This window comes from Papio anubis, chromosome 7 (genome assembly GCF_008728515.1).
Source record: "Papio anubis isolate 15944 chromosome 7, Panubis1.0, whole genome shotgun sequence".
Classification (NCBI taxonomy): Eukaryota; Metazoa; Chordata; class Mammalia; order Primates; family Cercopithecidae; genus Papio; species Papio anubis.
The window spans coordinates 139,490,171-139,562,259 of NC_044982.1; the positions used below are offsets into that span (position 1 = coordinate 139,490,171).

General features: G+C 39.1%; 2 long non-coding RNA genes across 2 annotated transcripts; both read left to right on the forward strand.

Annotated features, from left to right (window-relative positions):
- Nucleotides 1-11,035: 11,035 nt before the first annotated feature.
- LOC103885804 lies at nucleotides 11,036-26,308 on the forward strand. Its single transcript, XR_004185172.1, has 4 exons — nucleotides 11,036-11,110; nucleotides 13,892-13,974; nucleotides 24,554-24,698; nucleotides 26,213-26,308. It is a non-coding gene; the product is annotated as an uncharacterized LOC103885804 (long non-coding RNA).
- A 5,483-nt stretch (nucleotides 26,309-31,791) lies between these two features.
- On the forward strand, nucleotides 31,792-33,486 carry LOC116275858. Its single transcript, XR_004185173.1, has 3 exons — nucleotides 31,792-31,809; nucleotides 32,923-33,041; nucleotides 33,431-33,486. It is a non-coding gene; the product is annotated as an uncharacterized LOC116275858 (long non-coding RNA).
- The last annotated feature ends 38,603 nt before the right edge of the window (nucleotides 33,487-72,089 follow it).

A 72,089-nucleotide genomic window follows, 5' to 3' on the forward strand; every position in this document is an offset into this window, starting at 1 on the left:
AACCTAATGAATGAATAAATGAGTCTCAAACTTACCCTCCCACCAACTGAAGATGTAGGATAGAGTGAGTTCAGATGAAACATGATTATTGTGTGAGGGTGTATGTGTGGGGCTAGAGGCTTTTTCAATGCTATGATTGCAAACAGTTGTTTAGCTCCAGATTATGGAGATGTACGTATTTGAACTTCCTTAGATTTTAGAATAATCAGAGGTATTCTTTATCTCAAAAATAATGGAAAAATAAAGTGTAGTGGTAGGCTCCATAGAGTTTAAAATTCACCGACATTATATTTTTCATAAAAACACTGACAACATTCTGAAATGTGTTCTACACTTTAAATTCTTCATTAGCATTGTTAATGTGTTTGTAACTACAAGATCTAGAAAATAAGTTGTAAAATTTGCAGATTTATAGCAAGTTGCCAAGAGAACAATGGTTTGATATCACTTAATTTATAAGAACTCACCTATTTGTCAATCTCAACATTCCAGACACCAAAAAAAGAAAACAATAAAAAATAAACAAGGCCTTTGAGTTGTCAAAATCATCTTCATAAAAGTCTGAGTGTTAAAGCCCATGCCCTGCATTCACAAGAAAGTTCCTTGAGCCCTCGCTCTCTGACACAAACATTTTCTAAGCCCAGACACAATGCAAGCGACAAATGAGAAGGGTTTGGAGACCACTAGAAACAGTGAGAACCACAGTAGAAATCCAGGAAATTAGAGAAAACAAGTAATAACTATGAAAAGGAGCATGTGGTATCTACAAGCTTACCCCTCATGGCATCATTTTGGATAAGAGCTTCTTACACTTCACCAATTTTTAACAGCATTACTCTCTAATGTAATCATTTACTGTGTTAATTTTGCCCCAAAGGAAGAAATATATTGAATTTCTTCTGTTTAGGTAGGCAAGGGACTGATGATTGCATTGTATTTGTATTTCGTTCTCAAAATTGCTTATTTTCTCAGTAGGAAGTTCTGTCTTAGTCACCATGAGCCCTTAGGTTGGTCACCAAACTGCAGGTTCAGTTCTTTTAAGGAGCCAATTACAAATCCAAACATGCAAATGGACAATGGTATGGCCTCAGGGGTAACATAAAGGGCATTGTTTTTGTTATGAAATTTATACTCTGGAGACTAAATCGTTCTCTCCAGAACAACCATTCCTGTGCCTACCAATCAGCTTCAACTCCTAGCCAACTAATTCCACTTCATAGACATGATTATCTAAACTCAGGATAAAGCCAAGGAGCAGAAACTCACATCTCTCCTTTCTGTTCTTATTCATTTCCCCTTCATTCCCTCACACTCTATTTTCACCTGGCATCTTTATTTCTGCACCTTTTTCTCAATGCCACTGTTAAGCAGTTCTTACATGTATTTTCCATCGTGCACTGGCTCCACTTCAATGTGGCCACTTTGCTTCAGCTTAATCAAAACCACAGTCTCTCTGAAAACATAACTTTTGACGTTGATTTATTAACTTTCACTTTAGTGGCTCTTATGGGATGAGCTTTCCTTCCTTAGAAACTATTTAATGCTTTTTCTAGTGCTCCAGGACTGTGACATTTGCACTAATCCTTTATGTCTTAACTATCTGTAAACATTGTTCTAAGATTTATGTTTCTATACAAGGCCCCATTTTTTCTTTAGCAAATTAAAGAAAATATGGACCTTCTAGAAAAATCTACAAGAAACATTCCCTGTAATTACGTCAGCCTACTGATAAGTATATTTTGTGTACTTTGTACATATAAACACACACACACACGTTCATTATATTGTTTGCAAAGTGCTATAATCTGGTTTTTCACTTAATGTTTTGGCTTGAGTATTTTCCCAAATCTTACAAAATTTTGACTATTTTCCCACTTTTAAAAAATGTATTGGAAAATCTTTTAATACATATGATAGCATGTTGTCATCACTTAATCACTATTAGACAACTAGGGTATAAAAAAGGCAAGGTATCTTGGAGCTGAAATGTAGACAAATGTAAAGACTGGTATCGGTAGCACAGATTCTGCAACTAAGTCCTAGACTCCTACATGTTTGTGTGTGCTTATGTGCATGCATGTCTGTGAGAGAGTGTGTGTGTGTGTGTAGGAAGGTGGTAGTGGGTAGGCTAATCAATTATGTGCAACCTTGACTCAGGTGCCTTTGTGTTGCCTCCTTAGGCTGGGATTTCATATGTTCTCACTACTAGGTGCTACCTACATTAGGAATGACGATAAAGTCTCAGTCATCTGTGTGCCATTTGCCATATAAAGACATATGCTCTGAGCATATCTACATGTTTTAAAATCTTTTTAACTGCCATATAACATATAGTCATTCCTTAAATAACTTAATCCACTTTGAAATGAGCTATAGGAGTATCTGTTTCCTTTCCTGTCCTGCTTTCTTTCATTCTGCTCTCTACTTTGGAAACAACCATGTTGGGCATTTCTGTAGCTTATTAACTATATTTTCAGCAGTGGAAAAACACGTAAGTGCTGGGAAAATTTTTTTTTAAATATTTCAGCATAGAGTATTGCTACTTATATTAAGAGTTTGGAAGAAAAATGGTACCAAGAATAAATTATTATACCCTGTATGAGTGAGATATATCTAGGAAGGAAGCAGATGATCAAAGTGATTTCTTCAAAAGAGTGAAAAATGATAAATGTACACATGGTGGCGGGGGCGTTTGCCTGAGCTTCAGCCTGTTATTCTTCATCATTAAGGTTTAGACATGTCTGCAACTTTTCATCACACAGGTATTAAGGTATCATCACACAATGTATTCAAATAGAGCCCAGAGTTTTTCTTGAGGATGAGGAGATGTGGTTAAAGGTGAATCCACTGTTGGAATTCAAATAAAGCTGGGCATGTGTGTCGATCTTATGTGGTGGCTCAGTAGAAGTCTAATAGGGTTAGGCTGTGGCACTAATTATCTTTCTGGGAAGAACCCACTCCAATGGAAGAGACAGCCAGCGGAGATAATCTTGCTTATATACGTTTCCTAGGCACTGGTGAAGAGTAGGAAGTCAGCCTATGGCCTGTATCGTGAAACGTGGCTAGGTCCTGGAGGAAGAAAGGGCTAGAAGCAAAAACAGAACTTTTGTGTTAAACTGTGTAACTCACTGAGAGTCAAGAAATACTTCCTGAGGACCCCTCTTTAAACACAGAAGAAATCAATTCTCCTTACTCTATTGCAGGCTGCTGGACAGTCTGGATATCTTCAAAGCAGCCACCAGGAGATAATGACCAGGCTGGATCCAGCAGGAAGAAAGACAGGGTCATTAGGCAGAACAGAGCACACATGCAGTGCCTAATGGATGCTGCAAAAGGCAGCAGGGCTGCTGAAGCTGCAGGGGCAGTGGCAGGCAGTGGGAGAGGGTGTCCTTCCTGGTGGAGCCTCAAGTAAAGTAAATGCACGTGCTGAGAAAATTGCTTCTGAGTACACATGCGATATCACCTGGGAACGCCTAGCAGGACTTAGAGGGGGGCACATTTACAGTCATGGACTTCCTGCATGAGCAAGTAGGGGATAAATCCAGGTTAATTGGGTTACGGGGATAAAGATTTAGTAAGCCTTTTGATTTACACGTCACATATATATACTATTTTAGTGCAGAAAGACTTAAATTTTAAATACATTTTAGAAGCAGTGAAGTTCAAAGGCCTCCTTTGGGGTCAATTAAGACCTGCATATATGCACCTTCAAAAGTTTAAGGGAATTGCTCCTCAACTGAGGGGCAAGTTAAGCAAATACATACCTAAATAGGAAGAAAAAATCGGCCTCTGAAAAGTTTTCTGTTTTCTGCTTTTAAACTTGTAGACTCATATTTGTACATTACATCAAGCTCCAAACATGTAGGAACATGCTGGTCACAATAAACTAGTGAATACTGCCCCAAATATATATCTCAACATGGTTTTTCCACTGTAGAATGGTATACACACATCTCCTTCCCTCTGTATCTTCTTATTTCATTTACAAATGTTTTTATTAAGATCTACGTAATGGGCTACAATGGTAACCATACATGCAAAAGTTACAGCCAGAAACCCTATGGCTACTCCGTTCTTCTATTTGTGACACAATCTGTGTTATGGCACAACTAATGTGGCCGCTTAAATGTCCCAAGTCTGACAGTCAGTGAAAATTCATGATACAACATTAAGCCATTGCATCGAGTGTTTATGTAAGTTCAATGAATACAGGAAGAATGCATCACATTCTCACCTATAATGTTTTCTATAAATGTATGAACCAGAATCAAATATATGAACACAGGCTAGACAAAAGCAGAGTGTTCTGTAACAATTCCTGGAGTAAAATGTGTTAATGCTTATTTTTATATAATTTATAGTTTGGTCCTGTAGGAAATTATTGGAGGTTACAATGACATGCAAAGGTAAAAGGATTCAACATTACAAATGTTCATTTAATTGTACCAGAAACAAGGTGCTGAAAGTATGATTTAAATATATATACTTCAGATGAATAAAATACGGATTTTGGGCAGAAGGAGATTGAATTATTATTGAATTTGGATCTAGAGAAAATATTATATAAGGATTATATATACATATATGATTTACACATAAAATACTTTTATAAGTAATGACATATATATGTTCATACCCAAATATAGGAGGCGATTTGATGCTTATGAGTTCTTGAAACTGCTATTTAACCAGGAAGATAAATTATGAAGGGAATAATGAGGAAAAGCAAGAAAAGTAGCTATCCTCCACCGGATAATAGTTGGTAACTTTGCAATTTTAATGAAAATCTAGCAAATCAAGTATTGTATAACTGTTTTCTCCTCACCAAAAGAGGTAAGGAGGAAGCTCACTTTCTATTGTTGAAGTCTACAGATGAAAATTCCTCTGAAAGTAAAATCATCCCCAGTATATGTAATTAGTCTAGTTTTTGGTCATTAATAGTTCATTGAGGTTAATCTAGAAAATAGAATTGCCAGTGACAGAGGAGGAGGTAGAGAAGTTTATGAATCAGTAATCTATGGATTAAATATTTTTATATCTTTTAAATCATCTAAGTAAGTAAATTATCATCATGTTCCTTTAAGGAAATGGCAGAAAATTCAAGTCTACTCCCACTCAGCACACAAATAAACCATTCCATAATAATATTATCTTGACTGCAAAAAGAACGGTCTTTGTTTACATGTAAGCTGGAAACATTTTAAATAATAATCTTGAGGGTGGAGAATATACAGCACTCTCTTAGGTCAAATTATGACCACAGTTATAACAGACAGTGCAAAAACCTTTGAAAGGGATAAGATAAGACAAAGAGAAATGACAGGAAAACAAAGTGGCCAGAGAAACGTTTGGCAGAAGCCCAGCATACTCCTGGCATCCTCTCCCTAGGCCTTTTGCCTGTCTGCAGAATTATCACTTATCTTCCACCAGCTTCTCTCTCTTTAAAGAAAGGCCAGTGTACTCCTTCCAATGCTTCATCAATACCTCACATGTCACAGAGTACAATGTAAATGGGCTACAAGCCCATATTTCATGGTTCTCCAAAGCAGCTTCTTCTCATAAGAACAAGGTTACACATTTGCAAGATTTATAAAACAGAGGACTGCATCTTCATTAGGCCTGTACTGTTAAATGAAAATATTTTCTTAGACACACTGGCACTTTTCCCTTCAAGCCAATAATGCTCTCCTTCTCAAACTGTGTGTTTGTTTGTTTTAAATAAAAGATAAGTAGATATTTACCTAGCATGATAGAGGAAATACACACCAACTACTTGGTATAGGAGGCAAGTGGAAAGGGACAAGGATCCAGACGTTCTGAGTTACACGCTGCTGCCACCACTAGCTTGCTTTGTTACTGGAGACAGTCATTAATCTTGATGAACCTCCATTTGTCTATCCATAAATTGAGAAAGTAGGAAATTTCTAAGGTTGCTTGTTAGTTATATGATCTGTGATCTAACCATATTGGTCAATTATAAAGTGTCATGCCGGAAATAACATTTTATGGGTCAATTAGAGTATGTGGTGACTGACTGGGGAAGTTATATATGATTTTAATAAACTCCTTTTAAAAAAGAAATGTAAGTTCTACAAATCAGCTAAACATGTTCCTAGACCCTTGATCTCACCTTCACCAAAAGGTATCTGATGAGGTCCTTATCATAATTATCAAACAATTTTATCTGAGCCTTCTTAGGCTAGTTTCTAATTTGGCACAAGAAGGTTCAATGTAGATCATCTCCCTTGATTCTTGGGTTTTAAGGATGGGAAATCGGAGGTCATGGCACAATTCAGCAGCAGGAATATTAGTGCAGCCCAGGTTCTGTGGTTTGGGCCAGGCAGCTCTCCATTGCCAGTTTGAATGGGACACATATACCATTTTCAGGCCTTGAGAATTCCTGTGAGAATTTCAAGCAAGTTTTTGTTTCAACAGCTCACATGTGCAAGGGCCACCAAGAGTTTAGTAATGTAAATAGATAACATATCATCATTTAGCCAAGGAATCACATTATGAGCATATTCAAACCACATTCAAGGGGACACCAAATTTCCTTGAAACATCTGTAGATAAAGGAAGAAAAATCATGGTGGATGTGCAGCCAGCCTCCAACATGGGCTCCAATGATTCCTGCCTCTTGGTATTCAAGTCCTTATGCAGTTCCCGCCTACATTGTATCATAATTGGTCTTTGTGACCAAGAGAATACAGCAGAAGTGATGGCATGTCACTTCTGAAGCTAGGTCATAAAAGGTACTGGGGCTTTGTGATATAATAAGAAAGACATTCTATCTTTGTCCACAGTGCCTGGCACGGAACTCCTAAAGCCCTGGGAACCCCTGTTCCCTCAAACCCCTGGACCACCACACAGAGAACTATCTCCAGGCCTGGACTTCCCCTGACTTGGGGATAGCCTTATACTCAGATCTCTCTCTGTTTTCAACTGGACTATCTTCTGTACAACCCAGAGAGCCCCATTCAAGTGTTTTGAGGACTGGTCTCCAAGGGGGAAGGGGAGGAGGGATGCCATTTAGGGTTATAGATTCCCCAACTCTGCCAGCTCTAACTGGGCCCTGAGTCGCTACTATGTAAATTAAATCTACCCTGCACCACCCCTCTCTATAAAAAAAAGTAGTAGGGTGATAGGAGCATATGTGTTCTAATGAGGTAACTCTTAGCAGGCCTCTAGATAGCTTCAGGATGGAGGCAGGTCATCAGGAAGACCAAGCCTTGATTAGAAGCTTGAAACTTTCAGCCCCAACCCCCAACCTCCAGGGAGGGAAAAGGGATTCGAAATTGAGTTACTCATGAATGGTCAGTGATGTAATTAATTGCGCTTATTTAATAAAACCTCCATAAAAGCCCCTAAACAATGGCAGTTTGGAAGAGCTTCCGGGTTGGTAAACACGTGGAGGTGCACATGGAGAGTGCATAGAAGCCCCCAACCCCCATACCTTCTATGAATCTCTTCCATTTGGCTGTTCCTGAATTGTATCCTTTATAATAAACCTGTAATAGCAAGTAGAGTGCTTTCCTGAGTTCTGTGAGTAATTCTAGCAAATTACTGATCCTGGGTTGCCTGGTGGGGATCGGGGATGTGGTCAGGGAAATGTCTGAGTCAGGGAGGTGTTGTTCCCTGAAAGGTAGCCTAGACATTCCATTGGCAGTTGGCATCTGAAGTAGGAGCAGTCTTATGGGATTAAGCCCTTGACCCAGGGTGTCTGCACTAACTCTGGGAATTGGTATCAGAATTGAATAGAATTGTTGGACACCCAGTTGGTGTCTGAGCTGGCTGGTGTGAGTAAAAGCCTTTTGGATTTATTGCTTGTTCTCTTTTCCTATGTGATCCTTTCTCTCTGTCTCAGATCACTCATTGTGGAAGAAATCTGATGCCACGTCTTGAGGACACTCAAGTGGCCTATGGGGAGGCGAACATGTAAGGAATTGAACCTCCTAGTAATAGTTAATGAGAAGCAAGAGGGCTCTGCCAACAGCCATGTTAATGAGCCCTTGGGGAAGTGGACCCTCCACTCCCAGCCCTGCATTCAGATGGCTGAGGTACCAACATCTTAGATTTGCCTCCTGAGAGACCTTGCACAGAACCGCTCTCAGATTCCTGACCCTCAGAAAGTATGTGAGACAGCACATGCTTGTTTTAAGCTGTAAAATTTCAGGGATATTGGTTACACAGCAGTAGATAACTATTACAGTGAGGCCAGGTGCAGTGGCTCATGCCTGTAATCCCAGCACTTTGGGAGGCTGAGGCAGGCAGATCGCGAGGTCAGGAGATCGAGACCATCCTGGCTAACACAGTGAAACCTTGTCTCTACTAAAAATACAAACAAACAAACAAACAAACAAAAAATTAGCCAGGCATGGTGGTGGTGGGCACCTGTAGTCCCAGCTACTCGGGAGGCTGAGGCAGGAGAATGGCATGAATCCGGGTGGCGGAGCTTGCAGCAAGCTGAGATCGCGACACTGCACTCCAGCAAACTATTACAGTGAATAATTCCTTATAGCTACTCCATTTTACAGGCCTTGTCATAAAATCCACCAAGGATGGATCCTGGAGTTTTAAAAGAGAAAGAATCTAACAAATTACGCTCTGGATTTCAAACATAACAAATATTGTAACTATAACATATATTGTATGTTAATGAAAATTCTGAATATTTAAAATAGTTAATTCAGTCTCATAAGGTTTCAAGTTTCAAGATGTCTCCTGGACTATTTCTTCCACAATTTTAATTGAAGCTATTAGCATATCCCTGTTTAGTTTTCTTTAAATAAGTAGCGGAAGGATACCCACTTCTACCCCTAAGAAAAGAAATAGCTCAAGACTTTCCTGGCTCTATTTTTCTCTTAAGTTTATCTGACCGGATATATTCTAGAATCTTTTTAGGAATTGCATCCTGTAATAACAATTATGTGTTAAGGACTTTCTTTAAGTAAAGTTTTAGTCCACAAACTTGGATGTGCAAGGAATGTCTCTTTTCTTTATTTTTTAAAGTCAAATTAATTTGGTTTTTGATCTCTATCCTATCAGAAAGACAAGAAACTTAATTTCAGGCACCATGAGACTGCCTCCTCTCCATCTCCCAGGGTCAGGCCATGGTCTTAGTCATTGCCAAGAGCATCACAGTGGGCCTCTGCCTCTGGTTCCTACCTGGGCCTTTCTATGCTCGTTATCTGATGCTGCAGCCTGACTTCTTCAAGACTAAGTTGGGCTGTATGCTTGCAATCGTGGGAGGAAAACAAAAGAGGGTATAAACACAATACAATGCCTCGACAAATCACTCTATCTCAGGGGGTCAGAAAATAAATTAAATGTTAGGAAAAACAGAAAAGAAGTAAGCAACATAGTGCCAGCCTTTAGGTTCTTAGACGCTCAAAAGGAAACAGAAAGAACAGAAACAACATACCAGGAAATAAAAGAGGGCATTTTAAGAAGCACCATTTAAATTGCAAGGGCTGCAGGAGTCAACAAAAGGAAGTAATTGGGGCGAGAGGGAGGGGACTTAATAATAATAATAATTATATATATTCCCTGAAATTTGTAAGGAATTTATAAAGTACAAGGGACTTTTTGCACATTCATATCTTCACCTTAGACACTCACAATGAAATTAAGTAAAATGGGGTTGGCGGGACAGATGGTAACATCTTCATATTACAGATGAGGAATTCGGACTCAGCTAGCTTTGGTGACTTGTTGAGAAAGTCAGAACCAGTTAGTCGTGGAATATAAAATTGAGCTCGGCTCTCTTCCTACCTAGTCTTTTCTCCACTCCACTCCCACACTTCAGTGACATTTGCTTTCCTAAAGGAGGTAAGTTCTAAAGCAGGATTGGAAGTTCCTATAGGGACAAAGAGAAAAGGCAACCATGAGTGGCAAGGAGTGTGAGAGGCATGAAAAACACATACGAAGAAATGGAGACAGGCAGAAAGTCCCAGCTACAGGACAGAAAAGCCAGGGTGTGGGCTTCTGAGAGATGATGCTGAGTGGTGAGTGGTGACTAAGGGAGCCATTGACATCAGATTGTAAATTCTCCCCTCCTACCCCCGATGAAGAAGTTTATCTCCTATATCTCTTTATATATGAAAAACCATAAAGAATACACCAGTATCTTCACATAGTGTATCATGTAATGAAAGCATATGCCATCTCACTTGGGCCCTTTATCAGTTAGTCACAGTGCCCAGTAGCGTTCCCACTTCTCATTCTCTGAGTTCTGTTATCCAAAGCTTATCCTCTTGCCTGGACTATAGAGACAGAGATGAAATCTTTGAGAAGTGCATCCTATCCACTTGTCATTATACCTCTGTAATTCTTAGTGATGTTCCACGTTACCTCCCACACTGACCCTGTGCAAACCAGTGCAAGAGTTTCAGGGGTAAGGGACTGTTATTTGAGCCAACTTCCTCCATCCTGCAAAGGCAGGGCTGGAGCTTAGGAGATGGTGTTTTGCATCGTTACAACTGGAACAAGATGAAAGGTCTCTGAAGGAATAATGAGATCCAGGCTTGATTCAGGACGAGAGGCCAGATGGGAACAGTAGAGCATTAGGATGTTGTGATGCTGGGGTAACCTTTCCATAATGATGTTGTGTGGCCTGAAGTTTGATGCTGAGAATCTACAGTGATTTCTGGCTTAGAAATAAGAAATTGACCAGTAAATGAAAAAAAAAAAAAAAAAAAAAAAGCCTATTTATATCCAATCTCTCCCCACCAATCCCCTCTCCCAACATTGTTATCTATTTGTATACGCAACAGTATTTTAGCAAATGAAAATTCTCAAAATTCTAATCACATCCTTATCCCAAAGCCTGGATTTAGTCAGAAAGCTTTATGGTGCTTCTGACTCAGTAGAGTTAGTTATCCTGTTTAATTGGATTGACGGTGACAATTGTAATTACCTTAGATGAGATTGCCTGTAATGTAATTATACTTCCTTCATCAGCATGAGCTGGACTTGTGGAATACATACAGATGATGCCTCCAATTACTGAGAGGTTAAGAAGAACATTATATTGCCTCACAAATCCTGTTTGTTACTGTATAGACTTGTAAAAATTATGGAAGAAACTGAAGGAATTACTCCTCTAAAGCAGGTTTGTGATCCAAATATGTTTCTGTTTCATAGAGTAAGATGACTACATTCCAGAACTATATTTTTGTTTAAATAAAAAATATATTTTAAGAACTCAGTATGGGGGGTAGCAATAGTAAATCTGATATTTTATTATTATTTTGTTTCTGCTTATTATGTACAGTGACTGCATGTAAAAGACATTTTTAAAAAGCATACAATACATAATGAAGTTTAACTTGACTTTTTCCATGATCTGAAAACTTATAGTCTCTAGAATTAACATAGGAAATAATAGGAGATAACTTTAAAATACTAGTCTTTATGAGTAGATGGACCCATAATTAATATCTAGGAAGCCAGATGCTCTACTACAATGATAGCTTTCTCTATTTTCCAATTAACACATGGAGAACTTTAAAATTTTCAATTGGAAGCCCAGCCTCTCAACAGGACACGTCTGCCAAACGTATTGCAAACACATGCAGTTTAGGAGAAAAGGCACGTACTACAAATCCACCCCAACCTTATTAGCTTTAGCATTGCTCTCATTAAAAATAGAGCTGCTTACAGGTTTTTCCTTCTGAAGCATATGAAACATAGAACTTGGAAATGTGCCCTTTTGAAAACTTATTCCTGTATTCACAAACCAGATGGTGCACATCAGATGCATTCTGATTTTCTAATGAAATAAAAAAGGATCTCTATTATGTTATTTAATATGATTAGCACATCTTCAATTGCTAATTTTTACAGATACTCCTGGAGAGTTAAACAACTTGGCGAATACTCTCCTGCTGGAGTTGGACAGGAAGGCCTCACCAAAGCTGAAAGGTTAGGGCTGTGCTGGGGGCACTTGGCTTTCTAATTCTTCCAAAATAGGCTTTGGAGAGGTGCAAGGCCTTGCCACAGCTGCTCACAAAGAAACCTTCTTCTGTCTTTGAACATCAGAGACAAAGAGTCTGCTGTATCATAAAAGGGCTGACTGGGCAAGAAAAAGATACACACACACACACTGTCTCTCTCATTCTCTCTCTCTCAATTTCTGTTAAGTCCAGTACTTAGTCAAGCAATATTCATAGCATGTTCACATCACTAACATCACCAGTAAACTCTAATTCTGAGCACCATTTGAATGTCTCACTCATGACATACAGCAAAAACTTATCTAAAACCAATAACAATTTGCTGGATTTTGCCAACAAATTGGAGAATGGTATAATGTTGTTTACCTTGGAAAAGGTTGGCTTGTCTGGTCAAAAACCTGAAAAAAGAAAAGAAGAGAGAAATGGATTGATTTTTTCTATTACTTCTGACCTTTAAAACCACAATACTGAGTTAAACATAGTTGTGGTGTGCTTATTAATTTAGTAAATCAGATTGTCATTCTCTAATTTTATGTATCTCTTGCTTGAAGTAATAATGGCTTCAGCTAAGTTGGATTCTAACCTGAATCCAATTTCTCTATTGATTTCCACTATTAGTTAGGAATATGTTCAGCTGAGGAAAAGCATCCACCAGAAGACCAGAGTAAAACACCATGGTAGGCTAGACACTGTGCTTGTGAAACATCTGTTTTTTTTGTTGTTGTTGCTGTTGTTGTTGTTAAACTTTTAAAACTGGAAGATATCTGGTCAGTTATGTCTTATTTTATCTTCTTCTACAGATAAGAGAAACATTTCTTTGGGCTGAGACAGCTGTTTCATGAAATGCAACATCATATCTCATTTTTCTTCATGAACTTCTCTCATTTAACCATTAGGCTGGAACAACATATTACCAATAGGTTCAGTCGTATAACACTCAGAACCTGGAAATAACAAGTTGGGAGTTTCAGATCCTACAAAATAAATCAGTTACTCCATCAATTCTATAATATAAGGCAAAGAATCTGAAAATTTAAGGAAGATACTTTGAACAACACTGTGCAAAAGCTATTGCTGAGTTAGGTATTCAGTTAAGCCAGACACCACGCCTGGTTCTCAGTTTGTTTTGCAAAAGCATTTATTCTACATTTTAAATATGCACATGTTCCAACTTGGGCTAGGAAGACTTAACTAAAAATAACACCACTATCACCAAGTGATGCTATGGTTGACCAATACTCCAGGATTTGAAAAAAAAATTCCCCAAATGGTACAAATTCCCCAAATGCTACAAATTCCCTGGGAACTGGAAGCTTTTCCTCTCCTTAAGGTGAAAGTCTGCTTCTCCTCTTGGTGTTTCGCCATTAAAAAAAGAAAGTATTTAGCAAACAACTAGCAGATCCATCAAAAGGTTAGGATTCTTTTATTTTAGTGCTCTTTCTTAATGGGCAAAAATTGATTGATTAGTTCACCTGGAATGTTCTTAGCCTTAGGGCAGAAAAAGAGCTTTGTATGCATTAGTGAACTGGATTTATAAAGAAAAAAAAGTCCACATTCAAGAATACAGAGAACTTCAAAAACAGAAGAAAATAGAAACAAGAAAAACAGGGTCTGGAAGCATATTAAAATTCTTGTATTCATTAAAAATCAAATGACTGTGTTTTTAGTTGTATTGAGTTATCATATGTGTACTGGATCTTTGCCTTAGCTCCAAATGTACTCGTATTATCTCTAAATCCATTTGGATAGTTTATACAGTGAACCCTGGAATCACCTTTGTTTCTCCAAACTCCATCTACTTTTTGAGGAAAAAAAAAGCTTAAGGCAGATCTTTCCCCATTAGATCTCCAACCTCTCTGTTGCTCCCTTCCCCCACTTGTTGGCGAAACTACTTTCTGGAAGAGGCTTTTCTTAGGCGAAGTTTGTTTACCTTTCAGACAAGACAAGGGGTGAAACAGAGGAGCAGCGACTTCCTTGCCATTGGTTAGAATGAAGTGAGGGGAGCTACCAGAACGCAGAGGTATTAATCTCCTGTTACTCTGATGTTACCTCAGACCCTCGTCTACTATTTATTTGGCTATACTCCCAGCACAGTGATTTACATCTTGGAGGAAGTGGTATTTAAATGTGTGTGCATGAGATTCTGTTGGGGAGTTTGTTAACAATGCAGATTCCTGAGCTCTAGCCTGCTCTATGAAATCTGCGTCCCTAGAGGATTAGCACCCAGGAATGTTCATCGATAAGCTTTTCCAGCGAGTATGATTTGGTAGGTGGTCTCACGACCACATTTTTGGAAACAGACTTAGGATGACATGAAAAGTGACGTCAGGCTGTGCTAAGTGCCAAGCCTTGAGTGGAAAGGTGTTTTAAGTCGCTATCTTATCTCAGAGTACATACTCAATAAATATTTAAATTTGAGAAACCAGTATTTAATATATAAGTAAAATCTGTTTATTATTTGCTATTGTTTATCGTTTCCACACAGATATCTGATCTGCCTTAAGCATTATTTGCCTTGGTGATCTGTCAATTACTGAAAAAGGGAGAAAGCTTAGGTGATATAAACTCTAATTAATGTGGCCCTCATATACTGTTTAAGTAAGTAATAGAATCCTTACCACTTATAGCTGGAAAGACTTTTTAAAAATGTAGCCCAAGCTTTTTAATTTTTTCAGGTGCAGACGCTTTAATGCAGAGAGATGAACTAATGTAGGAATTATTTTGTACAGGGGGGTGATCTGTAATATTAATGGGCTATTTTAACCATCAGCTTGAATAATTCAAAGGTGTCTGCTTAATTTTTGTGCTTTCCCAGCTCAGATGAAAATATCCACAAAGAGAACTATGTAAGTAAATACAAATAATCCTAATCAATCATGTACCGTCTTGGATTCCCTAGAACCAAAACACTGAAATGGACACATGACATCCTGCTGGTCCTAATTTTCCACCAATTCATGAAACACTTCATGCTTTGCTTGGGACAGCATGAACCTTTCAACCTCCAATTATATTAATATTTTGAAGGCACTGAAGTGCCCAAATATGTGACATGAAGTCCTTGAGTGTGGAATGGCCTTTTCCAATAGACACACAGTTTGCATAAATGGAAGTGAACACAATATTATCACCCCTTGAGATTTCCTGGTTTTCGAACAAAGAGGTGGTGATGCTGGATGCTTTACAGTATAATCTCCTTTTAGAGATTCTTAGTGCACAACATTATAAATTCAGAGTTATTTTGAAATAAAGAAAAATGTTACCTTTATTTCATCCATCATTTAAAAAAGTTATTTACCCTAGGAAACACTGAACAGAGTGATCATTTTTAAACTTAGTTTTTAAATTTAATTTTATTTTTTGACACATTATAATTGCATACAATTATGGGGGTACACAGTGATGTTATTTTATATATTATATATTTTATATATATATATACACACACACACACACACACGAATGATGTGGAATGATTGAAACAAGCTAATTTCATATCCATCAACTTAAATAGTTATCATTTATTCCTGCTGTCTAACTGCAACTTTCTGCCCTTTGACCGACATCTTTCTCGTTCCCCAAACTCCCCACCCCCAGCCTCCAGTAATTACTAATCTACTCTCTGCTTCTATGTGTTTTATTATTTTAGACTCCATATATAAGTAAGAACATGTAATTGTTCTCCTTACATTCTTGGTCTGTTTCACTTAACATAACGTCCTCTAGGTTCACTCATGTTGCCTCAAAAAACAGATTTTCTTCATTATTAAGGCTGTGTAGTATTCCATTGTGTATATATTTCCCTTTTTCTTTATCCATTCATCCCTGGGTTGATACTTAAGTTATTTCCACATCTTGGACACTGTAAATAATGCTGTAATGAACATGAGAGTGTAGCTATCTCTTCAAAATACTAATTTTAAGTCCTAGACTACCTACCCAGTAGTGGAATTGCTGGACCATATTGTTGTTCTGCTTTTAGTTTTTTGAGGAATCTCCACACAGTTTTCCATAATGGCTGTACTCATTTACATTTTCACCAGCAGTGTACAAAGATTTTCTTTTCTCCCATCCTTACCAATATTTGTTATCTTGCATCGTTTTTTTAATAATAGCCATTATGACAGGTGGGAAGTAATAATCTCATCATTTCCCTAATGATTACTGATGTTGAGCATTTTTTCATCTATCTGTTGCCCATTTTTAAATTGAGTTATTTATTTTTTTGCTATTGAGTTTTTGAGTTCTTACATATTTTGGATATCAACCCCTTCTCAGAGGTATTGCTTGCAAATATTTTCTCTTAACCTGTAGGTTTTCTCTTCACTCTGTTGTTTTCTTGCTATGGAGATTTTTAGTCTGATGTAATGCCTTTTGTCTATTTTTTGTTTTGTTTCTTGAGCTTTTTGGGTCAAATTAAAAAAATAACTGCCCAAACCAATGTTGCATAGTTTTCTTCTCCTATGTTTTCTTCTAGTTAGTTTTACAGTTTCAGAACTTACATTTGAGCCCTCAAACCATTTTGATTTTATTTTTGTATGTAGAGAGAGATATGGGTCTAATTTCATTCTTCTGCATGTGGATATCCAGTTTTCCCAACACTCTTTATTAAAGTCACTGTCCCTTACCGATTGTGTTCTTGGCACTTTTGTTAAAAATTAATAGATCATTGATGTGTGAGTTCATTTCTGGGTTCACTATTCTGTTCTATTGGTTGTGTCTATTTTTATGCCAGTATGATGTTATTCTATGTACTATAGCTTTGTAATATAGTTTAAAGTCAAATAGTGTGATGCCTCCAGCTTTGTTTTTCCTGCTCAAGATTGCTTTGGTTATTTGGTGTCTTTGCAATACCATCTAAATTTTAAGATTTTATTTTCTATTTCTGTGAAAAAATGGCATTGCAATATTTATAGGAATTGCTTCAAATCTGTATACTGCTTTGAGTAGTATGCACATTTTGGCAATATTAATTTTTCCAAGGCATGCAGACAGAATATATTTCCATGTATTTGTGTCTTCTCCAATTTCTTTTATCAATGTTTTATAGTTTTCATTGTAGAGATCTTTCACCTCTTTGGTTAAATGTATTCCTAGGTATTTTAGTTTTTGTAGCTATTATGAATAAAATTTTTAAATTTCTGTTGTGGATAATTTGTTGTTAGTGTATAGAAATACTACTGCTTTTTGTTTGTTGATTTTGTATCCTGCAACTTTACTGTATTTGTTTTTCAGTTCCAACAGTTTTTTTTTTGATAGGGTGTTTAGGGTTTTCTATACATAGGATCATGTCAGCAAACAGCAACAATTTCACCACTTTCTTTCTTACTTAGATGCCTTTTATTTCTTTCTCTTGCTCAATTACTCTGGCAAGGACCTCTAATATTATATTATATTGAATAGAAGTGGTTAAAGTGGGCATCTTTGTGTTGTTCCTGATCTTCAGAATTATATGCCCATAAATTGGATAACTAGAAGAAATGGGCAAACCATAGACACATACAATTTACCAACACTGAATCAAGAAAAAATTTAAAATCTAAAAATATGAATAATAAGGAGATGGAATCAATAATAAAATTTTCTCCCGTCAAAGAAAAGCCCAGGACTTGATGACTTCATGGGTGAATTCTAACAAACATTTAAAGAATAACTAATACCAATTTTTCTCAAGTGTTCCCTGAAAATTAAAGAAAAAGGAGTACTTTGGAACTCTTTTCATGAGGCCAGCATTACTCTGATACCAAAGCCAGACAAGGACATTACAATAAAAGAAAATTACAGGCCAATATCCCTGATGAATATCGATTCAAAACATCCTTAACAACAACAAGAATACTAGTAAACTGAATTCAACAGCATATTTAAAGTATGATTCACCATGATCAAGTAGAATTTATCCTAGGGATGCAAGGATGGTTCAACATATGTGAATCTATAGATGTGAAATATCATATTAGCAAAATGAAGGACAAAAACCATATGCTCATCTCGTCAGATGCAGAAAAAGCATTTGATGAAAAATTCAACCTGCTTTCATAATAAAAACTCTCAACAAACTAGGTATGGAAGGAATGTACCTCAATACAATAAAGGCCATATATAACAACCCTACAGCTGACATTAACCTCAATGGTGAAAAGTTGATTTTTTAAATAAATGTGATTTTTGTCTCTTTTTTACTGGACCATCATTTGATTCCTACTGGCAAAGCCCAAAACTTTGCAATGAAGATCACAGGGTCTTTCAACATCTGGAACCTATCTTTCTTCTCAATTAGCCCCTCACCTGGATATCTCCCAGATTCCAGCAAAACTGAACACTGCTTCCAGGATCCACCACACCACTTCAGCCTCCATGCCTTTACATGTACCATTACCCTTGCTTGGAATGCCTGTGTTCAAACTCCTCTACAAACAAATACACACATATTCTCAGACACCATTCTTCCAACCTTTTCACCTGACAAACATCTGCTCCTCCTTCAAAATCTACTCCAAACACTATTTCTGTGGGGTCTTTCTCAATCTTCCCAAACTTGGTTACTTCCTTCCTTGTGCTCCCATTTTGGTTATTTCTAACTATTCTAGAATACTCTTCAAACTATAAATTATACTTTTCTTTGTAAAGGTCCACCTCCCTCATTAGAGTGGGAGCTTCTCGGAAGCGGGTACTGCCACTTACTTAATAAACATTCAATGCCTACTCTGTTCTGGGAAGTTCATATCCTGAAGTATAGGCCCTCGAACAGTGAGTGTGAGTATCTGATAGGTACCCAATAATGGCTGATTTAGCATAAATAACTGAATGTCTCCTGCAAATTCTCTCAGTGATATAATGATTGTCATGAACTACCTGCTTACAATTTACCTGCAGGTGTCCCTGAGAAACACACATGGAGGTGACTTAGTTGTTAGTAAGGTGATGGGTATGCTAATTTCAGAAATAAGAAATCATTTTCAGAATAACTACTGGCCTTTAAAGAGCAAAAAGAAAAGGAAACAAAGGAAAAGGAGAAGGACAAGAAAACCAACCAAACCTGGGACCAGGGCAAAAGAAATGAACTTTCTCTTCTTAAAGCAAGAAATTTGTTTGTACCTAGGGAAGATGAGAATAATGAGTTCTATAGTAGTGATTTCAGTTCTGTAGATAAACAAATATTATCTTTCATAGTGTTTAAGCCTTGATAGCATCTGCCCCTCTTGCTGCACAGGAGATGGGAATTATGTTGTCTATGCACTGATGAATTAAAACTACCTCAGGCATTGTCAACTGTGATGACACTTGATACGGTTTGGATCTGTGTCCCCACCCAAATTTCATGTGAAATTGTAATCCCCAATGTTGGAGATGGGGTTCTGGCAGGAGGTGACTGGCTCATGAAGGTGGATCCTTCATGAATGGTTTAGCAACATCCACTTGGTGGTATTCTTGTGACAAGGGTTCTCATGCGATCTGCTTGTTTAAGTGTGTAGCACCGCACCCCCCTATTTCTTGCTTCCACTCCAGCCATGTGATGCGCCTATTCCCCCTTCCGCCATGATTATAAGTTTCCTGAGGCCTCCTCTGAAGTGGAACAGATGTTGGCATCATGCTTCCTGTACATCCTGTGGAATAATGAGCCAATTAAACCTCTTTTCTTTATAAATTACCCAGTCTCAGGTATTTCTTTATAGCAATGTAAAAACAGACTAACATACTACTTCACCCTGGAATAATCTTCTTCAAATTTTTAAAGAAGGGAGAATGTCTTGGTGTTTGAAGCTTTTTTTTTTTTTTCCTGATTATTTAAGTCTTTCCAGGCAATTGTCCAAACCCAAGGACTTTAGTTTAAAGTCTTCATTTTTAGAAATTTTCATGTAATTCTCTGTTTGGATTAATGGTATAGTTTTTTTTTTTTTTTTTTGAGATGGAGTTTCGCTCTGTTGCCCAGGCTGGAGTGCAGTGGTGCAATCTCTGCTCACTGCAAGCTCTGCCCCCCGGGTTCACGCCATTCTCCTGCCTCAGCCTCCCGAGTAGCTGGGACTACAGGCACCCGCCCAGCAGCTGGCTGATTTTTTTGTATTTTCAGTAGAGACGGGGTTTCACCGTGTTAGCCAGGATGGTCTCAATCTCCTGACCTTGTGATCCACCCACCTCGGCCTCCCAAAGTGCTGGGATTACAGGTGTGAGCCACCACGCCCAGCCAGATCTTTTTTTGACTAATCATGAGACAAAAAGTAATGAATGCTTCTGAAATTCCAGACCAAGTTAGAGTCAAGGACACTTCACAGAGAAGAGTGGTACTGCTGTGGCTCTCAGGAAGAGATGAAAAGGCACATCTGTCTTTGTAAGATCTGTACTGTGCCAAGACCTAGCTTTGTTTATTCCATTAGTGAATGCGTTCTGGAAGGTTATGTTCATTATGGCACTTTGTCACTAATCTGATAAGAAAAACAATTAACGTGATTGCCAACACTGTTACTTTTCATAATGAACAAAGCAATATATATGCAGTTATGATGAATAATCATTGGATGCCATGTATTATGGACTACAGTTAGAATTCATTTGTCAATTACAGAGCTACTACACAATGCAAATAAAAATTCCACAATCTTTTCATAATTTTCATGAAGGGCCCTTCTAGATGCAAATTTTTATTTATGCAATTTTCATAGGATGCAATTTGACATGGTCTCCGTCTCTAAACCAAGGGGTTTGTTGTAAACACTCTATTTAGCTTGCAAATACAGTTAAATGACTAATCACAGAAACTCACTCCATGATCATTGACAAAAATGGCCACACCTAACACAACTGAAGTTAACACTGAGGAAAATGGGTCTGCCTCTCACCCACACCCAGGCAATCAATCACAGCAAAATGAACTAAATATGACTGTTTTCTAGGATGAGATACAATTAATTTGTGCAGTCTGAGTCAGAAAAATTCATATGTTAGGTACTGTTTTCCCACATTAAATACAGTAGTATGCTACAAAGGGAAACGTGGAAGGACTGGTTCACAAAGACAGAGTAAGGCATTCTCTAAGTATGTTTAGATGAGATGTTTGAACTATTTTTCACATTTTTCTTCCCTTCTCTTGTGGCCTACGAAATATGAAGACATTGATTTTAATGAAATGTACTTATGAAACAGTGATCATATTTTCCCAGCTTCCATTACGTTGATTTCAGAAATAACATCTAGTTCGCTGACTGCTGGAGACCTAGATTAGGGCTGGAAAACTCAGGAAATGTCAACAAGAATGCCACTGACAGCAGGAAACAACCGCTCCCCCAGGATTTCACTCTCATTCCCCTTTCCAAAATTTATCATTTAACAATGACAGATGTTGGGGTCTTGTGGTGTATGTTATCGTAGTTAGCTCTCTCCCCCATTCTTCACTGTGGCTCTTTCCAAACATCACTCTCCCCAAGCTCTCTCTCCTACCACACTTCTTTCTTACCAGTGTCAGCACATAACTTTGCTTCTTCAGACACAGAGACACTAGATGCCAGTACATGAGAATTCTCTCAACATCCTGAAGCTGCTGTACCCACTCCCATATGTCACTCTCCATCCACACATTTGCTGTGTCTCTATCCATCCTCATCTGCTTCTCTCCTGATACAATGAAACAGGTGTTTTTCCTGCAGTCTCGGGCTTAAACCACTAATTAAATTCTGGAGCCTATCCTCTCATAGCCCCTCTCTCACTGTGTAACTTTTGAGGTTAGGTCAATGGAGTCTTGTTCCTTCCACTTGGGTCTCCTGGAACACTTGCCCTGGGGGAAGCTAGCTGCCACGTAAAAAAGTCCAACACACCTGGTCACGTGGAAAGGCTGCAAGAAGCAAGAGAACAATGTCCAGCCAGGCCCCAGGAGTTCCTATCATCCACGACGAAGCACCTGTCATATGGAGAAGCCTCTGGACACATAGCCCTATAGAACCTTCAATTGTGCTACTGGGTTGGATGTTTGTGTTCCTCCAAATTTAATGTTGAAACTGAATCCCCAATCCAACAATATTAAGAGACGGGGCCTTCAGGAGATAAGTAGGTTATGAGAGCTCCATGTCATGAATGGGGTTAGTGCCCTGATATAGTAAAAGAACAAGAGGGAGTCTGTTAGTCACTTTTGCCCTTGCTTTCCTCCCACCTCACGAGGATGCAGCAACACAGTGCCATTTATGAAGCAGGGAGAAAGTCCTCACCTGCACCTGTTGGTACCTTGACCTTGAACTTCTCTACATCTACAACTGTGAGAAATAAATTTCTATTGCTTATGGATTACCCGGCCTAAGGGCTTTTGTTATAGCACCAGGAATGGACTAAGAATTTAAATCCAGCCCAAGTCAAGATCTGACTGCAATTGTATGAGAGATTCTGTACTAGTCCCCTAGGGATTCCATATCAAGTACCACAAACTGGGTGGCTCACAAAGAAGAAATTTATTTCCTCACAGTTTCTGAGGTGAGAAGTCCGAAATCAAGGTGTTGGCAGGGCCACGCTCCCTCTGAAGTCTGGGTAGAATCCTTCCTTTGCCTTTTCCTAGTTTCTGGTGGTGGCCATCGATCCTTGGTATTCCTTGGACTACAGTGGCATCGGTCTGAGCTCTGCCTCTGTCATCACATGGCATTCTTTCTATGTGTCTCCTTCCTCTTCTTACCAGGATGCCAGTCATATGGTATTTACAGCCCATCATACTCCATTATGACTTCACATTAGATAATTCTATCTACAAAGATCCTATTTCTTTTTTATGTATTAATTTATTATTTATTTTTTATTATACTTTAAGTTCTAGGGTACATGTGCACAACTTGCAGGTTTGATACGTAGGCATGCATGTGCCAAGTTGGTTTGCTGCACTCATCAACTCATCATTTACATTAGGTATTTCTCCTAAAGCTATCCCTTCCCCAGCCCCCCACTCCCTGACAGGCCCTGGTGTGTGATGTTCCCTGCCCTGCGTCCAAGTGATCTCATTTTTCAACTCCCGCCTATGAGTGAAAACATGTGGTGTTTGGTGTTCTGTCCTTGTGATAGTTTGCTGAGAATGATGGTTTCCAGCTTCATCCATGTCCCTGAAAAGGACATGAACTCATCCTTTTTTATGGCTGCATAGTATTCCATGGCATATATGTGCCACATTTTCTTAATCCAGTCTATCATTGATGGATATTTGGGTTGGTTCCAAGTCTTTGCTATTGTGAATAGTGCTGTAATAAACATACATGTGCATGTGTACAGAGACCCTATTTCTAAATAAGGCCAAATTCTGAGGCAACGGGGGTTAGGACTTCAACATATCTTTTGGAGGAAAACAATTCAGCCCAAAACAGACCCCAATCTACAACCATCTAACTGAACCCAATCAACCCATGAAACTCTAAAAGATAATAATAAATGGAGGTTTTAAGCCACTAAGTTTTAGGGTGGATTGTCCCATAGCTATAGATAACCAAAACGCCTTTCTTTACTCAAATCTACTCAACCTACTACAGTCTGGCTTTTGCCAACATACTCTACTGACACTACTCTCGTTAGGCCACCAGTGACTGTCTTGGTGTTCAATCCAGTGGATGAGTTGCTGTTCTACAGGGATCCCTCTACCTCTGTGCCTTCCTAAAGTCCACTGAAATGACCAAGGAAATATGTATGCAAGAATAAATTCACTAAATCCCTACAAAGCAAAGAAGGTGGACATCAGCAGACCGGAAACTTGGAGTATTTTTTAAAGATGGAAAGTGGGTAGGATTGGATGGAAAGAGGAAGAGAAACATGGTCAAGGAGCCCATGGCTCAGCAGGCCAAGGAGAGGACCACTGGGAGGGCAAGCACTTGCTTTGTCAGTAGGGTCCAGGGGAGAGCCCACACTCAGAGTCAGCAGGGGCTGGAGCAGGATCAGGAGGCTCTGCCAGAGTCAGAGCCAGGCTCTCTGGTTCTGCCCCATCTCCCTGACCATGCAGAGCGTGGGGGAGACATGCCCCCTTACCTACATTTGTTAGAAAAAAATAGCACCATATCTGGGAAGAAACATGAAAGTATTTCCTATCCATGTACCCCTTCTTGCCACCACAATGGAGGTGGTATGGTGGGAGTGGTGCCCTCTGCTGTCTAGCCATGCACACACCCTGAAGGAAGCCTGCTGGGAGGTGACCCTCATGTGACTCAGCCGGCATATCCACTCATGGTTTAACCACTCACAGTGGAGGGCTGCTTAGAACATGAAACACCTTTCATTTAGTGTTTCTCAACCTCAGTACTATTGACACTTGGTGCTGGATAATCCTTATTGTGGGGGTCTGTTCTGTGCACCGTAGGATGTTTAGCAACATCCTTAGCTTCTACCCATTAGATGCCATTAGCATGCACCCTCCCCACTGTGACAGATGTGGCAACCAAAAACGTCTCCAGGTATTGCCAAGTGTGCCCCTGGCAAAGAAACTGCCCCTGATTGCGAACCACTGCTTTTCATTCATGACTGACAAACCCTCTCTTTGGCTCTTTGCTTATTACTAAGGCACTACAAAACTCAGTCCTCTAGGAAATACTAGTCATGTCTACATGTAACTGCCTTCTAAACCCCTACTCCCACTCTCTAAATTCTTCCAGGGACTTTACTTTTTCCTTCACAGACGGAGCCACAATGGAGACTCACACTTTGAGACAACATCCAGATGGCTGGTCTTCAAACTGCAATTGCAAATGCCTGCAAGGGAGGCTCTCTGTAGCTCAAATTCGTGATTTGTGGTTTCAGGTATATCCAGTTCTTGTGCTAATTCAAAACTTTTCTCTGAGTAGTGACTCTTTTTGTACAGAGTCTGAGGAGCACGGCTTACAAAAGAGGAAAGGCAGGAGCGGGCAGCTGAAAGGCTAATACCAGGGATTCAACTTTGCTGAAGTCAGTCTAATCTACTCTCTAAAGGATAGAGGTAGAACAGGCTAAAATTCTGCCCCCTAGACAAATGGCCTTGCTGGAGTTTCACTGAAGTTAATTACCCCTCTGAAAAGGCAATGTCTCTGCAGAGGAAGGATAGTGGGGCAGGAAATCTTGGAGAGTGAGAGGACAGACATGACTGGGGTCATGGCTGGAGTCCTTTGTGGGATCCTTTGGGCTGGCCAACTCTCATTAGAGGGACTAGGAGTGTATATGGGATAGGGCGTGGGAGGGAGCCAGAGAGAAGAGGCCCTTTCTGCTCAGTCTTTTTATGAGTGTCAGGGGAATTTCTTCATTAGTTAGGCATCCAGTTATCTTTCCTCCGTGTTTTCCTATAGAAGTAGCTGCACACATGCAACTTCTCAGCTACTCTTTTCAGAGAGATGGCAACTGTCTGAATAAACCAATGTTCCCATCTCAACTCTCATTTAGCTACAACAGTGAGCTCACCTGACAATGCAAATGGAGAAAGGGGAGGAGATTCAGGCATTCTAGTATTTACTGAAATCCAAAATGTCAAAGTGACATCTCAATAAAAAAGAAAGAAAGAAAGGAAGAAAGAAAAAGGAAAAAATGTTTTTATTGCTCCAGCAATCAGTAAACTGTAGCCCTGATACCTGTTTTTATAAATAGAGTTTTACTGGAACACCACTATATTCATATAGTCTATGGCTGCTTACAAAGACAAGGTAGATTAGCTGTGATAAAGAATGTATGGCCCTCACAGCTTACAATATTGACTAGGTTGTTCTTTAGAGAAAACGTTTGCCAGCCCTGGCTTCGGATCACTGAAGGCAGAATTTATTTTGCACCATATGTAGTGGACTTGTTTTTCTTATCTGTGCTATAGCTAACCCTAAAGAAACTGTAAAGGTTTCAACAAAAGACTGACAGTTGTAGAAGATATGTATAGATTCAGGGCTTCTTTATTTTCCAACGAATCATGCTCTTCAGAGAGGTCTGAAATGCTGTGGGACCAGAGACTAGTTTGGACCCTCCAGTCAGCAGAAATGTAAGATGGAGCCACGGCACACAAGACAAGGGACTATCTGAATGGAAGAAGTGTAGAGGAGGTGATGAGACCACTTTGAAACCCAGGACAGAGCCATGACGGGTGGGGTGAGGTAGGGCAGAGGGGGCCTTGCATGGCCCTCCTGCACTCCCAGCCAGCCTGCCTCCTTCAGCTTTGCTCCTCCCATGCCGGGGAAGCTCCTCCAGCCCCAGGAAGAGGCTTCCTCCAGTGGGTTGGGCCCATCAATGAATGCTGAAGCTCCTTCTTCCCGTCCGCTGCTCCTATACTACAATAACTCTTCTCTCTCTTTCCCCAAACCCAGACTCCCTGGAGACTTCAGCCTCTAGCCTACCCTTTGGCAGCCTTCCCAGCCCACTGGAAACCCCCTGGGGAGAAGAGAGCTGAAGACAAACACAGGAAGGTCTTGTAAAAAAAAAAAAAAAAAAAAAAAAACCTGTCAAATTTCATTTTGAAAATCTTACCTTACATTTAAAAACAGTTCTAGCAAAAAATAAGTAGCAAAACAGTTTTTTTTTTTTTTTTTTATCAGATGGACGGCTGCAGGGTGGGGTCGGGGGTGGAACTTGTGAATACGTTCTACAGGATTTTTCCTCGAAGACAATTCATTTAATTCCACAAATCACTGTTACTATGAGCCAGCTGTTGGGGCTTGAGGGGCACTTTACTCATAGAACTCCATTGTAAAATGCTGTTGGTTTCCCAAAGTAAAATCTTCTGTATACAATGATAGGATATGAGACCATTTGGATAATGTAACCACCATTTATTTGCATTTTTGTAATACATCATAGCAAACAAAGCACTATGAAAGAGAGGACCATATTTGGTCTTTCTAGTCAATCTAAGAAGTAGATAAAAAGTTACAGCTCTGTAAAAATAAGTTAATTAAGGCTCACTGAAGTTAGCTGCCTTGCCCAACCAAGACTGCCCTACAGTACAAAAAAGACATGAAGCAAGACCACGATTTCTGAGTTCTTGGCATTTTCCCTGGCATCCTTGATGTATCTTCTAAATTACAGTGCTGGCTGTCATCTTCCAATAGGCCCCTATCACCTCTTGTAGGAAGTCCCTAAATTCCACTGCCCGCGAAGCACTGTTTGTACACTAAATAAGGGATACATCACGAAAACACATCTAAGAGGCCATCATAAATAGCATGTAATGGAACTCATTTAAAAGGCACTTTTTGTCATTTTTATACATAATAAATATTAAAAGTATCTATTATTATTTAAGTGTAGAAAGACTTGCTCATTTTAAAAGGCTGAGAAACAGCAAATTAACGGGTTTATTGAAGTGAGTATTACAGAATTTGAAGGAACCATAGTGGTCTTGGGTACGAATGTAACCCCGAACAAATGGTCCCCCCCCCCCCCCCGTCCCATCCCTCCTTTAAAAAGCCAGTTAATCATAATAACTCTTTGGAGAGAGGCTGTGTGTCTGCGCCTGATGGTTAGGGCTGCAGGCTGGCGCCAGACAAATCTGAGCAAGTTTCTAAACTTTTCTCAACGCGAGCTTTGGCATATATAAAGCAGTACTTGCTTATGGGGTTGCTGTAGGAATTGAAAAGGATAATGCATTTTAAAAAATTACTTAGCCCAGTGCATAGCACATAGTAAATGAGGGAACATTTTTTGTTATTGTTATCAATAATATTATTGACATAAATAATGTGTTTGGCCTTGCCCCCAGATCAGTCAGTACTCTCCTAATTTCTGTGAAAAGATGCTGCTTGGCTGAGCTATTGGAGGCCTGCAGAAACTTGTTATGGAAAAGGTGGCCTGTCTTTCTCTTATTTCTTGCTACACAGTGTCCTTGCCTCTATTAAGCTAGCACCAAGCCCCAGGCAATATTACCTTTTCAAGAAGAGGATAGGCTCCCACATTGGGGCTGTCAGAGAGAATTTGGGACATGAGAGCCGTTTAAATAAATCAGACCTGACAAATCTGATTTACAGATTAAAATAATGTTGTGATACTTACCAACAGTATATATAGCAAGTTAAGACACCACCGACAGGCAGACATTGATTGCCTATTTTAATCAACTGGTATAATTTAGGTACCACTAGAAGCAAAATGCTTAGGAAAGGTAAATCTGATCATATATAATTTCCATGTTGATGCATTTAAATGTCAAGTAAGACCTTTGTGCAGGGTTTGTTACAAGGTGACACATCTGCTGTATTATGTGAGGTCACATCAGGTTTCATTTGGATGTTGGGAGAAGATCTGACTTGACATAAACAGATGCCAAACAAAGCATTAAAGCAATTTCACCAGTGCTTTTGTATTAAGATAGGCAGAGACAATGGAGACCTGCTGCCTGCACACATTCCCTAAATCTCTGATGCCTGTGGGGCCTTATCAATATCGCTTTCTCAATATCCCCAACATTTCTGAGTAGAATCAAGAGTCACAGCCTTGAAAGAAACTTCAGTAAGTCACTTGGTCTAGAAACCCTGGAGCAAGGTGACTGCTTAAGACTAGCATGGTCTGGTTTTCCAAACTCATCTGTTGAATGAATACATGCATGAATGAAAAAATTATCTTCACCTTCCATCCCCAGAAGGCTGCTTTGCTCTGGGGGTATGAGAGGAAATGGAGAGTCTAGAGAGGCCCCAGGGGTTTAAAGCCCCATCCATTCATTCATTTTTTATTTGTACCCTGCCTACTTCTAAAACAGATTTAAGGCAGTTTCCAACAAAAGATACCACAAATAAAGAGCCTTATTATCAATCATCCCTTGCAGGGTGTTATTATCACTTTCATGATCATCAAACACAAGTATTAAATGGCTATTTGCATGCGATGCTATGCCAGGGGCTGAATAAATCAGGCAGAGCCAGGTTCTGACCTCCGTAAATTTCCATCCATTCAATTTGCATTCATTCACTCTTCCCCCACCCCCCTCCAGCCCCGAGATGGAGTTTTGCTCTTGTTCCCCAGGCTGGAGTACAATGGCATGATCTCGGCTCACTGCAACCTCCACCTCTTGGGTTCAGGCGATTCTCCTGCCTCAACCTCCTGAGCAGCTGGGATTACAGGCGTCTGCCACCATGCCTGGCTAATTTTTGCATTTTTAGTAGAGATAGGGTTTCACCATGTTGGTAAGGCTGGTCTCAAACTCCTGACCTCAGGTGATCCATTCGCCCCAGCCTCCCAAAGTGCTGGGGTTACTTTGGCAAATATTTATTCAGCACACTACACATGAAAGCTCTGTTAGGGAGTGTGGGGGGCAAACATGCATCACATGTGGATCTTGCGCTGCCCCCAATAAGTTTACAGACTACTGCAGAGGGCCGGGCAAGGGCAGGTGATAACGATGTGTGTGTGGATAAGCCATAGATGGGATCCGTGCTGTGAGCTGGTTGCAGTGGGAGAAGGACAGAGGAGACTGCACTTGCTCATTGTGTCCGAAAGACATCCAGTCTAAAGTAGATCAGGATGCAGGCAAAGCCGTGAAGAAGAAGAACCCGACTCTCCCAGTAACCTCTTTGACCTCCAGCTACTCTCTGCCTTCTTTCTCCCCTGCTCTCCTCCCAAGCTCTAATGCTGTCACAGCTGCCACGCTTCCCCTTTCCCGAAGACTACTTGTAGGCCACCATGGCCACATGTCCCGGAATACACATTCCCATTCCTATCCGTGTCCGCTCTCTGTGGGCCATCACTGACAGCCAGGATATGGAGCCCTGGTTTAAAATAAGGTACAAATAACTAGTCATTGTTTATTGCCAAGCCATTCCTAGGAGCGACTAATTTTAAAAGACAGCTATGTCTGGGCACAAAGGAAGCAATCCTGATAAAATACGTGGCTCCTGGAGACCACTTGTTGGGGTGAGGGCTTTGTGGTTGCCTTCAAATCCAAGACCCAAACAACTTCCAGCCCTGACTACCTAGAAGGCACGGAATCCCCAGAGAACATCCTTGAATGGTCCCATGAGCAGAAGATGCCCCTTGCTCTGAGGCCAGACTCTAAGGAGCAGAAAGAACCTCTTCAGCTACAGTCCTTCATTCCTTGGAGCAGTAGTTTTTGAACGTTAGTTTTTATAAAAATCACTGGGGAAGCTTGGAAAACTGCAGATTCCAAGGCACCATCCTAGAAACTCAGTTTCTACAAAAGGTCTAGAGTGGGCCGTGGAACTCACATGTTTAACAAACATCATAGCTACCTCTGCTGCATTGGACTTAGGGCCATCCTTGGGATATATGGCCAAAGGGATGTACATCCTAGGAGGAGGTCCAGAGGGCACATCTTGGGTCTTTCTTCTTCATAGATTAATTCCTAGCACTGAGAATAGTGCACAGCTATCATGAGCTATCCAGTAAATATGTGCTGATTTGATGAATGAGTGAATGTGGGCTTGCCCTGCTTCCTGGAATCCTGTGGGAGTGGAGGGCTTAGTAGTATTTTGTGGCAAATGGTATAGCTTTGTAAAAGGCATAAAGGTCTACGTGAAAGATTCAGGATTATGCAGATGTGGAATGAGGCAGTGGAGAACAAGTCTGTAGCTGAGGGTAGGAATCACTTACGGATCTTGTGCTGCCCTGGAGAGGCTTGCAGGCTGAGGGTGGGGGTGGGATTGGGAAGACATGCTTTGAAGCTCAGCCTGAGAATCACAGACCTGTTCAGTACCTCACCACTTATCGTCTCCTCCCCAGTCTTCTAGAGACAAGAGACATGGAGGGCTGCAGGCAGGACTGTAGGACTGAGGAGGAGCAAACGACGTGTAAGCTCAGGGCTGTGGGTGGGGCACACAGGGCCACCTGCTCCAGACCCTCACAGGACACCCAGCAGCCTCTTCACACCACACCCTACACGCAGCTGCCTCTTTTGCTTAGTGTAGAGCAGAACCCCAAATAGCCTGCTTTTTGCCAAGGCATTTACCCTGTGACATTTAGCCTATTGTCAAGTTAAATTTATTCTTGTCTTCCGACTGGCTTTGATAAAGAACAAGTGTCAATCCATCTAAGAAAAGAAATTCCACAACTTCTTTCAGTTGTGGGACTCATTGTGCGGCCTTGTAATCCACTGTCAAGGGATTCTCATGCCTCGTGTCTCATGTCAGTTAGTGGGAAAGCGTGGAGCACTCTGGACATTCACTGACTTCATCACTGCACTCCTCAGAAGCCCTCCTCATGGGTGGTAGGTCTGGGCACCGGCAGTTGCTTAAGCAAGACTGGCTGTCTTACAAATCTTGCTAGCACCTCTGATGGCTCAGTTGGCATTTATCTGGCCAATTTTTCTCTCACCAGTGGAATGAAACAGGACATTGGACATGGCCTGATTAAACTGGACTTCTGTCCAGTATCATCATGATTTTAATGGATCCAGAATCTGTTTTGGGACAATCTGGGAAAATTTCCCCATCGATATCCTCTTTCCCAGAGTTCAAATGAAGGACTCATCTAGGAATGGCTGCATGTGTATATCTGTTCCCATGAGGAAAGATATGAGACCTAGAATCTGGCTGGAGACATGACCTTGGGCATGAATTGTACACTCTGTAGACCTCAGATGTTCATTTGTAAATAGAGCAGGTGCTTCGATCAGTAGTGGAAAAAGTCCTCCAATGGCTTCTCATCACACTTAATCTAAAATTCCTATGACCTATAATGTTCTGCTGTATCTATATGAGTTGAAACTCAGTTACTGTTCTCACCCCCCTGTTCTTTGCTCTGGTCCTCTTTGTTCCTCTAACACTTGAAGCTTATTCCTGTTTTAAGACCTTTGCATCCCTTGCCCCCACAAATCCCACCACCACTCCTCCTAGAATGCTCTTACCTACATTTTTGCATGACTGGCTCCTTCTTGTTATTCAGGTGTCAGTTTAAATGTGACCTCAGAGAGGTCTCCTTGGCTACCGTATCTAAAGGAGGACCTCCCCACTCCATCCAGGTACTTTCAACTATGTTCCCTGATTTACTTTTCTCAAACTATTTCCCATTACCTGGAGTTATCTTGTTTATTTGGGAGTTTGCTTGTTTATATGTAGTTCTGCTATAACGTGACATATGTGTTCCTAAAAATCACTATGTCACATGAAACTGTACTATGTAAACCAGAGGACTTAAGGGGAAAATGGGGTTGGGGGCCCAACATGCAAAAACTTCATCAGGGGCACGTTATGAGAAAAGATGGCAACAATAAAAATGATAGCACAGTTTTATATATGTTAAGTGATCAAGATACACGTAAATACTACCGTACCCTGAAAAAGATCTGAAGTTTGCTTGTGGGGGCAGGGATGGGTTGCAGCCTGTCAGTGATTGTAATGTGACAGAACAAGGATTATGTGAAAATGGATCAACAGTTGTAATGCCAGATGTAGATGGATGTGGCTCATAGTAACGTGGAGAACGGAGGAAGCTGGTAGATCCTTAAGCATGTCCACTCTGTATATTCCTATGTGACTCAGGTCAGCTGGGTGCAGTTTTCTACCTTGCAGTGTTTCTCATGGACAAATCATGCATAAGCAAACACAAAATTCACATTACACCCAAATTGTTCCCTAATACATTGCATTGGAACAAATTCATGTTTTCAAAGCAAGCATTACAGGGGATCTGATAGCATTTGTTTGCTCCACTCACTTGAATTTAAGCTCCATAAGATCAGGTAACTTCTGTTTTACTCATTTCCATATTCCCAGCACCTAAGCAGCCTGGTGTATAGTGGACTTTTAATCAATAATTGTTGAATAAATGAATGAATGTTTTTTTTTGTTTTTTCAACATGCTTCTCTTTGCACATGGTAGTGATACACTTTCAATGGCTATAGTAATCTTTATAGGTGTGGTAGTTGCTTTTGGTGAGTGAGAGGTAATAGAACACAAAGGGTTTCAACATTACTGTGCTTGTGAAGACAACCACAAAAATGAAAAAACAAAACAAATCTATTGCAGGTGATTCAGCTATCTACCTAGGTCCTTCCATCTTGATAGCCATGGGAGAAGGTCTCTAACTGTGTTCATTACAAAAACATGATTTTGACTATCGATTGCTTTGCAGAGTTCGTGGAAAACCACGGATGCCAGTATAACCTGGAAACCCTACATGGAGCACAGTGCTGTGTGGAAAGGCTTTTGCAGCTCATCCCATTAAGAAGAAAAGGAACCTCAAGTCTAAATGTAAGCAGGCAAGTTTGTCTGGGGAATGCTCGCTCCTGTCCCTCTTCTCCATGTAAGTGTGTCTCAGACCTAAAGTTTAATCAATCCCTACTAACTCAGAGAACAGAATTAGAAGCAGCTTTGAAAGGTCATCCCAGACAGGTGGGTTATGTCATATTCTTAAAGAGTTTGAAAATTGTTTAAATTTCAGAGAAATTTTCTAGCACTACTATGTAAAAGGTCAGATCAGAAAGTCCCCAAAGAGCTCAGGAATGCTCTTTCCTTTAAATTTTCTGATTTAAATTCTGAACCTTAGAAAATGTGTCTGAAAATGCAAATGTTGTGGTTGAGTAGCTTTAGTTTATCAGGCAAAATAGGGAATATTTTGTGATGATTCTTTACTTCCTCAGTAACTGCTCAATCTTATGGAGAGTTGAGTGGAGTGGCAAAGTAATTACATGGTGAGTACCATATATTTACGATTATTTATGTTTTCTAGATTGGAGTACAGGATAATTATTTTTGGTCTTATTAAGTGCAAATTACCGAGTAGTCTTCAGGAACATGTAATTACTATGTACTGTAGTCACATGCCACTTACCAAGCAAAATGAATGCAGTGAAAATTTTATTTAATACAAGCAAAATGATGCATATGGTTTTATGAAGCAAAGTACGGAGGCCTACTTTCCTGTCTTGGGAGAGGAAACAGAAGCAGTCCTTCTTAATATAGGGCATTTCCTCAATTAACTACATCAACTCTTTGCAATGGTTGGTGCTCATTAAGAATACAGATGTCTGGCCGGGTGCGGTGGCTCACGCCTGTAATCCCAGCACTTTGGGAGGCCGAGGTCAGGAGTTCAAGACCAGCCTGACCAACATGGAGAAACCCCATTTCTACTAAAAATACAAAAATTAGCTGGGCGTGGTGGTAGGTGCCTGTAATCCCAGCTACTTGGGAGGCCAAGGCAGGAACCCGGGAGGCAGAGGTTGCAGTGAGCTGAAATGGCACCACTGCATTCCAGTCTGGGTAACAGGGTGAGATTCTGTCTAAAAAATAAAAAAAAAAAAAAAATACAGATTTCTGGACACTGAACTCACTCCTACAGAGTGTAACTTTCAGAGGCAAGGCCCGAGTATCCAGGGGCTTCATATGTATACCACAGTGAGACTACCTGCCCTACATTCATAAAATGCTCTGACCAGTAGAGTTTCCTCAAAACACAACAGGGAGAATATTCTGGAACTTAAGAAAATGGGGTCCACATATGCAAGATAGGTGGCGTGTATTTTTCTGTTTTTGATTATTTCACAAGTTTGTGTTACTCCTTTTAGATTGTACTTTGACAAGTATCCTTAATCCCAACTCTTGTAAAGACATAGATGTGTTATTATATGTTGTTTTCTATTACACATAGATCATTTAGTTATATCAAATGGCTGAAAATGTATGCCACATAGGTACACATCCATAAAATGCTCTAACAGGTAGAATTTCCTTAAAACACAACAGGTAGAATATACTGGAATTTTAAAAATGAGGTTCACATGTGCCATATAGGTGGCATATATTTTCCTGTTTTTGATTATTTCACCAATTTGGGTTACTCCTTTTAGATTGTACTTTGAGAAGCATCCTTAATCCCAACTTTTATAAAGACATGGAGGTGTTATTATATGTTTTCTATTCTACATAGACTATTTGGTTAGATCAATTGGTTCAATTTAGTTGAGAACTTTTAGAGTTCAATTTAGTTGAGATTTTAGAGTTTAGTCAATGTGTGCTCTTGTACATCCATGTGCACACACATAAACAGACACAAAATCTGAAGAAACAGTAGTCCTCAAAAGACCAGACACTAAATAGGATTTGACTCATGATCAGAACAAGGGTAAGCTTTTTTCCACAGATATTTACTAAGTACTCACTTTACGCAGTGTAATTTTATTTTCCTATACTCACTCATTCAGTAAGTCTCATTGATGTCAGACTCATTTTCTGAGTTGAGATAGTTCAATGAGATAGTTAATATCACAAGATTTGGAGTCAGAGAATCCCTGTTCCACTATATACTAAGGAGGAAACCATGGGCAAGTGACCTCTGCAGCTCACTTTCTCCATCTGTACATTTGGGATAACAACAATGCCTATCTCAGAAGGTTGCTTGGAGGAAAAAATAACATCATGCATCCAGAGTGCTTAAAACACTGCTACTAACTATAAAGGTCCTGCAAATTAAGCTATTATTGATGTAATAAACATAAGAATACTATATTTTTATGTTTGGCACTTACATTTTCTTCCACATGCATATTCTGAAAAGAAAAAATCAGTAAGACTTTTTTTTTTACACATATCTTCCCTCTCACTTTTGAAAACTCCAACCACACTGACAGGCAAGAGTAGAACATGCTTTGTCCTTGCTGAGGCAGAGAACAGGTTAATTTTCTGACTTCAACAGAAGCCAGCTGGAGCGGCAGACTGTCTGCTAATGGTAAGGGAGGGAAAGCAAAAACTAATTTTAGCCATCATTCCTCAATCACTGTCCAGTTCCCCCTCATACTTCTCCTTGCCCTACTCCCCGCATCCTCCCCGGACAGTGAGGCATAAGGCTCTTTACCCAGGGCACCTTCAGCCCCTCGAGGGAGGGAATAATTTTACAGCAACCCACTGGCCTCTTCTCTTGAATTAGAGATGCTCATGTCCCAGCTTCAAACACATCTTGAACGCCATAAATTCCAGCGTTCCATCACTAGCAAATTATCTCTGTCTTTTTATCAGAGGCAGTCATGCAGCATGTGCCTTTTCTGCCATCTTTTGCTGAAAGTGACTTTTTCAGAAACGTGAAACACTGCTGTGGAAAAATCTGAGAAAGTCCAGATACAATTTAACTTGGTCTTATAGTAAACAAGGATGAGGGAAGCAAAGATGAATGATGATTGCTAGGGTGAACCCATATGCTTGCATAACTTTCTTCACCCTTGCTGTTAAGGCAAAATATCAGGGGAAAAGGAGAGAAAATTATGCAAGTAAATATTATATTTCATGAGCCTGACTTTCTGCTATGAGGACTGTGAAACAGAAAATATATTTGTGAAATGCAAACATTTTTTCACTTACTAATGTTTCTAATTAAGGAACAAATTCCTACTCAAACAAAAATCCCAGCTTGGGGAATAGAACATAAACAGAAACACAATTAATGCTTTTGCTGACAGCAGGTTTCTTCTGTAGGTAATAGCAAGCATTCCACGTGTGCCTAAGTAGCAAGATGTATTTCTGTAGGCACACAAACATACATGCGTATATAACATGGGCAGAAGCAAGGAAAGCTCAAAGAACAAAAGGAAACATCTAACTGCTCAGATCCGAGAGCCACGTAAGGCTTATTTTGTTCTGGATAGATAAGCAATGAAGAAAAGACTTGGAAGACATAGTCTGGACAGAGAGTATTAAAGAGGATTAGTTTACCAAGCCAGAGAAAACCCGGCCTGGAAGGATTCTGCTAGTGCCTAGCCTGGGTCCAAGGAGTGAGTATTGAATAAAAGAAATCTTAGAATTACAGGACTATAAGAGGCCTTAATAGTTCTCTAATTCAATCCTAGATTTGCCAGCAGAATGAATGCCTCAGTGACCGCTGGTCTGGGAATAGAGTGATTTAGTGCAGTTGAGCTGCCTCTAATGGGCTAGGCTCAGACAAGGGCATTCCTTACCTGGGGCTACGCAGGATGTCAGCAAACCCAAGTTCTGAGACAAATTTATCATAGGCAGGGAGCTGATCAGGCCATCCCACCTGTCTTTCCACCATACTCAGTCATCAACAACTTCACTTGGGGTATGGGCTTGCCTTAGCGCCAGATTCTGTACTAGTCCCCACTCCTAGGTACTGGGAGGTTCCTTGGCCTCCTTTACCTGTGATGGGAAGATATGCTGGGGTCAGCTGCATTTGGATTGTGGTCTTTCTTAACAAATCATTTTGGTTTCTCTTTATTTCAACTCTATATCTCCATCACTCTGCACTTTAAAGATAAATTCCAATATAGTTTCTGAACATTATACAATTCATAATTTCATAAAATTACATTTCATAAAATTAAGTGCAGGTAATACACTGATTCCTGAAACTTAAAAGAAAAGTCATGGTCAATTAGTAATGCTGTCAGGAACTTTCAATTTAAAGGAATATCATTGTGAGCCATTTTGTCATATAAAAACATTTTGTAATGCAAATATCTTATTTGGGTAAATCTAGAATTTTCTCTATCATGGCTCCTTATCCAGCCAAACCAGTAAAACTGGGGAGCAGAAAAGATGGTCTGTATTTTCAAATAATATGTACAGAGCACCTACTACATGTGCATTTCTGTTACTTTTTAAAGTGGCATACCGTCATTCAACTTCCATACCTACAAAGGAGAGATACCACAATGTTTTATTGATTTTTAAAGAGATCACCTGGACGCCACTCAAAGCCCTTACTGTGAAAGCACCGAATTCTTTCTTTTTCTTTTTCTTTTTTTTCCTTTTTTTTTTTTTTGAGACGGAGTCTCGCTCTGTCGCCCAGGCTGGAGTGCAGTGGCGCAATCTCAGCTCACTGCCACCTCCGCCTTCCGAGTGCAAGTGATTCTCCTGCCTCAGCCTCCTGAGTAGCTGGGACTACAGGCGTATGCTACCATGCCTGGCTTTTTTGTAGTTTCAATAGAGACGGGGTTTCACTGTGTTAGCCACGGTGGTCTTGATCTCCTGACCACGTGATCCGCCCGCCTCGCCTCCCAAAGTGCTGGGATTACAGATGTGGCCCACTTCTTATACTAGCCAGCCCCCATTCAAGCTGCTCCTTCCTGCACCTTCCAACCACTGTGCCCTCACCCTACCCTATATGTGGGCTTTACTATGGCTTCAGCTATGACTCACCCTTGAGTCTCTTATTGACCTTGTTTCTACCCCCTCCCTGCCTAACCACTTCGGAATATTTTCCTCTATTTCAGAAAGGCCACGTGTTGGGAGAAAGTGGAGTATCCTCTGATCCTCTTTCAGCAACCTCAAAAGAATTAAGAGACAGAGTGGAATAGATTGTTACATAATTGATACAATTAATTTGTTTCAATGAGTGAAATGACAGTTGTGTCCCTGATGCCCTTGTTTCCATCAGCTCAGTGATCTGTTCCCAGATCTGGTTTCACTTTATAGGTCTAACTTAACAAACACCATTTGAAAGTCCTCTCATTTTATAAACACTGTGGCATTGTATTTTTGTGTCAAAAAGCTGACAATCCTTTGGTTTTTACAATTTGAGCCAGGATTTGGCCAAAACTAAAACTGATCAGTCATTTCGTAGGTAGATCAGTGTATTCAGAACCAAATAAGACCAAAGAAAAACTACTTTAGGAGTATTGATTATACTTAATAGAGTGGGGAAATGAGGAGGTAGCAGAGACCTGAGAATGAAATCAGGCTTTATCCAAAAGAACTGAGATCTTAATCAATAATTGTTTTATTTAAATGTGCCACATGTAAGAACATCATATAGCAATACTGGAAAGTGTTATATATTATGGCACAAATAAGCAGAGGTTAAAACTACGATAATAGTATTTTATGTTTCTGCATAGGAATGTTTTGGTCTCAAAAGGTAACTATTCTTTAGAAATGCCTTGTTTTGTCATGAATGGGATTTCTCAGCATTTTACCTGTGAATACAAGATTCTGCTAAATTCTTGCTGAGGGTTCTCTAGCCTTGAAAGGGAAAATCTGCTTCCTTTTTGGGGTGAAAAAGTAATAGAGTTGTTGCAATTGATGTGCATATAGAATTTTATATCAATGCTCCACATTGGTTTCAATCAAGTGGGAGAAACAATTCAGGACCTGGGGTATTGATGGGGTAGATGCATCAGTCCAGCCCGTTGAGGTTTCCCTTTCAATTCCAGAAGAGCCAAGTCATAAGTGGATGAGGACAACCAACCTGAAGTCTCAGATCAGCCTGCAAAATCCAACAAGTTCTTGCTAATGACAAAGATAATTAACAACTACGGAGCTTACTGATGCACAGCTGCTCAACTTTACAGGTCCTAACATTCTTTTCATCTTTATAGATGACAAAAGCCAAGTGAATTTTCTAGAGGTACACAATAAGTCATTGGCAAAACCAGAATTGAAACCCAGCTGGCTTCACACCAGAGCCGAAGTTCTTACCTGGATCCTATGAAATAACAACAACCTCATGAAAATGGCATACTCTGTGGGAAATCAAAGTCTTGTGGAAAGAACAGCCCAGGATAGACTGGCTTTGTCATAGAAGACTTGATGGGTTTGCACTGAATAGACATATTGATGTACAGATGGCATCAGAAATGAGGGATATGTTGAAATCAGAAGTGTGGAGTAGGATAAAGTGACTTCCATGTCATTTAGATGTCAACATCATAAGATTGAGTGTTGATAGCTGCGATAGATGAAAAATAAAGTTGAAGAGGCAGGGCTGATTTCTGTGGAAATTTCAAGCCAGGCTAAGTTTAGACTTGGCTTATTAGGTATAAGGAGTCCAGTGATCGATTGTCAGCATGGGACATGCTTTAATAGTGGCGATTTAGGAAGATTCAGTGCCATGTTAACTACGAGAGATGAAAGAACGAAAGACCAGCAATGATGCACCACGGTTGTCTCCATGAAACTCAAGATGAGCATCTGGACTAGGATGGTGGCAGAGGGAATGAACAAAATGGGATGATCTCTTAAGATATTCCCAAGGGAGAAATGATAGAGCTTAACTGATGGACGTAAGGGTCACTTTAGAGTGAATATAAGATCAATATTTAATTCAATGGAAGTTTGTCATGTAAAAATAATTCTGTGTTCTGGAACTTTTGAATAACTTCTTTAGCATGCATTTCGTGACTAAATCTTACCTGTTTCATAAGGTTTAATTTTCTTTTAGCTTATTTTCTGATTTTTTTTTTTTGTAGAAAAAACACTTTGTGAGTTGTTTAAAACAAATCTTATTATTATTTTATTTTTAATTAAGTATTTTGTTCAGTTCAGCTGTTGATTTTTTTTTTTGTTAAGTCAAAACATTTGAATAATTTTTATTTTTTTAATTTAACTTACAAATTCACTTTTGCCTTCACTATTTTGTGCTGGTTGTTCCTTCCTGAGTTTAAGGTACTTTAGTCTTACACTTTTATTTCTTTGTATCACACACAATGCTTACCAAACTGCTGGGCACACAGAACATTTATTGTCATAGTGATTAATTTGCTTTTAAAAATAAAGCTTAATTTTTTCAAGTGTCAAGCATTGAAAAATATTAATATTTAATATTTTTTAATGATCTGGTTTTATTTACCTTTAGGAATTAATTCCATGAGGACAGAGCCTGCATATGTGATATTGCTTCACCCTTAAAATCTAACATAGTATCTGGCAAAAGTTCAAAATACATTCATTGAACAAATAAATGATTTATTTGCTTGAATAAATATTTTATTTCAAAAAATAATAATTCCAGAGCTCTGAATAGGTTGAGATTTCCTGGAAAAGCAGTAGTACACTTTCTGCATTTGTATTTTTCTTGTATTGGAAGAAAGTATTGTATATATGTGTTTGTGTGTTTGCGTGTATATGTGTGAGAATGCATGTGATTTGATTCTTAATATGTCAGTAGAGAAATGCCTGTTTCTGAAGGCTGACCCCAGCTATCAAGGAAAGCAGGAGAGAGGGTGGTAGGTAATTTCTGAACAGATGGTGGCAGAGGCAGACCCATAAAAGAAGGGCCAGGCTCTATCACAGTTTCTGTGCTGAATACAGAAGCTGCCATCTAAAATAAAACATTTTGTTTCAAAACACCGACAATAGGAGGAAAACAATTACAAAAGAATTTAAGGCACTGTTGTGTATGTATGTTATATTACAATAGGCGACTCAAAAAATCACAAAGACTAATACAAAAATAATGTATTATATAAAAATAGCTGATATAAAAAGTCTTTCAGAAATTGAAAATGACCCATAAACCTCATTTTATATACATTTGATCAGAGGAAACTAGCCACTATTACAGACACATTTTAAAAAAGATTTTAGAACTAGTTATTCCCTAGGGATGACATCTAACGCAGAGATGACTGTACTGACCCAATGGCCTTTACTTTCAGAAACCTGTACTGCTTCGTGATCAAGGAGGTGTTTCCTAGGCTGAAATTTTCAACCTCATCTAGAGTCAGAAGTGATGTTGATCTAAACCTATGACAATGTGTAATTTGGCTTCTGTTTCTATAATACTTTAAACTAAGTACTGGATAGGAAACTCAATTCCAACCAGAAAATAATAGTCCTTTTCAAGGACTTTTTGCCAGAAGAAAAAATCATCTCTTTGTTTGTTTCAGGTAATGATGAACTAAAGGACGTACATGTACACACAAATATCACATGCACACAGACACATATGTGTATAGCCAAATTTTGAGACCCCGCATTTTCACAATTTAACCAAAACTTGGGCAATTTCCTATTTTGTACCAAAAAATGATCTTGCAAAACCTCAATATCTGTGGTTCCCATAATCATTATCCAATGAGGCCTACAGAACTCTAAATATGCCTAAACCACAGCTGTTAAGTAAAACTTTTAGCAGAATGTTTTCTACAGTGCTTTTTCAGGAAACCATCCCAGCCACAAAATAGTCCTCCGCATCAGATATTTAGCTTTCTTAAACCTGGATTGAAGATTGATGATGATTCTGGGATGTTTTAAAATCACTCTATAATTGTAAATGGTTAATCAAATTCATTGCAGAATTCAAAGACTTACCCTTTGACTTAATGTACTGCTGTGGACTCAAGAATGCTCTAATCAGACAGCAGAGCATCTGTAATTGGCATTCTTGAGGCCAATGGCCATGGCAGCCACTTGAATAAATTCCAGGAGCATTAGCCTCTGAAAATATTCCTTGTTTTATTTTCAAATGCTTTCTTCCAAATTGGGCTCCAGAATTATTTTTTTTCTTTTCCAGTTACAGAGTGAGTATAGCTATGCTCTTAATATTGGCCTCAAATATATTTTAAGCAAGTGGGCAGAAGAGTAATTCTCCATCAGAAGTGAACTCATGACCCTGTCAATTAAAAAAAAGTCACAGTGAATGTGTAAGGTAAAGACTGAGCCACAGCTTGCAGGCAGGCAGGAGAAGAGTGGGGAGCAGAGGAGAATTCAGATCAAGTTTGCTATTTTGTAGCATTTTTGTATTACACAGTCTGAAATGTATGTCAGCTTTTGGATCTATTCATAGAGTCTAAAACTCCCCAGCCCTAGATGCATATTTGGGAGAGCCCAAAAATGTCTGTACCTCGGTGACTCTTTTCAGATTATCTGAAACATATGGAGTGTTTTTCACAGCATCAGGCCACTCCATCACTTAGACACTCCTGGCCTCTTCTAACCCACTAATGCATTAGGTGGGACCTTGCTGTGTCTTTTGGCCACAACTTAATCATTTGGGATGGCACAGTCTGGGAAGAGCTATAAAGTACCCTGATTTGTCTTGCATTGAGGGACAGCCTCCTGGACTCAGGACTGAACTGTGCATGCCTTGGGTAGTGGAGGGAAGATCTTACTGACTGGATGAGGCTGGCACCGGGCCTGCTGGGGTGTAGCACTGGGGCTGACCAGTCCAGGCTGAGAACAAAAGCAATAATCCAATTAGAGTTCCAAGCCCTTTCGATGAAGACACACTTAGGGAAATCTCAGGTGTCAAGTAGTAAATACTTGAGTTTTTTTCCAAAGATAAATTAAAAAATAAAAAGTCAAAAAGAAGTTTCACCAATTGTGACATATTTAAATATCAACCTTTAAACTAAACAAAAACATTGAACACACACAAAAACCTCATGTAATTGTACCACTCACAAGATGATTATAAGATTTACAACAAAAAGCTTGGTGCAGGTGAGTAATGGCCCAGTGGGCCACCTACATGCAGTGCAGGACATCTAGCCTGGAACCAGCCTTTATGAGTCCACAGGTCTCCACATTTCCTCAATCAGATGGCACAAAAGATCACTGGGGCAGTCAGAGCAGGCGTTGAGGATGTCAGAATGGGGTGGGGCAGCACCAGATTTTGAAATTTTTTGATTTTAATAAAAAGACTTCACAGTAAAAAGAAAACCAAATGAAATGCAGGGAGATATAGCTCTAGGTCAGAAATTTCAAATCTTTTTGTTTGAGATGGAGTCTCCCTCTGTTGCCCAGGCTGGGAATGCAATGGTGTGATCTCGGCTCACTGCAATCTCTGCCTCCCAGGTTCAAGCAATTCTCCTGCCTTAGCCTCCTGAGTAGCTGGATTATAGGCACCTGCCACCCTGCCCAGCTAATTTTTGTATTTTTAGTAGAGATGGGGTGTCACCATGTTGGCCAGGCTGGTCCTGAACTCCTGACCTCAGGTGATCCACCCGCCTTAGTCTCCCAAAGTGCTGGGATTACAGGTGTGAGCCACTGCACTGGGCCTCAAATCTTTATAAAAGGATCCATAGCAAGACAATTTACTAAATTATTAATTTATGTTTATTTCCCTCACTGCATTTCCCTCTTCCATTCCAAGAAAGTGTCCAGCTTCTGTATTCCTTTAAAGTGGAAGTAGTCGGTCCTGGGCAAGTGAAGTTCCAAGACTAGAATGGGAATGTCTTTGGGGACCTACAGGGTGCCCTAGAATGCTGTCGGGTCCTCTGAGGGGAATTGCTGTGTGGTCCCCTTGGTTGGCTGGACCCAAGTACCTGTTCTCTCAATGCTGAAAGTGTCCTGTGCCCGAGGTGGTTCAGGATCCACGGAATGACCTAAGGGCTCATATCACCTTGTATGAAAAGCATATCAACAACGACCATGGGCACCATAGGCCACAGTCTTCTCTTGAAAGGTTTTGCTTTGTAAGACCCCTAGAAACTTGTATGCTTCTATAAGACAGAGGGCAGGGCAGAAAGGGAGAGCTAGTAATAACAGACACTGAATTACCCAGCAGCGAGGTGGAATGGAGATGTAGAATCAGAATTACATTTAATTTAATTTTGAAAAAAATGAAGTCATGTGACATTTCTTACAGCTTCACGTAACAGGTGAAAATGTATAGTCACCATAAAGCCATATACATCTTCTTTAATGGAAACCTCATTTCCAGGTCCAACATGAAAAGAGATCAAAGTTAAAGCCTTTCAAACTGAAATGGGTTCTAAAGCCTGAAGCCCTGTCTCCTCGTTTTCCCAAACAGCACCCAAGAAGCTTCATGAAAGCGTTGGAGGTCCATAAAGGTCTGTAGAATTCCAGAGAGCACAGTTTGAAAACTGCTGTTCTACTTAGCATCCATTAGTGGGGAATTAATGATGGCCATAATAATAACATACTGCTCTATAGTTTAAAAAGCACTGTTAGGTGTGTTAGCTCACTTAGTATCTGCAATAACCTAAAATAGAGGAAGTAGATATCCTAATTCTTAAGACGAAGCAACTTGCCCTAGGCACAGTACCAGTAAGTTTGGTGCCTATTTTTGTTGATTTTTAATATGGGAAAATAAAACAAAATATGAAACTAACTGAGGACATATAATAAATACTTATGTGCTCATCACTAGAACTGAGAGATTAACATTTTGTCATACTATCTGAGATGTAATTATTAAAGAAATAAAAAATTATAGAAAAATAATGCTATGCTTTCCTCTCTTTCCTTTCCTTTTCTGCAGAGGAATCAATAAAATTAATGTAATGTAAAGTAATGTAATGCAATGCAATGTAATGTAATGTAATGGGCCAGGTACTTGTTTTATTTACAAATGATATATAGAATTGCTTGTAAACTTGCATTGTCACTCAACATTAAATCACTTTTACTATATTTAATAGTACTCCATCACTCGATCACATTGTAATTAATTTATCCTTCCTCTTACCAATGGACATTTGGGTGGTTTATGGCTGTACACTATTATAAGCATTGTTACAAAGATGATCATCACCATAATGGAAATAGTGTCTATAGAGGAAACAATGTTATTACTTTGGTGCAAAAGTCATTGCAGTTTTTGTCATTAAAACAACGGCAAAAACCGCAATTATTTTTGGACCAAGCGTAATAATTTACAGGTTATCGATAAACATAATCAGTTTTATTAGATATTGCCACTTTGGTCTCCAAGTTACATCTCTACCAGCAGTGAATACAAGCTTTGATAAAACTACATTATCTTTGAAATTTGAATTGGCTAGTTTTAAAAATTTCACTGGGGTTAAATAATAAATAGCACATTGTTGTAAATAGAAACTCTCCATTACTAATGACATTGAACCTTATTTCATGTTTGTTGGCCATGTGGGTTTCTCATTCTCAGGATCACCTATTTAAATTTTTTGATAGATTTCTCAGTTGGTTGTCTTTTCCCTAGTGATTTCAGTTCATTCATTCTTTCACGAATTCATTTGTTCATTTATCTGTTCAACAATCTCTTGCTGAGGGCCTACCATATCCCAAGTCTACTTTTAGAAGCTTGTTGAGTCCCATACCTGGTAAACTTTAGTGCAGGAAGAAAGTAAGCAATAAGCATATACTGTAATATTAGACAGTGATAAGAACTAGCAGGAAATACAAATTGAAGGAAAGCAGAAAATAGTGAGAATGTGTGTGTTCACATGCGAAAGAAGTGTCCAGAAATGGGTTTTCAAAGAGGTCACGTTCTGATGGAAACCTAAATGAGAGAGGGAAATCACTTCGGGAAGATTTAGAGGAAAAGTATTCCATGGTTAGGAAATGAGAGCAAAGATCATGAGGAAGAAAGAATAATTTTGAGATATGAGGAACACTAACTAGTATAATCATTTTTTTCAACCATGTACTATGTCCTTTAACATTATTTGCTAATTTGTTTGAAGTTTATTTATTTGAATATGCATACATATTTTTCCTCGCTATTAAATTTTTCTTAAATTTTCTAATTTGTTACTCCTAACATAAACACCAGGGTTCAAAGCGCGGGTTTCCAATGTAAGATTTCACATCCTTTTTGTTTTATCATGTTACCTCTCTCAAATAACAATGGAGAATGCAGACCAAATATGCAGAACATTATAATTAAAAGCAGAAGTTCATACAAAAACTCTTCAATGGGAAATTCTCTGATGAATTTTTGAGCCTCCTTTAAGACCTGTCTATTCTTTCATGCCATTCCACAGCCACTATAAATTCTGGTGGCAGAATAATTCCAAACAAATTTCAGCTTCCAACAATGACCTCTTTTTGAAGAGTAAAGAGAGGTTGATATTTTCTCGTCCAAAGAAGCAAAAGGTTAGGCTCATTCATTTTCTTTTCTCTGTAACACCCTCTTGCTTTCTTCTTAAACAAACAAAGCAAAAACATCTTCCGTCTTCCTTCAGAACTCCTCATATTTTTGTCAGGACTGTACGGTTAGCCAGTGTTAAACACTATCATGTGATAGGTACTGGAAGCAATACTTTCCATGCATTAGCTCACTGAATTCTCATAACAATTTCGGGAGCGAGGTATTCATTGCCCTTTCCATATGTGGAACTCTGGTTGGGGAAGGTTAAATGACTTGCTCACAGTCATGCAATCTGTAAGTGGTACAGTCCAGATTTTCTAATCTCTAAAGTGTTTCTAATTTCAAAGGAGTTCCAACTTAGCATAAAGCAAAATAATCTAAGAAGCTCTTGAAAATGACTCTATGTTCTTCGTCACCGTGGGAAGCCCCAGGGACACACTTCTTTTCCCTACAGATGTTGGAACTCTCCTTGGGCTCTGAATACCTGATGCATGCACATTTTGCAGTTTGAAGCTCACTTGGTTCAAGTGAACACACCCCAGGCTTACTTTGTCATTGTCTCTTCTTCTTCCCCATTGTCGGCCTCCTACCGTCTCCACTCATTACTACTGGAAGAAGGGATCTCCCTCTTACTCAACAAGGCCAAAGTGGGCCTAGCATGAATCTGTCAAAGCAGGTAGTGACTCAAACACTGGGATCCAAAGGCTTTGGGAATATCCTCTGACTCTCGTGAATCCCAGAATCACACATTTCAGTGCTGGCAGTGACCTCAAGGAATGACCTCATCCAGACATCTGCTGTTGTCAGTTGTCAGACATTATCTCAATTTTGCTGATGAGGTAACTGGTACTCTGGGAGACTATGTGACCAACTCAAGGTTATATGCTAGGAAAGTAACTGTGAAGGCCTATATCCCTATATAATAAGCTGCTTCTTTCATTACATGATTAGAGTCTTTCCTTGGGGTTTTGCGATGTTTCAAAAATATTTAAACTTCTGTAACTCAGTCGTAAATTAAGGAAAAAAATTAAGTAGTGACAGGATGAAGACAGAAACACCAAAAGTGAAGGGAGAGAGGTTCTAAAACTCATGTGCAGGGATGAAGAAGATAAATTTTGCTGACTTCCTGCCATGTACAGAATAAAATATATTTTACATTTCCAATTCCACTTTTCTGGAATTTTACAATGATAGAGGTAGAGAAAAGGGAAGGGGAGAGGGCAATACGTTATGTACTACACATTTGTATCTCATTTAATTCCTCCTCATCCCAGAAACTTAAGAAGTAGAAATTGGCTCCCAATCCTTTATCTACAACCCTTGTGGTTCGATGCCTCCCAGATTCAGAATTCTACAGATTTTAGAAAGACAACAGAGTGCATGTATCATATATTTCAAAACATCCTCAACAGAACTGAAGAAGGATATTTCCCTGACCCCTTTGCAGGACTCGTGACAAGGGTGCCCCATTTACTCTGCCTGTTGCTCTCAACTCCTCATGGGAGGGAGTGCGCGAGCGAATGAAGTTGGAACTGGAATACATGAGTGCTGGAACCACCAACTGCCCCATTCAGAACTGGCAGGGATGATCTCCACTCACTCAGACCTGCTGTGCTCCACCCCTCGCAGGAGGGAGTGTGCAGATGAGTGGGTGCAGGAGCCGGGGCGAGCGCTTTTGGGTGCCAGCAGGAGCAAACTCTGTGCCCGCCCTGCAGCAGTCTCTAATGGGGTGCCTGCGACTCTTGCACCCCCAGTGGGCGTGTTACTGTGCTCTTTTAGCTCTGCCATCTTCAGAAAGGTTAACTGTTAACAGCTCAGTGGGCCCTTTTGTATCTGCACTTGCTCCCAAGCTCTTATCCAGCATCCAGGAAAAATGAGGTCGCATGAACAAATCAAAGGATGGTAAATGTGGGGAATTTTATTGCCAGTGAAAGTTGCTCTCAGTGGCAAGGGGAACTGAAAGGGAATGAGGGATATAGGTAACCTTCTCCTGAAGTCTGGCATTCTTTTCTGAAGTTATGCTGCAAGTTGTCCCTCTGAAGTCAAGCTGCTTCTCTCCAACATCCAGCCGTAGTTGTCCCGATGTCCAGATTCTTCTTCCTCTCTGCTGGCTGAGTCTGGGGTCTTTACAGGCACAGGATGGGGTAGGGTGGGGTCATGGGTGGTTTAGGAAAAGGCAACATTCTAGTGGGAAATCAGGGATATAAGTTCTCACTTTGGGTCGTGGTCTCAGGCTTTTCAGCTTGAGGGTTTCACCAGGGACACTGCCCTTTTCTCCTTAGAATTTCTCTGCCTCCTGTCCCTATCAGTATCTAGGCTAGCATCCTGTAATCAAACATAGTTGTGTTTCTTCAGCTAAAAGTATGCATATTCTCATTAAGTGGGATTAGATGAAGACTATAAATAGTCTCATATCAGTTCAAGTAAGTTCAGATCAGGTCAGGTTTTAACATCAAGCAAGTTATAAAAAAAGATTCTGTTTTGAGAAATTCCTGGAATTTGCAATTGCAGATAAGGGACTGGGGATCTACATTAATATCCTGTATTCTTATCACATCACAAATGAAGAAATAAAGGCTTAGAGTTTAAGTAATTGCCTAAGTTCCCACAGTATCATCCCAGAAATGGGGCTGAAAACTACAAGCTTCAATACCACCACTTTCCTCATTACTGCCTGCAGGGAGGGGATTTCTTCTCTCAAGAAGATGGTGGGCAAGCTTGTATAGGCAGGCTGACTCCTGTCTTTGGTATTTTTAATATCTTTCAGAGGAGCTTGCATGGGCATTACGTACATTGTACACAGTCTCAAGACCTATGAGTACGCACATTCTATGATTTATAAATGAGCATGAAGATTGTTTGGAGATGTCATCGATGTAGGGTCAGGTTTCTTTGCACTCATAATTAAATGGTAGTCAGAAATCTTTCCAAGGAAGTATGACAAAGGAGATGCTGATCACAGATTTACACTTGCAGAAAGTAGAGTCTTCCATCTGTCAGCACTGGCCTTTGTCTGGGAGCATGAAGGAAGACGTGAGGGCAGTTCCTTATCTTTTGCCACAGGACATTGGCCGAAGAGTTATCTTTGGTAAAGTACCAGCTGTGTGGCTCTTTATGATGATACATAACCTATGTAAATGTGATGCTTTTATTAATTTTGTAAGTACTGGTTAAACATTTTCTACATGTCAGTTATGGTCCTAGAACACGCTGGGTATTTAAAAATAAGTAAGACTTATTTCCTGTCCTCATAATGCTCTTAAAAGAAAGAGACAATAAAAGGGATAAGGCACACAAAGACTTAATTATAGTACAAAGAGGAGAATGAGCAATGTAAGAAGAAAACTATAAATAAAGTGCTATTAGGAACTAATGGTATGATCATCTAATCAGAAAGCTCAGGAAGGGCTGTGGAGATGATTACTGAAGAAAGGGTAGGATTGGAGATGGGGGAGGTAGGAAGAAAGGTGTTCCTTGTAGAGGAGACATAACATATCAAGAACAGTTGGCATTCAGCCTTTTAAAAAATTATTATTCCTGATGAGAAGAGTGGCCTATATAGTGGCATATATTTATATCCCTAACTCTTCAAATTGTTTTCTTGAATTTTAATGAACTTCTAGACTTTTTAGAGGTTACACTTCAATGATTTTTAAATCATTAAAAAGTTGTACAACAGTCATTACATTCTAGATTTTAGACATTCCCATCACACAATAAAATTTCCTTGAGCCCATTTGTAATCAATTCCAGCTTCGAATCCTTAGCCCAGGCAATCACTCATCTATTGACTCTTCAGAAACGTCAATCTATTGACTTTTCTATTGACTCATCTATTGCCTTTTCAGAAAAGAAGAAATACATGAAATACATGAGATTATACATTATGTAGTCTTTTACATCTGGTATCTTTCACTTAGAATGTATTTTTCAGGTTCGCTCGGTTTGCAGCACGTATCAGTAGTTCATTTTGCTGCTGAATGTAATCCATCGACTGGATATAACATCTTGTGTTTATGCATTTATCAATTGATGGACATTTGGGTAGTTTCCAAACTTTGGCTACTGTGAATAAAACTATGAATATTCTCAGACAAGTTGTTTTTTGGATATATGTTTTAATATTTCTCTTAAGTAGATTACCAAATTTACTAAGATTGCTGGGTTTTATGGAAACTTTGTATTTAAGTTTTTAAGAAACTAAAAAATTGTTTCTAAAGTAGCTGTACCATTTTACATTTCTACCAGCAAGGGATGAAGTTACTAGTTTCCAACTGTTGGTATCACCTGTCTTTTTTACTACAGTCATTCTAGCATGTATCTTTGTGATTTTAATTTGCATCTCCCTAATAACTAATGATATCGAGCATATTGTCATATGCTTATGGCCATATGGATGTCTTTTTTGGTATGATGTCTATTCAATTCTACCAGATACATGACTTGCAAATATATTTTTCTCAGTTTCTGTCTTGTCTTTCTTAAAGCTATTGTTTGAAATGCAAAAGTTATCCATTTTAATAAATCCTATTTGTCAAGCTTTTTGTGGTTTTTAATGTTGAATATAAAACTCATTGATTAACCAAGCTTATGAAGATTTTCTCATAAGTTTTCTCCTAGAATTTTTATAGTCTAAGTTCCTATATTTTAGGTCTATAATGCATTTGAAATCATTTTTTAGCATAGTTGATATAAGGATCTACAATTTATTTTATTTTTTTTGCAAGTGGATATCTAATTGATCAAGCATTACTTGTTGAAAAGGCTATGCCTTCTCCGTTGAATTACTTTTCTGCTGTTGTTGAAAATCAGTTGCCCATATATGTGTGGGTCTATTCCTTGACTACTTTGCTTCATTGATTGAATTATCTGTTTTTATGACTATATCACACCATCTTGATTACTGTAGCTTTATATTAATAATATACCTTCAAGTCAGGTAGTATTAGTCCTCCACTTTTGTTCTTTTTAAAATGTTGTGTTGTCTACTGTAGGTCCTTTGAATTATATAATAAGTTATTCAATTTCTATTGAAAAAGCCTGTTTGGATAATGATAGAGATATGTACCTTAACTTAGCACCATATACTTTAGAAAAATATTAACTTAGATTTGGTAAAACATGAGAACTTTGCTCCAATATATCTTCCTCTCTTGTGCAATTTTGTCATTATATATTGCATCTTAAAGCCCAACAGTGTCTTATTAATAAAATCTTACATAATTTTTAAAAATTAATAAAAAATTGAAAAACACATTTATAGAATTATTTATATTTACCTATATTTAACATATCCTGTATTATTCAGTTTTTTCTTAGGATTTGTGTTGCTCTTTGTTGTCATTTCCTTTCAGCTTGAATGACTTCCTTTAATATTTGTTAGAAGGAATATCTGATAGCAACAAATTATTTCAGTCTTTGTTTATCTAGAAATGTCTTTATTTCACCTTCATTTCTGAAGGATTGTTTTGCTAGATATATAAGATTTGGTTGACAAGATTTTTTTTCCTCTCAATTGAAGTTGTCGTTCCACTGTTTTCTAAACTCCACTGTTTATGACAATAAGTCAGCTGTTAATCATTACCCTGTATGTGATGGATCATTTTTCTTTGGCTACTTTCAAGATTTTCTCCTTTTCTTTGGCCATAAATAGCCTGTAATGTGTCCAGATGTGAATCTCCAGAGTATTTCTGTATGAGATTCATTGATCTTGGATCTGTAGGTTAATAATTTTTAAATTAAATTTGGGAAGTTTTAAACCATTATTTCCTCAATTTTTTTTTTCTGTTTTGTATTAGTTTCCTGAGCCTCCTTAATAACATACTAGAAACTGGTTGACTCAAGCAGAAATTTATTGTCTTACAGTTCTGGAAGACAGAAATCTGAAAGCAGGTGTTGGCAAGGTTGTTTCATTATGAGGGATGTGGGAAGAATCTGCTCCATCCCTCTTCCCTGGCTTCTGTTAGACTGAGGCAATCTTTGCTTCTCTACATCACCACATAATCTTTTTTCTACACAGGTTCTTCTGTGTCCAAAGTTCCCCCTTTCGTAAGGACACCAGTAATACTGGACTAGGGCCCACAGAGATAATGACTTCATCTTGATCATTTGCCAAGACTCAATGTTCATATTAGGTCACATTTAAAGGTTCTGGGAATTAAGACTTTAATATCTTTTTGGAGAACAGAATTCAACCCATAATATTCCCCGTTTACTCTTTTTTCTCCCTTAAAAATTCCAGTTGCATGTGATGATATGCTTGATGTTGTTCCACAGGTTTCTGAAGTTCTGTTCATTTTTCTTTAAACAATATTTTTCTCTGTTCTTCAGATTGGATAATCTCTATTCTCAACTTCATACTTTACTTTTCTTTTTCCATCTCAAATCTGCTCTTGAGCGCTTTATTTTTTTTACTTCTGATATTGTACTTTTCAACTCCAGAATTCCCTTTTGTTTTTTAAAAATAATTTATCTCCCTTCATTGAAATTCTCTGTTCGTTGAGTTGTTGTCATTATGCTTTCCTTTTGTTCTTTAAACAGATTTATTTAGCCTATGGAACTTACTAATAAAAGCTGCTTTGAAGTCTTTTCTGCTAAATCCAGTATTGGTTTTTATTTACTGCATTTTTTTCTCTCTGAATACGGGTCTTTCCTGTTTCTTTACATGCTTTGGAACTTTTGGTTGGATACACTTTAGATAATATATTTTAGCAACTCTGGGTTCTGATTTCTCCTCCTCTGAAGATTATTTTTGTTTTTATTTGTTTGTTTAGTAATTTACATAGACTGTATCTGTGAAGTCTGCCTCCACTGTAAACTATAGCTGCTGATGTTCCTACTAGTATTATCATTTATTTTCTTTTATTTTTAGTCTAACTTCCTAGGGATCATTCCTGTGTCTGTGCAACTTTGACTTCAGCCCAAGATTGGTCAGAAGTTGTGTTCAAACACCTTCAGCCAGTAAGGCTTCCATTTTCTGGGTGTTAGCTGGGAATGACATTTAAATTTTAGGCCATTCTCATTTGTCCTATCTTTTGCTTCCTTCTAGTCTGTCTTCTATTGCCTCTGAGAATGTGTCCATGCGCCATTGACCTGGCATTTTTGGGTGGCTTCAGCCTTCCCCAGTCTTTCCTGCATATCCACACAGCCTCCAGTCAATTCAGAATATGTGGAATGCTTATCAGTCCCCCAATCCTATCTCCCCTCCCAGAACTCTCTGTTAAATCTCTGACTCCAATCCATCGACTGTCTCAAACAGAACTGCAATATCAGTGGGGCCCCTAGATCTCCCTATTAGCTTCTACTAAGCTTTAACTGTCAATGATCCAATATGTATAATTCTCCAGCATGGGTAGCAGGGCTGTTTGTTTTCATGAGCTGAGAAAGCTGAGAGGGAGATGGGAGCAGCCACTGGCATGAAAACCACAAACTTATATTCTTCTGACCTGAAGCTCAGTATTTTTCATGAATAGATGCTTCTTAATTTGTTGTCTGTCCTTGGTTAATTTTGAGAGTATTAAATAATTGTGTTTCATGATTTTGTTCAGTTTTATAGTTGCTTTTTGGGGAGAGAATTTGTTTGCCTCCCCATTCTGTCATGCTTGAAGAGAGACACTTTAAGGCTTTTTTCAATGGTTGTGGCCTTGATTTCCTCAGCATTGGGCATTGACTCTTTGCTGTATCTTTACAATGATATCTTTCCAGATGCCTTTGGTTCTAGCAGCTTGGGAGATACACTCGACAAACAAAATGGATCGAATAGTCATTTCTAATCTCTTAATCTATCCATGCAAAATCATAAGCTTACTCATGCTTCTATGAGTTTTCTTATCTATTAGCACTTTCTAGAATGTTGTATCTTTTCCCTTTCAAACCCATCGCTGCTCCAAGACTCTGCTCAAAATCAGCCTCCTTTATAATGTTGTTCCTAATTACTCCAACTCACTCCACTTCCCTTCTCTGTGACATTTTGGCTTCCATTTTTGCCATTATTTTTGGAAATTACACTGATGCTATCTTATACTCTTCTCCTAACTATTCTTTTTATGCACTATTATTTTTAATATCCCCAGGGAAATCACATTTATTGAAGGCAGAAGCAAAGCTATTATTATTTTCCATGTCTCATAGATTTTACTGAAATCCTAGATATATCTAGTGCATAATTTAGAGTGAATAGACTGAATTGAATATGAAAAGAGTAAATGGTTCCCTGATTGATAATCATGCCCTATACTTTTAGGACAGTTAGCATCATAAAAAGATGTTTTACATTCCTTTTCACCCTGTGCAAGTCTCTGCTTGCCTAATTCACCCTATTTTTCAAATTCTGGAAAAAATGCCTCCTTCATGAAGCCCTTCATGATTCTCTCCTTTCTGAACTTGCAATGTATCCTACATTTTGTCTGTGGTTATTTGGCACTTTCTGTCCTGAATCACTGCTCTTTATGTACATTACTTTTGCTGTTAAATATGAGCATCAGCTTCAGACAAGGATTTATCTCTGTAATTTATCTCATTGGCAGAATACCTTGGTATACAATTGACATAGTTATTATATACTAAATAAATGAATGAATGAATAAAGCTCAACCCTGGTTCTATCCATTTCACTCAGTTTGTAAAATATACTGATAGAATATAGACAGTATGTCCTATGAAGTCAGAGGAGGTTAGTGCTGTAAAAGAAATTACAGATGATCTAGCACGGTTGTTCTTTTTCATATGGGATCATTGAGGTCTAGTGAAGTGAAATGATGTGTCCAGTAATGAGTACCAGAGGTCTATGGATGGCTGGTGAGACCGCTTTGCACGGTTTTGATCATTCTTCCAAACTCAAGGATGCAGAGTAAAACTGGCATTGCACATTCCAAGACACTATAGGCATCATCAGAATTGTAGGTTTCATTTAGTGCTTCTCTTCATGGCAAGGAATTTATATTCAAATCCTTTTGCCACCAACAGTACAGCTGACCTTGCATTCACTGTAGGGTAACAAATTAACAGGCCCGTTCTAATAGCAGAGTTACCAGACCTAACAACCAGCTCTTTCCCTTTGATGAAAAGATGTTAATAGACTCCAATGTATTGACTGGCCTTTAACAAGGAAGTAAATTCAAAACTAACAAGAAAATGTAAACCTGATGTAATTTCCCTAACCAAAACACAGCAAATACACTCTCTGTGAAGTGTACAGCTACTAAACTTTAATGACAATATCAGTTCTGTTTGATGAGGGGAGTAGTAAGCCCTTGGCTCATCTATTATAAAGATTGGAATTCAGGCTGATTTCCCTGCATTTGGCAGGTGGCTGAGCACTAGTGAGCTCATGCAGGCCACTCTAGCTGTATTTAATGAAGGCGGCACCCAAGACTTCAACTTCAAGAAAAAAGTTTATGTATGCATTTGGTTCATACTGAGCATTGTGTTTGTGAAGGTGTTGATGTTTAACAGCATGTTAACCTCAAATTAAATAAATGGTAAAATCACAACTGTAGGTTCTCCAAGTGTAGGGAGCTAACTGTCAAGTCTGTGTTTTCATTTTAATCAGGTGAGAGAACTCTGCAAAAGTGCAGTGATAGAGCGCCTGCTATGTGATGGGCACCCCTTTTTAATTTAATCCCTTTTACTTAAACCCCTTTTACATGCACCATCCCTAAAGATACTTTGGACACACAGAACTAAATAAGAAAAATTATGCAAAGTCCCTTTTCCCTCACTACTTTTTCCTGCTGTGGAGCCTCCCTTACCAACAGAATGAGCCCTACGGCACCATCACAGGGCTGGGGCTGTGTGCTTTACTCCTGTCATTTTACATGAAGTGACTGTTGAGTTTCCCCTAGACCTTCTTTCCCTTTCCCCATTCTGCTCCTCTGCACCACACTGGCCCCTCCTGTAGTCTCTGAGGGTACTATAAGTAATGGTAACTGCTTTTACTTCTTGACACTGTATGACAAGTCAGGTTCTCTATCAGACGCTCTACATGTCTCTTTTAATCATGACAAGTCATTTAAGGTAGGCATTGTTATGTACATTTTAGTGACGAGGTACTCAAGACCGAGAAAGATGAACTGGCATGCTCAGAATCATACAGCAGTAAGAGAGAAAGACAAGTTTTGGACACATGACAGCTTTTGCACTGACACCCTGCTTTAATACTTTCAAACTTGATTTTGACTTTGGGTACACAAAGACACCATCTCCAGTTACTGCTCTCCATCATCTTTGTCCAATTCTGTGAGAAAAGGAGCACACAGCCCCAGCCCTGTGATGGTTCCCTAGGGCTCATTCTGTTGGGAAGGGAGGCTCCACAGCAGGAAAAGGCAGTAAGGGAAAAGGGACTTTGCATAATTTTTCTCATTTAGTTCTGTGTCTCCAAAGTATCTTTAGGGATGTCACACGCTTCTGTAGCATGACCCACAGACAATAACAAAAATACTAGGACAACAGCAACAAAAAAGAGACAAAAATACTAGGAAGGCCAAGAAACATTTTTTCTTACAGTATTACATGCACAATGCCCAGCATAGTACCTCATACATAACAGGTAATCAACATAAACAAATATGACATTTTGATAGGCAAGTGTCTCACAAAAATTTATTTCTTGGTCTAATTCATATGATAATCCTTGTCTATTCATCAAACACAGTTATAATGTTAAGCGGAAAAAGCAGAGAACAAAATCTTATCCATGCTATGATTACAGCTAGAAAAGTTATGGGTGCATACAGGGAATCGGAAAGGAGTACAAAAATGGAAGCAACAATTTGTTGGTGTGGTGGGATTGCGGGATAATTTTCTTCTTCCATTTTGATTCCTGTTAAAGCTATTATAGTGTTGTTTGTGTGATAAATAATCTTTTTAAGTATAACAGTGTATACCAATTAAAAAGAAAACATGTAAAGGTATGTGCCAAAACCATCCAGAAACATAAATCTAGCATTTCCATTTCTGCTGGAATTCTGGCTTCTAATGAGGTCTTTGTTCCTGCTGTCACAAAGTGCAGTCAATCCCCAAGCAACTGTGTTAAAGGAGAGAAGCGCTGATGAGGGTCATCTTAACACAGGGATGATGAGTGGCCCTGGGGAACCCCCCAGATATTCCATGGGAAGATTTTCTGTTTTATGCATGCCTGATAGGTACGGTTCTGTGGATCATTTCTGAATAATTTATTCTGACTATCATGAAAGTATCTATATTTTGGCTTCCCTAAGAGAATTTGACCCAGTTTGTGCTCATCACCTATTACATCATGCCATTTGAAAGCCATTAGTTTAGAGTAGATCTTGCAGGGCTATTAATCATTATCAAAGTATGGTCTCCTAAGTAGAAACTGTGGGGGGCTTATTAGAAATGCAAATACTCGGGTTCCTTAGACTTTCTGAATCAGAAACTCTGTGGCTGGCCTCAGCAATCTGTGTTGTAGGAGACTCCCCACCACCCCATGATTTTGAAGTTCAGTAAATTTAGTAATTTGGACTAAACGTACCCACATAATGTTCCCACCCTACTTTTTCAGGAATGATCATGTAGTTCATATTCTTTGCTTACTATTTCAGGTTAAAACAAGAAGTTATTAAAAAATGCAATGTGTTGTATAGAAGGGGTGGTGTTTTAAGATATTATGTGCCATTAATATATTAGATTGAATTAATTTGTCAGTTTTCATGGCATGAATGAGTTATCTTTAGGGCCTGGGAATTGAGAATTTAACAACAGATAACTGTCAGGCCTCTGAGCCCAAGCCAAGCCATCGAATCCCCTGTGACTTGCACGTATATGCCCAGATGGCCTGAAGTAACTGAAGAATCACAAAAGAAGTGAAAATGCCCCGCCTTAACTGATGACATTCCACCACAAAAGAAGTGAAAATGGCCGGTCATTGCCTTAAGTGATGACATTACCTTGTGAAAGTCCTTTTCCTGGCTCATCCTGGCTCAAAAAGCTCCCCCACTGAGCACCTTGTGACCCCCACTCCTGCCCACCAGAGAACAACCCCCCTTTGACTGTAATTTTCCTTTACCTACCCAAATCCTATAAAATGGCCTCACCCTTATCTCCCTTCACTGACTCTCTTTTCGGACTCAGCCCGCCTGCACCCAGGTGATTAAAAAGCTTTATTGCTTACACAAAGCCTGTTTGGTGGTCTCTTCACATGGATGGGCATGACAATGACCATTATGAGAAGAAGAACCATGACTGTGGGGAGGCAGAGGCCATCACAGAGGTTTCCGGGATTGGGAGAGAGCAGCATTAGGACATTCTTGAAAGGGGTACATCTGGGCTCTGCAAAATATCTTACCTCCCTTAGACTACCTGAGCCAGCATTCTGTTCATTAGAACCTGTTCAATATCCTCCTGGGGAAGAGGATCAAGTCTACCTTTACTTGTTGTATGCATACAATTGGTATATCCATTCTCTGAATATATTAGGGATTTGCATTTAAAGTGGGCCTGCTTCGAAGCCTCAATTGTTGTCCAGAAAAAGCACTGCCTACTTACGGCATGCGAAGATATTTTCAATCAGAGCGAAAATCATGTGCAGCTCAAGTCTTGTCTTCCTGTGTAATTATAAATCATTTATCCTGGATTGAGCCCTGCTGAGCATAGTTTCATCCTGGGATCACCATAATCCCCCTGAGAACACAGACCGCCTTGCTTTAACACTTCCCCACGGAGGGCTTATTAGAGAAAATACACAGAAGCTACATGACCAAAACAGAACCTTACCTGAGATGTATCACAGATGTCACCTACAGCAGTGACACATGATGGAGGACTAAAGGGTCTGTGTGCCCTCCATGTAACATCATTGTTCATTATCTGTGTGTAACTGTAGATTTGGCTTCACAGTTCCATGTCTTGCTTAAAAATGAGCAGCAAGATGACAAAACGGAGAAAAACAAAAAGGTGCTCTCTTGGGAAAGGAACACTGAATGCTGAAGTAACTTATTAACACATTTTCCCATCTATGGAAGGCCAGGATCATCTGTGCTGTGACAAAGTTTGTTTTCTTCCATGGCTACATCAGTGACCCCTGCAAAGAGTGTCTCCTCTTTCAAAGTGCCCACCGTTGGGTCTGTAGCACTGTGCTTGTGAACTCCACTCATTCACTTAGAACTTGAGTGGAGTCTTCTCCAGGCTAAGCAGCTACCGTCTTCTCCAGGCTAAGCAGCTACCATCTTCTGACTCTTGTCTCTTGACTGTGAAGGGCAGCTGGAGAACATAATGGCTATGAACATGGACTCTAGAATGTATAGAGGCTACAAATAGAGGACTCTACACTACAGCATCTGAGTTCAAATCCTGCCCATACCACACAGAGGCTGTGTGACCTTGAGCAAATAATCCTATCTTCCTGTTGGTCAACTTTCTTATTAGAGAGTTTGGTGACCTTTATAGCTTTTTCAACATGGAGCGCTCAGAGAGGGCGAAATGAGATAATGCCTAGATCCCCTGGTACAAAGGATGTGCTTCAACAAAGTTGGTTTCCTTTCCCATGTCTTTCTATACCTTCTCTCATCCTCATCTTTTTTCTCTGGTCACACTCTGGCTGTCATCCTTCTAACATGAGTTGCTAAGAGCAGAGTGCACCTGCCATGCATTGCTCTTGGGATAGTTTTCCCCTTTATTCTTGAAATCTTGTATTTCTCTGAAAACATACACATCTTTAAATGTGACCCACTTTTTATAGCAGAGTTTGGGAAAGTCCCTCATATGTAATGCATTAGTTCACAGACATTTCAATTTTTTTTTTTTTTTTGCCTTCTTATCAAACAACACTGAAATGCCCTGCCTAAGACAGGACAAATGTAGGAGAAAAAATGCTTTGTATTGACACACATCTGAATACAGCCTGGTTCACATCTTCAAACAAAACCTCAACTTCATTTCTAATCATGATTTTAAAGTCTTTTTAGCCCCTTGGTGTGCTCTCTTTCAAGTCTAATACTCACTGCTACAATACATCTGTAGCTTTAAACATGCTCTTTCAGGCAGGAAATGTGAACTATTAGCAGGACTGTAATATGCCAGCCCAAAGGAACAGGGTGATAGGCTGATAGGCGTGGGTGTGGGCAAAAGGTGTTTTATGCAATCCCGCTGGGACATCGTCACTTTAGAAAACAATTTTACAGTCATACAGTTAAATTAACTGGTAGTTAGAGGCAATTATGTGATAAAGTAAAAATATTTATGTTCTTTAGAGCTCCGAAACTGTCATTTAAAGTGTGACAATTTTTTAAAGGAATTTCACCTGTAACTTTTGAAAGATTTTATGACTAAGGACATAAAATTGAAACAGGTTGGCTGGGCATGGTGGCTCATGCCTGTAATCCCAGCACTTTGGGAGGTCGAGGCAGGTGGATCACCTGAGGTTGGGAGTATGAGACCAGCCTGGCCAACATACTGAAACCCTATATCTATTAAAAATACAAAAATTAGCCAGGTGTGGTGGTAGGCTGGGTAATCCCAGCTTCTCAGGAGGCTGAGGCAGGAGAATCGCTTGAACCCATGAGGCAGAGGTTGCAGTTAGCCGAGATCGAGCTACTATACTCCAGCCTGGATGACAGAGCAAGGCTCCGTCTCAAATCTGTATCTATATCTATATCTACATCTATATCTGTATCTATATAGATATATATAGAAACAGGTTGTCACTGTGAAATAAAATCAAACCTATCTTCTACTTGTGATTTTGTGCTGATGAAATGTCTCACAGTCATAGTTCTCATGCTCAAAATCTTTACTTTCTAAACAATTGCATTTTGAAATTTAAGATTTGAAAATGTCACTGCTCCCTGAGAAACCTAAAATATGTGCATGTGCACAGGCAGACACACATACATACAATTCTTGGTGCCTTGCTATATATATATATATATACTCTTGCTATATATATATATATATGCACTCTCTCTCTTTATATATATATACACACACACACACATATTGCCATTTTCTTGATAAGAATAAGCTCATACTTTCTTTCCTTTTTATTGCTATAAAGTACATTGAGAGCCATAAACCATAGACAAGGAAAGAAATCACCTACTACCATAACTTCTACACAGCTATTTTACTGTTATTATCAATTTTGTCTCTGCCCATGTACATATACATTTCACACAATTGCAACCATAGTGCATACATCGTTTTGTGGTTTTCCTCAGTATTTTATATTGCACACTTTTAGTATTGCTACATAGTCTTTAGAACCACCAGTTTAACAGGTTGCAAAATATTCTTTGGAATGTCTGCGCCATAGTTCATCACACTATTCTTCTACTATTGGGCACTTAGATGGTTCCCAGTATTTCACCATTGTATATAGTGCTGTGATGAACATATGCTTATGACTGTCTTTTTTTGTTTTTGTTTTTTAGTCTGTTTCCTTGGGCTGGAGTCCCACAAGCCCACAAGTAGGATTACCAGGTCAAAATTCATGCACTTTTAATTTGGTAGCTCTTGATACCTAAGGTCAAATTCCTTTTCAAAGTGTTTATCAATTTGTACAACCTCTAGCAATATATAAGTTCATCCATACCTCTGTGTATTTCAATTTCATAGCAACATGTTTATTTGTATGGTTTCAGTGAAATTATACAAAATTCTAAAGCATTTACTATGGCTTGGAATCTCTGGCCCTGGTTGAAGTCCTTTTAATCATGTGGCTTTAATAGATGTTAATACCACAGCATTCAAATGCAGATGTATAAGGGGACACACACACACACACACACACACACACACACACGCACACACGCATGAACACAGTCCTAGATGTTAGACTTCGATGGAGGTGAGGGCTAGGGAGATCAGTCAAGTATTTGCCCTTGTGTATTGGAAGCACTGAGATATGAAGGAAAATGAAATGTAGTATGTGAGGCTCAGCCTCCTCTTCCTCACTTCATTCTCCCCTCTTCTTTTAACCAGCTCACTGCCTCCATCCTAGGCCCCAGGTCCTGCAGAGGTTGTATTCTCTTTTATTCACGGCATAACACCAGTCTTTGTGTATTACCACTGGTCCACCTGGCCTTTTGTCATAGTCTAATTGCCTCTAAGGTCACAGTGAAAAAGTGTATATTCAGTCCATCCCTTCAACCAACTCTGCAACCTGCCCCCAACCAAATGGAGCAGGCCCCTGAACTGAGGAATAACTCAGGAGATAAGTGCGCTCCCAGCTGGCCAAGCAATGCACAAACTCTCTGAATATCCACCAACACAGATCATGAGTTGTGGTCATCTAATCACGAGAGAAGGGATCAGAGCCAGCAACTCATCTTATATAGGTCATTCAGGAGCCCAAGACAGAAATAAGTTTGAATCAATGCAATCAACAGATGTCAGGTGCAAAGCTTATCAATATCCTGAGTTGTCTTAGCTCTCATTAAAAATCATTGCTTTAACCTTTCGTATATGATAGTTCTAGTCTAATTTTTATTATGATGTTATGGGGAATTTATGTCTGTTTTATGGCAAATGTGCACTTTTGAAAGTGATAATTCTATATTTACTTTTACATTTTCTTTCACATTGAATTTTGCCCCAATTTTGGGATGTTTCTGCTTGGGACAGTAATCGTAAGTTGAAAGCTCCTTGAGGTTTACAGGACACTGGGAGAATGAATGAGACAACAATACAGGCAGCATGTACCTCTTGAAAAATTCTTGCAAATGAGCTCTGAGGAATACCTGAGCTTGGAAAAAGGAACTGCTATGACAGTTGATGAGTATGAGGCTCACTTGTCCATCACTGCATAGAACTGAGTTCACATGGATGGATCAGTAGGTGGGGAAAAGAAGCTTAGACAACATGGTGGGATCAGCCATAGAGATGAATAAAATCATGGAGGTTTTCTTGACAACACACTCAGATTCCTTGGCTGTAGTTTAGTTCTCACATTAGGGAATACATATTGTATCCTAGAAAAAGGCATTGTTCTATCAATATCTATACATAAAATTAACTGAGAGCAGAAGCAAATATGAAAGAAGTAAATGCGGGCAAGATAAAGTACCTCTTTCTCTTGTTAATTCTGTCTCTACACCTCTCCGGTGGTATTAGAGAAATATTTGAGTTTTGTTTTATTTTATACCATTAACATTGAAAAATGGACCCAGAGAAGATGCTTGGTTATCTTACCCTGCATCAAAACCAAACAAGCTTCAAACTTGGAAGTAAAGGAAACCCGAACTCTAAAATTCATTTTTTCAATCACTTTTGCTCACTTTTTCGATTTTAGCTTCCCATAATAAAATAAAAGTAAAACCTCTTGAAAGGTTATAACGCACCATACCATAGCAACATGTTCTCTAGTCTCTCAAAAAGGACAATACCTGGGAAAATACACCTTTCTACTCTCTCTTTAATGAGAATTTAGATCTTCCATGGAGCACTTTTCAGGTGAAAGAAGGGAACACTGGGTGGGGTATCCAACTTCCAGTGACCTTTGTCACTATTGCCTGTGCAACGTTAGGCAAGTATTGGGACTTGAATCAAAGGAGTGATATTCTCAAGGGTGAAGGATACTTGCTTAGGGCTGTAGTGAAAAAAGATCCATTCTTCACACTTACAGAATCCCTTTAATTTTCTTAAAGGAACTCAGAAAGAGGAAGGTTTATACAAATCAGTACCTTAGGTGTTTATAATAATTTTCATTTCAATAACTTTAAAGCCAGTTTGCTAGTTATTAGTGGTTAGTAGACCTAGATGTTTATGATGTTTGGTAGCATACAAATGAATGTATTTCCTAGTTCAAAAAGAACCCATGGCGGAAAAAAAAAAAAAAAAAAAAAACCCATGGTGAAAATGTCTTAGTATTCTAGATTTCTAAAAATTCTATTTAAAACATTTCTTCCATTTAATATAAGATGGTATTAAGTGATTTCCCCCAATAATACTGCCATTATATGGCATAGCACTTTAGTCACCACAGGCTCACTATACAGTGGCTTCATGCTCTGAGAGCAGTTTCACAGGAAATAAACAGACTGTGCTGGGAAAAGAAAATGTCCCTCAAGGCTATCGTGAGGAACTTCAGCCCTCCCACAGCCACTCTGTAAAGCAGACGGGCTTCTGGGACCCTCAGGGTCACATCTTCACTTCTGACTTTGTTGCAAGAAGGTGAAGAAGCTTCCCTTCATGCACCCAGCTGGCACAGAGTTTCCTGTTTCCTCTAAGCAGGGAACTGGGGTCAGGGCCTCCATCCCCATTCCCAGATTGACTGCAGGCTTTCTCGCTATCTGTTTTCTTTGTCAGGTGCTGTGAGAGAAAAGTCCTTGGTTGGCTCCACTGGGGCCAGAGAATCCCCTGTAATACACATAGCAAAGTGAAAAAGGTCATTTTCAGCTCCTAGGGCTGCATGAATTGATTCAGGTAAAAGTGTAATGGTCTTCAGCAACATGTCCTTATAACTCATGAGGTGGCTTAAAAAGTTTGGGTGCCGGCCAGGCGCGGTGGCTCAAGCCTGTAATCCCAGCACTTTGGGAGGCCGAGACAGGCGGATCACGAGGTCAGATCGAGACCATCCTGGCTAACACGGTGAAACCCCATCTCTACTAAAAAATACAAAAAAACTAGCCGGGCGAGGTGGTGGGCGCCTGTAGTCCCAGCTACTCAGGAGGCTGAGGCAGGAGAATGGTGTAAACCTGGAAGGCAGAGCTTGCAGTGAGCTGAGATCCGGCCACTGCACTCCAGCCTGGGCGACAGAGCAAGACTCTGTCTCCAAAAAAAAAAAAAAAAAAAAAAAAAAGCTTGGGTGCCTCGCTTCATTATCTACACTTGTTGCTATTAATAATATTGATAATAATACCAACATTATATCTAGTAATAATACTAATAGAGAGGAAGATCTTCCAGGAAAGTCCATTAGAATTACATGGTATCATAAACCTCCTACATTTTTCTAAATGTTTACAATAAACACGTTATTATAGATTCAGAACAGTATACACATACGTGTACAAATACATACTTTGTATATTTGTATATATACATATATGTGTATGTGTATATATATGTGTATGTGCACATGTGTGTGTATTTTTCTAAAGTTGACATCCTATAAACCAAATCCCTAGTTTCTCAGGGCATACTGGAGGGGATTCTCTCATTCTGCAACCTTTTTTGTGGAGCACAATGTTCTGTCCTAAGAGTGTTCATGCTTGCTTTGAAGAATGTCCAAATGGCAACCAGGACGACTCAGGAGAGTTCTGTGAAAGCTACATTAGAAGGGCAATGGCTTGTTCCATATTTTTGAACATGTGCAAATTCCCTTGCCTACACTTTGTATACTTCCCTATTTCTGTGTTTGCTTCCAGAAGGGAGAGGGCCAAGAAAGAGCTGAACTTGCTCCAGTGGGAGGTGTTTCTGGCAGGTGTAAGGATTTTAAGATAATAAAAACATGTAACAACCAGCAGTCCCCTCAGCTGAGCCACAGCTGCCTCTCCACGCTGCCTACTAAAGCCTGCTTTGGAAGTGTTCTTGGCATCAAAAACTAAGCGGACCCACTTCTGGGCTTCCAACCATTTGATCTTCTTACCACTTAGCCCATCACTGGGGATTCCCAACCACCAAATTAGGAAAGTTTGAAAAGCCCTTCATTTCCACATCAGCTGTGGCAGAGCACACCATCTTATCTTAAGCACATCATTTTTCTCAAAGAGCTTGTGGCCAATGAAGGTACAGGGATACCACTGGATCAAGGGGGATAATGTGTCAGCAGTTAAGCATTTGAGAGAAAGAACATGCTTTCATTTTAGAGGTGGGAAATTCTAGAATCTTCTCTTCCTGGACTAAACTTAGGATGAATATAGGTAAGAAAATGGAGTTGTCTTTTCTTCTGTATCTGCTTAACGTGGGTGAGAGCCACAGTGAGCTGAAACTTGACTTCATTTTGATTACTTTCATGTAGGTAGGAGATGAATGTTAATAATGCTTTAGACATACATTTTTATAAGGGTTTAAGAGGCTTTAGGCCAACATGGCTGGTTTTCTAAGATTTCCTTTATGCTGTATGTACATTTTTGAGCTTCAAACTAAGATTCTATGAGCCTGCTATTTTCAAGTGCAGATAACAACATGACTGAAACAAATCTCTATTAAAGAAGAACAAAGATGGATGAACACATTTTCTTCCATTTTATTGGGACTTACCAAATGCTGAAAGTTAAAAAAGAAAGTTAAAAACCAATGTAGCATACAAACAGGAGCTCTGTGAGAATATTTGATGTTTCAAACAAAAACGAAAGCAAAATCCCCGTTGAGATATTTCACAAAAATTACTAGTAAAGTTGAAAAGCAAGACATTTTAGTCTGCAGTAGGGTCTTTCCCAAGCTTTAGGCTATATAAAGCTAAGCAGTGCGTATTAATTAAGCCTCACAACAATTTTCCTGTGATTAGTGGTGATGGTGGTGTTGCTAATGTTTCCGGGAAAATATCAGGTGCTTATGTGGTATGAAGATTTATAAACTGGTGGGCTTTAATTTGGGGAAATTTTAATTTAATTTTCAACATTTTCCCCTACATATTAAGACTGGCTTGATTCTTTAGTCACATAGATCAAGATGTATAAGAAATAATAATCTTCCTAAGAAGTATTTATGTATGTGTACATTGATTTAATGTAAACAAAATTGTGTCATTTCACAGGTTCACATAAACATCAGAGGTGTGTGTGTGCGTGTGTGTGTATTTTTGTAAGCTGTGATCTACCACTGACTCTTCCTCATGCAGGCCAAGCTAGAAAGAGACTATTTCTGTCAGCTAGGATGTCTAGCTCTTGATGCACAAACACTAGACAAAATTGGGTTGGAATATGGTGTGACAGGGCCAAGGTTGCAAGCTTCCAATTAGCTTTACACTGGGGGTACAACTGTGTCTTAGGGGCACAGATGCCTCTGGTCGTCTGACTGTGAGGTAGCTATGCTTGATCTCCAGGGAAACCTGAGTGTGAATGGTCCAGTAGGATCAGTCATGTCCACTGAGATACACACCAAACGTACATGCCCCACCATGGTGAGTTTCTCCTTCACGAGGTGCTGGTCATGGGTCCTAAATTTAAAAGGTTAAGGGGTTGGGGAAGGAAACATCTCTGTGCTCCATGGCTTTATTTTCTAGGTCATCTACATTGAGACTTTTAAGTCAAGATTTGATTTTTAGTCTGCAACCATTTTTTTGCACTGAGAGAGAATTCTGTTTCAAAATAATTGGAGATGTAATGCACTTACAGATACATATATATCTACATATATCCAGTATGGGTTAATTGGCTAGATTTTATTAATTAGGCAGACAAGATAAAGCAGTGAAATGAAACTCAACTTTGGAATCAGGCAAATTTAAATTAGAGTCCCAATGCTATACTACTTTCTACTTGTATAACCTTGGGAGAGTTTGATAATTTACTGAGTCTTGGATTCTCAAAGGATAAAATGGGGTATCTCTGATATACGTGTTTTTCTTATTTGGTTTTGGTGATACTCTGAACTTTTCCTTGTCTTGCCTCACACTACTTTTCATCTCTGTTTACTTCTGTGGTTTTGGAGTTTTAAATTTCCTTAAAAGAAAACTTTCTACGCCAGCAAATAACAACGCTGAAAGTTTCCCTACCCCTTCCAGTAGGGCTAGCTCCAACCACCCCTATTGCTTGCTTTTGTATAAATGCACTCTAGCAAGTGAGTGTGGATGTGAGTAGCTACTGGGGTGAGAGTAGCTTCAGGCAGTACTTAATCTCATGTCCCTAAGGTTTTCCACCTTGAGTTTTGTGCATCTTTCTGCTCCCTATCTAGAAAGGGCCTTTCATGTAGCCTAGACTGTTGCCACACTGGGAGAGGAAAAATAATAAGGAGGGTAGATGGATTAGGAAGAGACAATGTCACAAGCTAAAGACAGAAGACAAAATCTAAACTGGAACAAAATAGAATGTCCTCAGATGCTCATTCCAGGGATTCTTTCCTTCATTCTGTCCTCTAAGTAACAGAAGACATTTTCCACCTAGCTCTTTCATGAAATATATGAGGGAAATTCATATATTTGAGTTTAATATGAGTCTATATTAAAAACCAATCATATTTGCTTAAAACTTAGAAGCTAGATTTAGATTAATCCAATAATGGACATGCAAAGTAAAAGAAGACTACAGAATTCAATTCAGAAACTGACAGTCTGGGAATACATGTGGCTATTCTGAGCTATTAGTTATTAATGTCAAGAAAATGATGGGTGCAGCAGACTAACATGGCACAAGTATACATATGTAACAAACCTGCATGTTATGCACATGTACCCTACAACTTAAAGTATAATAATAATAAATAAATTAAAAAAAATAAAAAAAAAAAAAAAAAGAAAATGTGATGTCTTACTTTGGCCCTATGGTAAGGTTGTTGTATCATGACACAAATTATAATGTGGTTGGGTATTACAACTTAAAGGATGTGTCTTTCAGGACAGATAACCAACAACCTTAGTAACTGGTCATATGATCCAGAATTGGTTTTGGTAGTTACAGTGGAAATTGATGAGTGCCCACTGTATTCACCCAGTGATGGATAATTTAACAGCCTACTTTAATTTACCTTAATTTGCAATTCAATTGGTTATACTTTTTTTCCCCCAAAGTGTTAATTTTCAGTCAAAGTAGATTGATATGTCACTCTGGGTCCCTTCAGAATCCTAAAGTATTATTTATCTTGAAAATAAAAACTCATCTCTTTGGTATATGTCTACATTTTCTAGGCAAGTTCTAAGATATAGATTTGTTGGTTGACTGACCCACTTGTATGATTAAAGGTCTACCTCTTCTTCCCTCACCCCATGCCATCTTGCAAAGAAACCATTTCATATATAGCAATTCCCATTACAGTAGTTTTAGATAAGTCTGTGATTTTAATGACAACTTGCCCTTCTCCAGGTTTAGAAATTTTCAGATAGTTATCTCTACAAGTTATCTCCACTTATTGATCATCACAGCCATTCATGTCGCTTAACAGATTGCTGATCTAAGCTCTCAAGATAAAAAAAAAAAAAAATACTTGCTTTAGGCTACAACTGTATGGAAGGCTACCTCCCCGCCCCCCGCGAAAACACAAGTCCCCCACCCATATGTTTCCCTCTCTGTTTAATCTTTCTGATTCCCCTAAAGTTGTTATCTGTGTTCCCAGCGCCACATATGGGAGCATCCCATCCTTCTCTTTCTCTCTATTTCCAAAGTCCTTCACATCCCAGAAGGTTTCCTGGTTCCTTTCTCCATCATAGCTTATCATCTCGAGTTCCATTTTCCCAGGACTTCTTGGATGACCTGTACTAATCTGAATTGTTTGACCTTAGAGGTTAATGGGTCACAGTGGCCTGATGCACTAATACTTCCATATTTTAAAATATAATTGACCATAGTATTTTTAACTTACTTTTGAGTCCTAACTTTCCAGCACAGTGCCTGACAAATAGTAAATACTCAATTTTGAGCCAATAAACATGTATTTAATAGCTATTTGTTGAATAGATGATAACGACACTTATTCACATTCTAACAAGAGTATTAGTGTTAACCCAAAGGTTTCCATGCTGATATTGTCATCAAAACTCAGAGCACATTTTATTTTGGATATTTTGGGATTGGGATACTCCGGAAAGTATGCTGAAAGTTGCAAGTTACTGACTATTTGATCCACCATAGGAAAGTCTAATAAAATGAATTTTATAAAAACAGAGTTTTATATAATACCTGGTTGCATCTACTTAGTAAGAATCAAAACATTCTAACAAAATTTAACATATTTAGCCTTAAGCCTACTTTTTAAGTTTATTTTAGTGGCCAAAATTAACCAAACTTCTTTAACTGTTTTATTGGAGATGAATAGGAAAGCTTCTGATGAATGGCAGAGACTTTCAAATACTCCAAGGCAAGTCTACCAACAAAACTATGGTTGCACTCTGGAAGTTCACTCTGGTCTAGCAAATTATTCATTTTCTGATCTCTTCTACATCTTTATAAACTTTATTCTTACTTGTTTAGAATAAAGGGTTTGTTGGTTTTTTTCTCCAACTGGGCACAATGAAGGTACCCAGAATCAATTTAGCAGGTTACCATCTTCTTGTCATAAAATCATGGGACTGAAATAACACTCCAACAGTTATAGTATTCCAGAGCTTGAAGGAAACACTGCAGATCACCTAGTTTAAACCTTTCAGTGGAAAAATAAAAATAAAAAAGGTAGAAAAACACTTGTCTTAAAATAAGTAGCCCATAGGTGACATAGTAGGTGTAGACTAAAGTTTAGGCCCTTTAACGCCTTGTATTAGTTTGTTCTCATGCTGCTAATAAAGACATACCTGAAACTGGGTAATTTATAAAGGAAAGAGGTTTCATAGACTCACAGTTCCACATGGCTGGGGAGTCCTCACCATCATGGCTGAAGGCAAATGAGGAGCAAAGTCGTGTCTTACATGGTGGCAGGCAAGAGAGTGTGTGCAGGGGAACTGCCCTTTATAAAACCATCAGATCTTGTGATACTTATTGACTATCATGAGAACAGTATGGGGGAAACCACCCCATGATTCAATTATCTTCACCTGGCCCCACCCTTGACACATGGGGATTATTACAATTCAAGGTGAGATTTGGGTGGGGACACAGTCAAACCATTTCACTCCTATTCCAGGATTCCTCTGTAGCACTATGCTTCACCATGAGCCATGAAGTCTTTACTTTATTTGAAAACCATTTTTGTTGAGCATCTATACTGTGTTAACACTGTTAAAGCACTGATGATGTAGTGATATAAAACGGATGACATCCCAGTGTCCTGCCCCTGCCCTCAAGATACTTACAGTCTAATGAGCATGATAAAGGCCTAAACAGATACCTATCAGCAGTGTAAATGTACAGGACATTGTGGGAACATCCAGCAGGGCACCCAACTTGACCTGAGGTCAAGGAGGACACCTGAGCTGGCTTCTGTCCTGAGCCTCATAGCTAACTTGAACAGCCACACAGTCATTGCTAGGAAGAGCATCTGACTCACTTGGCATGTTTCCCCCAAAGTCACACGAGTACTTTTATGACATTCCACTGACACCTTCTACATAGTATTGGCTATAACTAGCAGAAACAAGTTACTGACTAAAAAGAAAATGCACATCTCAGAAAAAAAAAGAGCACTGCTTGAAGCAAAACAGTATTCTAAACATTAGGAATGGATAGGGAAGGAAAGTAGGAATACTGAAACCTCTAGCTTGGTAAGTTATTAAGCCAAAACAGGTCTCTTGCTCAGTAGTGTATTACTTATGAGTTGTACATAAGTTTGGCCAACCATTGTAAATCACCAGGCCAAACAAGTAGCTTCACAGAGTCAGAGTCCAGAACCGCATGTGTAGAATTGAGAATAAAACACATTTCTATGGTCTGCTCAAAGGAATAGCACCTATAGCATAACGGAGATCCTAAGGATAGTGACTTGTTGCCAATTTAGAAAGGCATATAAGTTTTCCAATGTTTATGTATTCCAGAATACCACAGGCTTAGGTTTTAGTCTAATCAGTTTCTCATCAAAAAATATTCTTGTCAGGCTGTTGGGTTATTTTGCTTTGGAGAAAAATATTTCTTGAACATTACAGTGGAAGTCAGAAGAAAATATGATCTAATATTAGAGAAATTTGTTACTGGCTGATTATTATAACATATCCAGAATCTTAGGTGCACCTGCAGTTCAGTTCTGTGATTGGTCTTCAGAATTTCACTGACTGTCAATGTCTT